General features: G+C 46.9%; 1 protein-coding gene across 1 annotated transcript; it reads right to left on the reverse strand.

The window, feature by feature from the left end:
* Positions 1 to 24,148: 24,148 nt before the first annotated feature.
* Positions 24,149 to 54,262, reverse strand: MEX3A (mex-3 RNA binding family member A). The gene is made up of 2 exons (XM_056853028.1): positions 53,552 to 54,262; positions 24,149 to 26,439 (listed from the first exon to the last, which is right to left on the reverse strand). The coding sequence occupies exons 1-2, from the start codon at positions 54,156 to 54,158 to the stop codon at positions 25,334 to 25,336; spliced, it is 1,713 nt and encodes a 570-aa protein (XP_056709006.1). The 5' UTR covers positions 54,159 to 54,262; the 3' UTR covers positions 24,149 to 25,333.
* Positions 54,263 to 71,719: the final 17,457 nt, after the last annotated feature.

The raw sequence follows: 71,719 nt of genomic DNA on the forward strand, positions 1-71,719 counted from the left end.
CTCTTCATCATAACACAGTTGTAACCTGTAGCTTGACTCTACTCCTACAGGACAGCCAGTCCACTAAGTTGCCGGCTCCGTAAAGATTCACCTCTCCCAAGGAGGCGGTGAATCTTGGCAGCCTCTCCACTCAGGAGCTGGAAAGCCTTCAAGTAACAAGGCCAGACGATGACGTGCAATTGTTTCAAAGCATTTTAATGTCCTGGGTGTGCCTGCTTGCTAAGAACCCAACTTGCCGATCAGGTCTGGCCAGGGGCACGCATTTCAGTGATTGACAGGTGACTTAACATGTAACAAGCTCCCCACTTTCACCATGCAGCCGAGCCCCTCTAGCCCACTCTTCCTCATCCTCTATCATCACATGGCTCCTCCCTCTCTTTTGTTGAAGTCAAACTCGGGAGATTTTCACTATTTTGTATAGAAGTTCTCGCACAATAAGGGCATGGGAAGGCCTTTTCTGGAAAGGAGAGGCCAAAAGCCGCAATCGGAGAAACTTGTTAAGCACCTTAGCCTCTCTGCTGTTTTCGGTTTGTGTCTTTGCTTCACCCACATCCTTGGAGAATCCTTGGAGGGTAGAGAAGGCCTCGGCATTCCCTGTGGGTTTCGCTGCCTCAGTAGAGTCACCAGCTGGTAAAGATGGGCAGTTGTTCTGGGCAAAGTGTCACGTTTAATAATGATGTTGTCCACTTCTGTTCCAACTGCAGGTTTCCTGTAAATAATAATTTTAATGTCTGGAATTGCCTTCCCTCGTTGCTGTAATGGAATTGTGTGTGTTGTGTGTTTGGCAGGCATTTAAGTGTTCAAATAAAGACCTCTATATATTGACGTTTGGAAAGTTCTGGTATTGGTGTGGGGCAGAATTCCAAGCATAAACTTTCTGGGCATCTCAACACTGGGCTTTCCTAGAGAAGAACAGATGCGGTGGTTGTGATGAGACATTGTCCCTTGCCCCAGGACCAGAGGACCCTTAGAGGCCGCAGGGACTAGGGTTGCCAACCTCCTGGTAGTACAAACCAACAATAAGCTGTGCTGCAACAGCAAAGCTAGAAACAAACATGGCAGCACGGAGGTCTCACAAAAAACATAACTATATTAATGGATAAATACTAAAGTCATACACACACACACACACACACACACACACACACACACAATAGGGTGCAGGTGAATACTGTCCCCTGGATAAATAAACCTTCAATCAAGACCTCTGAGGGTTCAAACTTCATTCTCCAAGATGGATGCAAACAGTCTGTGAACTGCCTTGCTTTAAACCATAACGGACAGCTGAAGACAACCATCGAAACGCTGGAATTATCTAGAATTTGCGTCCTCTTTTGGATCAGGTCTGCTGAGTTGGACTCTGCTTGCGCTCCGTTGGACTGAATCCACGTGTCGGATTGGGGCCATTCTCGCACAGCCGGACTGAGCTGAGCGTTTTGACGCTGTCTGTAGCTTTGCGTTGCATGTGTAATTTATTGTACTTTTGTTCTTATTTGTGTGCATGTTGGTTTCACGTATACTCCACCTGCACCCTTTTTTGTATGTATATACACACATATATATAGGACTTTAGTATTAATCCACTAATATAGTGTATGTTTTTTGTAAGAGCCTCCGTGCTTCCTTGTTTGTTTCTAACCTCCTGGTGGTAGCTGGAGATCTCCTGCTATTACAACTGAACTCCAGCCGATAGAGATCAGCTCACCTGGAGAAAATGGCTGCTTTGGCAATTGGACTTTATGGCATTGAAGTCCCTCCCCAAACCCCGCCCACCTCAGGCTCTGCCCCAAAAACCTCCCGCTGGTGGCAAAGAGGATCTGGCAACCCTAACAATGGGGCAGGGTACATGGATTCACAGATCTGCCTGCTTGTGTCGAAAGCAGGCACTGGGGGAAGCCATTTGGAAGTGAAAAAGGAATGTATGGATGGCCATCTTCTTTTGTTGCCATCTTCTGGGCATGGAGTAGGGATCACTGGGTGTGTGGGTGGAAGATAGTTGTAAATTTTCTGCATTGTGCAGGGGGTTAGACTAGATAACCCTGGAGGTCCCTTCCAATTCTATGATTCTAAGGCAACTAAACCATGCCTCTCCTCTCTCTCTCTCTCTCTCTCTCTCTGTATTCTTATTTGTTTCAGCATTTTTCTCCCAGCTTGGCTCACTTCTGATGCATAGGGTTGCAGGTCCCTCTTCGCCACCGATGGGAGGTTTTGGGGGCGGAGCCTGAGGAGGGTGGGGTTTGGGGAGGGGAGGGACTTCAATGCCATAGAGTCCAATTGCCAAAGCAGCCATCTTTCTCCAGGTGAACTGATCTCTGTCGGCTGGAGATCAGTTGCAACAGCAGGAGATCTCCAGCTAGTACCTGAAGGTTGTATAAAGTAATACCGGTAGTATGAGGCTCTCAATGCTTATCAAAATGCTATATTATACTTGTTATATTATAACAAGTATAATATAATATAACATGTGGACACAGAGTATCCAAAATTATACAATTCTATACAGTGTGACAACTAAGACAATACAAAACAAAACATAAAGACAGAGAAACGAAGTTGCTATATCTCTTTGCTACAATAGTAAGGTTGGCAACCCTCGAGGGTGTGCCCGTAGGGTTGCTATTGCCAACTCTGGGTTGAGAAGTTCTTGGAGATTTGGGGATAGAGCCTGGGAAGGGCAAGATTTGGGGAGTGGACGGGCTTCAGCAGAGCATAATGCCATAGAATCCACCCTCCAAAGCTGCCATTTTCTCTGGGGGAACTGACCTCTGTAATTGGAGATTAGTTGTAGTTCTGGGAGATCTCCAGGCACCACCTGGAGACTGGCAACCCTAAGTGCTAGTCATCCTCAGTTTTTCTTCCTGCGTCTCCTGTGAGAGCATGCAAGGAAGGCATTTTGTGGGATTTCTCTCTACACCAGAGTTCTCAGGCAGTCTTTCTACCGCACCTCTCTGTTTTTTTTTGTTTTGTTAACTAACTTCTCTTATTGTGTGTGTGTGTGTGTGTTTTTTTTTGGGGGGGATATCCTCCTTCATCTTGTTTTTGGTCTGTCACCCATCAAAAACCCCTCACCTGCCCAGCCTATAGGTAGCACCACAGCTGGATCAATAGGGTTGCCAACCTCCAGGTGGCGGCAGAAGATCGCCTGCTATTTCAACTGACCTCCAGCCGATAGAGATCAGTTCACCTAGAGAAAATGACCACTTTGGCAATTGGACTCTATGGCATTAAAGTCCCTCCCCTCCACAAACCCCACCCTACTCAGGCTCCACCCAAAAAACCTCCCGCCGGTGGTGAAGAGGGACCTGGCAACCCTATGGATCAAAATACTTCAGAAGGTAGCTTGTCACCAGGTCCTGAAAATCAGATTGCCATACAAGAGTGGGACCATGAGGTGGAGCCATTTTGCAACTTTTCTGGGAGACAAGCGGACGACCAAAGTGAACTTAAAGGAGGAACCTGTTAAAGCACTGGTTCCCAACCAGGGGTCCGTGGACCCCCAGGGGTCCGTGAGAACTAAATTAAGGTCTGCGAAACAAAGTTATAAACCCATAATAAATTAATATTTTCAATTAAAAGTTCTCTATTATAAAATATATATATTCAAATATTATTCTAAGTTTAATGTTTAACTAACAGTTATGATTAAAGTTTATTTTCAAATTCTCTGAATTTTTATTTTGAACCTTGGGGTCCCTGCACCGAACAAAAAAGTCCTAGTGGTCCCTGGTCAAAAAAAGGTTGGGAACCACTGTGTTAAAGGAAGTAGTAATGTCTCCATAGTTCCTCTAATATTCCAGCCTTCCGACCCACCCCTTGCTTTTTCAACAGGGTTAAATATTTAGATTAAATTAACAGTGTTGTATTTGAACACTGGCAGAGAGCTGAGCTCCAGATTAGGAAGTCCCTAGTTCATAGGGTTGCCAACCTCCAGGTGGTGGCTGGAGATCTCCTGCTATTACCACTGATCTCCAGCCGATAGTTCACCTGGAGAAAATGGCCGCTTTGGCAATTGGACTCTATGACATTTAAGTCCCCCCCTCCCCAAACCCTGCCCTCCTCACGCTCTACCCCCCAAGTCTCCAGGTATTTCCCACCCCAGAGCTGGCAACCCTACTAGTTCAAGTCTGTCCTCTGCCATGAAGTTGTTAGGAAGCCATTGTCATCCTGACCTCTTCCCCCATCCCCCACAATGGGGCTGATGCCAAACTTCCTTACAGGGTTGTTGTAGGGATCGAAGCAGTAATGTACATGACATAATCTGAACATTCAAAAACACTATACAGATGGTTTTTGTAGGTTATCCGGGCTGTGTAACCGTAGTCTTGGTACACAGCCCGGATAACCTACAAAAACCAATGAATTGGACTCTATGGCATTTAAGTCCCTCCCCTCCCCAAACCCCACCTTCCTCAGACTCCACCCCCAAAATCTCCAGGGATTTCCAATCCTAGAGCTGGCAACTCTAACCTTATCAGCGTTTTAGCATACAGCCAGGGTTTTGTTGGTGATGAGCTTTCTGGAGCTTCATGAACACAAGCCCCAGCACACGGAGGGCTTGAAACATCCCTCATAAGGTAACATTAACTGGGTATGATAAATGCCATGCTGTGACCAGTTTTAACCCTTTATCATCTGCAGCACTGCCTCTGCGCACAGGTGTATGTGTATAAAGTACCGTCAAGTCGCAGCTGACTTATGGCGACCTGAGTGAGGGGCTTCCGAAGCAAGTGAGAAGCAGAGGTGGTTTGCCATTGCCTTCCTCTGCAGAGTCTTCCTCAGCAGTCTCCCAAGTACTGACCCTGCTTAGCTTCCAAGATCTGATCGGGGCGGGCTATATCATGCCACCCTCCCTCCCTCTAGGCACATGCAATGGGTTGTTTTTCTCTTTCCACCCAGCAGTTTTGGAGTCTCAAGGGAGGAAAATGTTAGAAGGCAGGACTTCCAGGCAAGCTTGGGTCTCAAACATTTCCGGGTTCTATAAAAGAACCACTTCTGACACTGGCGGTTGGTGGAAAGGGTCACGACGGGATCAGCTGACCTCTGTTTTGCAAGGTTTTGTGGCTGTCTCTTGGTTGGCCGTTTATTTTTATGAACAAGTTGCATTTCCAGGTAAGCCATCCCCTCTGGCTTCGGCAGTGACTTTTAATGCTGCTCCCTGCCTTTTTCATTCCTGGAACTTCCCTCTTTTTCAGTCAGTATTTGTCAGCTCTTCTGGGCTGTGTTACCATCATCACCCATCTATATTTACAACGTGAGATCAGTCCAAAAATGATCGGGATGAGGGAGGGAGGTGGTGAGGCTGGTGTTTCCTCAAGCTGTGGGTCATGACGTTTCTGGGGAAGACTAACGGGTGGGGGCTGGCTGGGGAGGAGATGGGGGCTGCTTCCATGGGAGGGGGTGATGCCCCAATTTGGCCTCGTTCCTGCTATGGATGTAAAGGCATTCGCAGATGTAACAGAGCCTCCTTATGGGGCAATTCCCCATTCTCCCCCCACCCCTTAAACATGCCATTCACTGCCATTGAAAGGCTTTTTGTTTCTTTGTAATAGGTAGGGTTGTCAACCTCCAGGTACTAGCTGGAGATCTCCTGCTATTACAAATGATTCCCAAACCCCACACTCCTCAGGCTCCGCCCCAAAAACCTCCTGCTGGTGGTGAAGGGGGACCTGGCAACCCTAGTAATGGGCAGTTTGTTATCTGCTATTGTATTTTAATAGCAGCCTGATTCAAAACAGAAAAAGGAAGTATTTCTTCATACAACACATAGTTAAATTGTGGAGCTCCCTGCCCCAGGATGTGGTGATGGCTGCCAGCTTGGAAGGCTTTAAGAGGGGAGTGGATGTTTTCATGCAGGATAGGGCTATTCATGGCTATTTGTAAAAACATGATACTAGTCATGATGCATACCTATTCTCTCCAGGATCAGAGGAGCATGCCTGTTATATTAAGTGCTGTGGAACACAGGCAGGATAATGCTGCTGCGGTTGTCTTGTTTGTGGGCTTCCTAGAGGCCCCTGGTCGGCCACTGTGTGACTAGACTGTTGGACTATGGGCCTTGGTCTGTTCCAGCATGGCTTTTCTGATGTTCTGATGTTCTTAAAGCCCGATCTCATCACAACTTAGAAGCTAAGCAGGAACTGTCCTGATTAGTACTTGGTGGGAGACCCCCAAGGAAGGCAATGGGTTGCTACACAGAGGAAGGCAATGGCAAACCAGGTCTGCTTACCTCCTACCTTGAAGACCCCATAAGGGGTTGCCATAAATCAGTTGCAAGACTTAATTATATATTTCGCTCTGACCTAGATGGCCCAGACTAGTCTTATCAGCTCTTGAAAGCTAAGCAGAGTCAGCCCCGGTTAGTACTTGGATGAAAGACCACCAAGGAAGTCCAGGGTTGCTATGCAGAGATAGGCAATGGCAAACCACCTCTGCTTGTCTCTTGCCTTTAAGAGCCTTTTGAGTTCCCATAAATCAGCTGCAATTTCCCACCAACACCGCTTTAACACTATGGTGATATATGTACTGCTAATGATAATTTTAAAAAACCTGGTGGTAGTGGAGAAATGGGTGGAGAGGTGCAGAAATCCGCTCCTTCCCTGGTCCTGCTTTGGGGGAGAATCTTTCAGGGACGATTACACCAGCATAGATCTGGGAAATGGCAGATCCAGGGACAACCCAGATGGGGGACATCCAGATGATGATGATGATGTGTGGAAACCACAGAAGAACCACTGCAGTTTGGGCAGGAATGTAGAAGCAGCCAAAGAAGAGAATGTGGTTATTAAAGTCTTTAAGCTTCTTATACCATGTCAGACCACTGGTCCACTTAATTCAGGGGGTTACCGCACTTTGTATTCCCAGCGATGTATTGAGTTTGAAAACGTTATAAAAAACATCGCTTTAAAAGGGTTTTTGGATACCACGGCTTATAAATGGTTGGAAGACGTCTTCACAGCTAAAGGGGCCAAACAAAGTGCGAAAAGTATTTTTTATAACGTTTTCAAACTCGTAATACATCGCTGGGAATACAAGTGCATATGGTCTCCTCTATCTCAGCCAGAGGGTTCTTATATAGAAATCGTACGCTGGGATCCTTTAGGGAGGGGCCATGGCTCAGCGGTAGACCATCTGCTTTGCATACAGAAGGTCCCAGGTTCAATCCCTGGCATCTCCCGTGGCATCTCCCGTTCAAAGGACCAAGCAGTAGGTGATGTGAAAAACCTCTGCCTGAGAACTTGCTGAGCCACTGCCAGTCTGAGGAGGCAGTACTGACTTTGATGGACCAAGGCAGCTGATTCAGTATAAGGCAGCTTCATATGTCCATGTGTTAACTGGAGATGCCAGGGACTGGATCTGGGATCTCCTGCAGCCAAGCAGATGCTCTGTCAGTGAGCTACAGTCCTTATATCAAGCCAGACCACAGACACACCTAGCCTAGAATGTTCTCCTGTTACTGACAGAAACACTCCAGAATCCCAGGTAGAGAAAGGTCATTCCTAACACCTGCCCCATAAGGTCCTTGTAGCTGGAGGTGGTGGGGGCTGAAATCTTCTGCATGTGCTCTGACACTTGTTCCTGGGGCCTTCCCCTGGTTCCAGATATGAGGTCCTCCAGCATAGCGTGAGTTCCTGTCAACCCATGTGACATAAAGGCAGTGCACACTCTACACTGAGGAGACCCAAAGTTCAGCAGTGCTCTCCAATGTTCTATTTCTCACACGTTACCTGGGCTGAGATGTCCCTTTGGAACGGACCTTCCTTCCTGCTGGAGCATATGAAGGTTGCCATCTACTGAGCCGGACCCCTTGGTCCATTGATTGCGCTCAGTATCTTCTGATTTGACTCTCCAGGATCTTGGCACGAGAATGGTATTTCCCAATAGCTGAGCCCTCAAATCCTGTAACTGGAGACAGCAAGGGATGGAAGCTTTCTCTATGAAAAGCAGCCACTCTACCATTGAGCCCTTCTGTTTCTAAGTAAGGGTCCAGAGAAGTTCCTTGGAAGCTTCCTTGGGTTCCTTTGTTAAAAAAAAGTGCAAGGTTAGACTAGCATCTCTGAAAGGCTGCCTGCCCTCCACTACGGATCCTCTGCAGCAATGGTCGAATGCAAGGAAGTGTTGGGGGCGTCCTAGGCCATGCTTCCTATTCTGATGTCTCAAGGGGGCAACCCAACAGCCTCTGTATGAGTTGACTCTGTACCATGGAACATGTCCCAGAATCCTCTGCAATCCACAGGAGTTCCATGGTAGAAATTTTGGAGGTGTGAAAGGCTTGTGGTGGTGTGATTCACGTTTGGAACTTTTGGCACCACGGATCTAACAAGGGGTGGTGCCCAGCCTAGGACACACCCACCTAGGCGGCAAAAACAGTGGGAACGACCAGCACAGCCCATGTACCCGGAGACAAAGCTGAGCAGTCAAAGGGCAGAAGCAACTGAAAATATGAATTTATCTAAGGTGCAAAAGGTCTCTGACTCTTTCTGGCTGAGGTTATATCGGGGGGGGGGTTGTAAAAGGAAACAGAAATGACAGCTAACGACAGCCTCGGTGTTTACAGAAGCTGCTTTGGAGGCACAGAAGAGCCTGGGCTGAAAATGAAAGGTAAAATTGACTGCAAGCCTCATGCTGTGAAGGTCTTAAAGGCGTAGCACAGCAAACTACTTGGATTTTAAAGGCACTAAATGGTTTAAAAGATTGTATGAAACAAACCATTACATTCCACCATTATATGAAACACACAAAAAACCTCATCTGGCAACTGGCGAGAAGATGGAAACCTTGTACTGGTAGAAAAAGTGGCCAGGTGGCAACCCTAGTGAAATGGACTTAGGAGCTTAAGTTCCATGGCTTTAACTTCCTTCTCAAGGTCTCCATGGGAAAGAATAAAGGCATTGCAAGAAATAAGCGATTTCAGCAATCTCCAATACGGTGCCCATAGGCACAATGATGCCCGCTGACTCCTTTCCTGGCACCCACCAAGTGTTTTTGGAAAGTGAGCAAGGCCAGGTGAGTCCTTTTGCCCCGCAAGGCTTCTGACTGGCCGTTGGAAATTTGCTCAGAATGCAGATTTGGACAAATTGTTGCTTCAGCAGCTGCTGCCGCCACAGCAGTGTGTGACTGAAGGTAAGCAGCCGCCGCTGTTGTATGGCAGACTCCGCCTCCGGCAGCAGCCATTTTGTCCCTGTGTCCACCATGCTATGTCAGAATCCCAAAGGTGCCTGCAAGCTCAAAAAGGTTGGGAACCCCTGAGCTATTTTATGGCTGACTCGAGGGCTTTGCAATCGTATCCTTCAGGCTGTGCCCCTGAGGCATAGCAAAGCTCCCTCCCTGAGGACTTGACCTGCCAGCTGCTACAAGGCCCTGCCTAGGGTTACCAGGTCCCTCTTTGCCACCAGCAGGAGGTTTTGGGGGCGAAGCCTGAGGAGAGCAGGGTTTGGGGAGGGACCAATGCCATACAGTCCAATTGCCAAAGCAGCCATTGTCTCCAGGGGAACTGATCTCTGTCGGCTGGAGATCAGTTGTAATGGCAGATCTCCAGCTAGTACCTGGCGGTTGGCAACCCTACTCCAAACCTTCTCTTCTAAGTGCCCTATCAGCTTACACTTTTGACAAGTGAAGTCCCTCTTATCCTCAGGGAGGAAAACAAACATGGCGCACTCTCTGCAGGTGACTGGAAATGGGGCTTGAACATTCATCGTCACCTTCCAAGCGGCAATGAACATGTTCATGGAGGAGAGGGGTATTCATGGCTACCAGTAAAAATGGGTACTAGTCATGATTATGGTTGCCAGGTCCCTCTTCGCCATTAGCAGGAGATTTTTGGGGCAGAGCCTGAGGAGGGCGAGGTTTGGGGATGGGTGGGACTTCAATGCCATAGAGTCCAATTGCCAAAGCGGCCATTTTCTCCAGGGGAACTGATCTCTTATCGGCTGGAGATCAGTTGTAATAGCAGGAGATCTCCAGCTAGTACCTGGAAGCTGGCAACCCTAGCCCCTTGGTCTGCTAGATACAACTATTTTACTCCCTTGTAGTTCAGAGTATGAGCATCAGCTTCAGGAACATGGCAGGTGTGAAGAGATCCCTGTTACTGTGAGGAGAGCAAAGAAGGTGCCTGGCCTGGGGGTTGAAGGGCAGAATGAGGTTGCATCTGGGACCTTATGCTAAGGAGATTTGTGATTGCCCGGGCTTGAGCCAACTGGCGTAGTGCAGCAGGGAAGTGTAAATCGTGTGCTCTCTGCCTGCCCACCGTCTGCCCTCTGCGTGCCTTTCTGCCAAACGGTGATGTCATTTTACCCAGCAACTGCTTAGCAGCAGGCACTGAAAAGGGGAGGGGGGGAGATGAGAAGATGAACTAATATTTTAATCTTTCGAGTCTGTAGTGACTCATTCCTCCACAGCAGATTGGAGGCAGCAAGGCAGGGACTCAGCCCACCCCACCCCCGAGGTTACTGTTTGGATCATGTTGTCATAGAATCGAGAAGTTTCTCCAAAACCTAAGTGGTCAATTATGAACCTTTACCTGGAGGCCACAAATCTGGATATGGGATTGGGGAGGGGGATGGATGTCCGAATGCAATGAAGGGCCTTGGAGGTTTTGTCCCCCAAAGATGGTTGTGGGGATGTTGGCATGCTCAGAGGCTTAGTGGGGGCAAATGGCCAGGCAGAGAAACACCATTTGCAGATTCTCATTGGCTGTGTCTGTAAGCAGCCAGCAACCATATACTAATAAGAACATATGAAAGCCCATGCTGGATCAGACCAAGGCCCATCAAGTCCAGCAGTCTGTTCACACAGTGGCCAACCAGGTGCCTCTAGGAAGCCCCCAAACAAGATGACTGCAGCAGCACCATCCTGCCTGTGTTCTACAGCACCTAATATAATGGGCATGCTTCTCTGATCCTGGAGAGAATAGGGATGCATCATGACTAGTATCCATTTTTACTAGTAGCCATGAATACCCCACTCCTCCATGAACATGTCCACTCCCCTCTTAAAGCCTTCCAAGTTGGCAGCCATCACCACATCCTGGGGCAGGGAGTTCCACAATTTAACTATGGTGGGGGAGGAGAAGGTCAGAGGCATTCTGACATTGGACAGGAGCAGCCCAAGGTGCCAAGAGCTTCTGTGAAGGAGTAGTCTATTGGAGCAACACAATTTTGGAATTTTAGCTGTAGTGCCCCTGAAGTGCAAATTACACCCATGCTAGTTTGGTGGAGAGGGTTGTATATCTAGAACTGTGAACCTGCTGTGGAGGCTGAAATGACTGGCAGTATTTTATCATTACAAGAAAACAGAGCCCTGAGGATGCTGATTTCCCCGACAACCAATCAACACGAGACATTGTTGTTTCTTAAGTAATAATACTTTAATAAAATTAAGTTCTTAATGTAATTTAGCACATTTAATACAATAACCCTTTCCCTTCTTGGTTTTCCTACAAGTTGTGCAACATCATTATTTTTTTTTTAACTTTTTAAAAATCTTCTTTTCTATATGCCTCCGAAACTCAGACAGAGTCTAACTAGTAAGCTTTTTTTCCTTTTATTTTTATACGTATGGGTTAATATTTCTCAGCTTCTGTCTGTCTGTCTCTCTCTCTCATATGGACTTCTGCAGACAGAGAAAAAGAGAGGAAAAAATGTAAGTGAAAACAAAACAAAACCCACCCCTCCAAACCCGGACCAGAACATAGGGTCAGCTTCCTTCCAAGGACTGACAACTGATTTCCTATGCCAACGAAGAAATTTGTAAAAATGAGGAATGAGCTGGAAATGTCCGTGGCATTAAGAGTACGAGAGAAACAGCCGGAGAATTCAACAGGCGATTGGCTTCTGAAATGTGTATCTTTTAAAAATTAAATCAGTACAAAAATTTCAGCACCATCTTTTAAAAAAGAAAACAAATCCACGGCAACCTTTAGATACATGGCTAGGGTTGCCAGCTCCAGGTTGGGAAATACCTGGAGATTCTGGGGGTGGAGCCTGAGGAAGGTGGGTTTTAGAGGGGGGAGGGACTTCCATGCCATAAAGTCCAATTGCCAAAGCGGCCACTTTCTCCGGGGGGACTGATTAGATCAGTTGTAATAGCGGGAGATCTCCAGCCACCACCTGGAGGTTGGCAACCCTAAACACGGCCCTAAAATGTGATGGAGCAAACTGCTGAACCCAGCTGAAGGAAAGAGATCTCAGAAACTTTCTTTGGGGATACCTATTCAAGCCACAGTCAGGATTCAAAGCTACAGATGGACTTCCTTCTTTGAAGAAACATCTCCATGTGTATGTGTAGCCTTTCCCATTGCTGAGGCTATACCTACGCTACAAACTTACATTAACTGTCATGGCTTTCCCTTCTCCCAAAGAACATTGGGAATTGTAGTTAGGCAAGGGCGCTGAAAATGCTTGATTATAGAGCCCTTGCCTCTCCTTTTGGAACTATATTTCCCAGGTTTCCCTAGTGAAATGACAGATTAATGCCCCCTCTTTAGGAAAACCTGGGGAATGTACTAAAGCGAAAAACTGGTTCTGAGTTTGTAGTGCAAGCACATCCCCAATGTTCCCCTCCTTGTAAGAGAACTGGGTTCAGATAATGTGTGCAGATAATGCGGCGCATGCATTGGAGTGGCTGAATTGTAGAGTCAAAATGGCTGAATGAAACAGAAGGGGGAATCCCATATTTCACTAGATAAAGAGGTAACTGCAATTCTTTTCATTTATGAGCACATGGAAAAGCACCAAGGCAATGAAATCATTTTGCTTTGTGTTTTTTTTAAAGCGCAGATCCGTTTTAATAGAAAATTAAGTAACAATGCAGTCACCACACTTTCATAATTAAGTTAGATATCTGCACATGTGGCAAATTCCTTACTGTTGTCTTGAGGTATTTTCCTCTCTCCCCGTTGCAAAAGGATCATGGAAGAACTATAGATAGGTAAAATACATTCTTTCACTTATACGGATAAATCTATTTCCACTTGTATAACAATTCTAGAATGGTTCTTAGTATAACAAATGGATTAAGGAATGCGTTTCGATTAAGCGGTTCTGCTACTGGAGTGGATCTGGATTAGGGTTGCCAGGTCCCTCTTCGCCACCGGCGGGAGGTTTTTGGGATGAGCCTGAGAAGGGCGGGGTTTGGGGAGGGGGGGAACTTCAATGCCATAGAGTCCAACTGCCAAAGCGGCCATTTTCTCCAGGCGAACTGATCTCTATTGGCTGGGGATCAGTTGTAATAGCAGGAGATAGTACCTGGAGGTTGGCAACCCTAATCTGGATACATAGCATTTACTGCAATGGTGCAGCTCCAGTTTTTTGTTTTTTGTTTTGCTATAGGTGTTTGATTCAGATTGTTTTCCTTGGTGAAAAAAGGTTCATGCTTTAATTTAGCCCAGTACAAGATTTCACACTAGTTTAAAGGCATCAGCAGTTTCTCCCAAAATCTGGCTTCATTTAGTTTATACAGAATGAAATCACTCCAGTTTCTTCTACAACAATCCTTTAATGCCAGGTGCAATATATTGGTAGCCTGATTCTACCCCGTTCAGTAAAAGATATCCCTCTGACTTCAGCGGATTTCATGTTCTACCTTCATCCCAGATCCATTCCATTAACACACAACAGATCTGCATTTTCCCATGGGAACCAAATCTGAAATGCTGATACAAAATGTAATACCTGAATTCCTCTTTACTTCAATAGCAACTGAAATGACATCAGATTGTACACACCAGAAGTTAGCGTCACTGATTTCAAAGAGGTACCTTTAATTGTCACACAAGTACTAACAAATGTGGACCCACGGTGTTCAAAGTCATCCTTCCCGAGAAATATTTCTTGAAAAGCTAAGCATCCACTAAATCAGTTTCTCCCAACTCTCAAAATCAACGAGCAAATATCTATGCCATCGTCTCTGACTAAAGCAAGGCTAGAATCTGCTGATTGGTACAAGTATTAGAAAACATCTGCTCTACAAACTTAAATCAGTCTACTTATTACATTAAACCCCCCATCCACAAGGAATCATGGGAACTGTAGTTCTGCAAGGAGGCCTGAATTCTAACAGCATTCTCAGCACCCTTGCAAAAATTCCCAGAGTTCTTTGACGAATGCCACAGCAGTTAAATTAGCTTCAAAAGAGTTTAAATTTGTAGTGTAGATGTAAACTATAAAGTGCATCTGAGTTTCAGTCCAGGGCATTACTGTTTCAAGTATCAAACAATTAAAAAAAAAAACCCAAAATGAGGTAAAGAAAACAAGCAAACTAAAATAAAGCAATGAAATAGTAAAATGGCTGATCTCTTTTTATTATTTTCTAGACCATAAACCCCAATTGTCTGAACAAACCAAAGGAGATTCCATTTTTAATTCAGTTTGAAACTGGATTCTGATCCCCAAAAGTGGATTCTAATCTTGTATAGAAAGATTAGACATTCCAAAGGATCCATTGGGACCTGGAAATTTTTCACTTACAGAGAGGCAATTCTTTTAAAGAGACCTGGAGGTATTCAAGATGTACGTATGACTGACATCCTCAGAAGGACTTCAGTGGACTTAAATCTATATTTGTATCAACCTACTTGGAGATTCAAATCAGGATGGGAAAGGTCTAGCCCCGAATTGCAACATGGGAAAACAGTTGAGAATGGGGCAAAATGAGTGTCAAATGTTCATGGAATCTGAATTGGGCACACCTGCACACTCTAAAACTGTGCTCCAAAGGAAGCCACATTTCCACACGTGGAGCATAGTGACTCTGAAGCTCATCTTCTGGATCCTCTGGGTGCGTCCACCAATATTCAAGACTTTTGAATTGTTTTACAGCTTCATTGTGGAATAAGAAAATAACCCAACAGGGTTGGGGGTGGGGGACAGGAGTCAACTCTATACTTCATAGAGGCTTACTTCAAAATTACTCTAATAGTATCCTATAAACTTTAAGCTATGTTATCATTTGATTTTATAATAATGACCTATAATATCAAAAGGTTTTGGTGCAGCAGAGGCTGCTGACCCCAGGATATGATCCCCAGCGCAAGATGTTCCTCAGGAAATAAGGCTCAGAATGGCTATCATTTTGCAGAGGCAAACGATATTGAACCAGAGGCTCTCCGGCCCCTTGAAAATTGTGATCTTCGTACTCTTCAAGATTTTAATCTACACATCCCTTAAGACTGCATGAAAACTGAATACTGCCCAGTTTGATTTGTGTATTCTAAGAATGAGTGCCTTTATATCCCCCCTCCACACACACACACCACACACACAAATCCAAATTCCATATTTGCCTGTCCTGATTATGTATATTTGGTTTGTTTGCTAGGTATAAGTTATTTACCTCCAAGAATTTTGAGTTATCAGAGTACTGGAATATTTTAAGAGGGGGAAAATATTTGGGCTCAAAGCTGGGGGTGGGGACAAGATTTTGAGCTAGCTGAGAATATCCAGATTTTTGAACCGCCACGAACATTAGAGTTGCCAGACCCCTCTTCACTGCCGGCGGGAGGTTTTTGGGGCGGAGCCTGAGGAGGGTGGGGTTTGGGGAGGGGAGGGACTTCAATGCCATAGAGTCCAGTTGCCAAAGCAGCCGTTTTCTCCAGGGGAACTGATCTCTATCGGCTGGAGAAAAGCTGTAATAGCAGGAGATCTCCAGCTAGTACCTGGAAGTTTGCTAACTAAATGTTTGAGACGTCAAGTTTATGCTAAGCTGAAAAAACATTTCAAGACCCTAGGCATTGTTATATTATTTTTCAGCCTTGGGTAGACTTGTTATTGTCTCATGCAACTTTCGGGAAGGGGCACAAAGTTATGGGAGGCTTGGTCTTTTAGATGATTGGACAGGGGCAATAAAATCCCACCCCTATTTGCTTATTGGTCTGTTGGTAAGGACCTTTCAAAAGCCTATTTTTCTCTCTTAGCGTGTTTGATGAATATTCTTTAGAAGATCAACATAAAAATCCAAACCTATTCTTTTTTTAAAAAATACACATTAGATCCCATAATTTCCCCCTTCTATAAAAAATAACATTGCAGCTTTGATTGACAGGAAGTCTAGTAAACTGTAGTTCAAACTTCAGTTAAGTAATGACCTCAAAAAACTGCATAGGGTTAGAAGGGAAATTAATTATAATAATAAAAAACCCTGACCTTGGTTATGAATTTAATTTACATTCTGCTCTGTCTGGGGATCGTCAATTTTCTTATATTTTACTCAACAATATGGATAGCATCTACTATTAATTTTTATTCTTTTCTATAGGATTATAGGAAATAATTAGAAAGTTTTATACTTTTAAAAAGTTTTTTTAATATACTCATGGACTCCTTTTTTTCTTTTCTTTTTTTGCTTTGTTTTAATTTTTGGTTAAAAACTACAAAAATGCTTCTTTGAACAAAGGCCAACAGAGCAGGGACACTTTCTTTCTGAAGGATGTTTTGTTAAAATGTAGAAGACCCAGCCTTGCAGAAATGTTAAAAGGGACTAGGGTTGTCAACGTTGGGTTAGGAAATCCCTCGAGATTTGGAGGGGGCAGGGTTTGGGGTGTGGAGGGACCACAGCAGGTTATAATGCCATAGAGTCCACTCTCCAAGGCAGCCTAATTCTCTGCTAGAGATTTCAAGCTTCCAATCACAGAATGACTGTCCATGAGTAGAAGGTAGATGACTAAACTCAGTTTCAGCACAGAGTGTAGGTTTGCCCTCTGAAGAGGACAACCCATTTGACAAAATACCAAAAGGAAGTACTTAATATGTAGTACGCCGAAGCTGTGTCCAGCATTCTTCACGATTAAGCTCTCAGCTGGATCCTTAGTCTCATGCTTGTAGGAATTTTAAAGATTTTTTTAAAATATATGTGTGTGTATTTTATTTTAGGGCTATAGAAACCAGCTGATTGCCTCAAATCTTTCTTATGGGGCTTGTTGTTAACACCTCGAATAATTGGGCCACAGTAAGGTGTCCAAAATGTCCATAGATCCTTATTTCTAAAGATGGGTGAGGAGCCATAGATTCAGTGGCCGTACACCCAGTGGTAATTCATGACAGTGGAATTTTATCACTCCTCTTACTTTCTAGGTGTTTTGGACCAGGTGCACAAACACAGTAAATTTTTCCTCAGCCATTCTTTAAGTAATGAGAATCACCTCGCCGAGGATTTACACGCTGATGATGGTTAGTTGCCATTTGCTTCGATTACCAAGAGTTTCGATTGTATTCCGCTCAGTGTTTTCCTGCTGGTGTGGTTTTCTCATCCTACATCCTGTATTTCTGAGCAAGTGGCAGGGGCGTCAACAAGTGAGGGTCCATGACATAAAAGAAGCTCAATGAAGACCACCAACAGTCTTCCTGGTCATAGGAAGACAGACCCTCAAGGAGGTTAGTTGGAAGCTTGGAACAACCAAGCTGGAGTCTTAGGGAGCAAAGGATACTGCTCTGTTGGCCAGAAAAAGACCAAAAGAAGGTCCTTTCTTTGTGGGGATGGCGAATACAGAGGCCTCTTACTGTCAACTGTCTGCCTATCATAAAGACTGATACTGGGAATCCCCAGCTGGATCTGAAGAGAGTTCTGAGGCAGATCTCTCAGAACTGGCTTGCAAAGTCCCCAAAGCTCTCCCTTTATAAACATGGGAACAGAAAATAATATTTAAGTAGATTCATTCAATGAAACCAACCCTGCTCCACTCAGATCTTCATTTATGAATCTCCAACAATCTTAAGTAAAGTCATACCCTTCCAAGTCCGTTGACTTCAAAGGACTTAGAAGAGTGAAACTATCCTTAAGACATTGTTAGTTCTTGCCAGTTAAAGCAAGTTTTTAAATCAAACTCACACAGTTTGGATACTTTCTAGAAAAGTGTTCGTCCAGTCATGATTTTTAAAACATTATGGATTTTTAAGTAGCATTTCTTCTGTCCAATTCATAATATTTGTTATTTTTAATCCTTTTTTCACTACAAATATGTGATAAGGTTTTTTTGTTTTGTTTTTGGGAAGGGCTATTCGTACCATAACTACCCACTTTTACATACACGCACGCACACACAAGAGGAAGGAAAAAAAGAAAAACATATATTAAAAACACTTTTTTAAGCAATACTCTGGATACAAATGTATTTTTAACCTACATATATTCTAAACATTCTAATCTTTTTAAGGATCACTTTATCATAAAATAAAATATCCTTTTTTCCTTATAATAAATTACCTAATAAAAAGTATTTTTATTTAGCCCAGTTCCTTACTACATTTACATGTAATAAATGCATTTATTAAAATAGAATATTAAATTATAAAGAAATGTTCTAATTTTTTTAATCTTTCCCCCCTCTCCATTTAAAAACAAAACACCAAAACAACCAAGCTTGTAAATGTACCTCATCAAGGCAAAAAAATTAAAGATTGAAATGTTCGTTGCTGTTGATTTGATTCAAGAGGGGTTTTAGATTAACAGTCGCAGCCTTTGCATCGCTGGAGATTTTTAAAAGTATATGTGTGTGAGAGAGAGAGAGAGAAAAGAGGAAAAAAAGATAGATATCCCAGCAGCTAAAAATACTTCTGCAAACTACAGTTTGGCTAGGATATTGATAATGTCTCCTCATTTAAATATAAATCCAAATTCATTTCTTAGTTTTAATGCATTATAATAATACTATTCTCTATATAATTTATGTCAATGAGGCTGTTATCACAGTATGATCATTGGGAATTCCCTCCCTGGATATATTTGTTCCCACCCCTTTACATAAACACGCCAATACCTCTAAACAATGGCTTCCGATATCACATGACTGGTGTTTGCCTCTTTTCCCAACCAATGCGGATGCTAATGATTCACCCCAGTTGTGTAGAGCTGAAAGGAGTCTTTTGCCATCAGCTGGCATTCCAATTTGAAATTTCAGAAAAACGGCCAAAGATTGTATTCCAATAACGCGAATATCATGTGTCATGAGAACCTATCTTTTGATGATTTCAACTTCATGTCTCAAATTCAGTTGCAAGGTCCTCGATACATAACAAATTTGGAGCAAATATCAAATCGCCTCCAACACATGATCTTTTGTTGCCAACAGACGTGAACGTTTGTCGATGTTCCAAAACAATAATTTAAAATCTTAGTTCCACAATTCCATTGAAATCACACTTCAATGTCCAGTTGTAGAATTTTCAAATTGCCTATCCCCTGCCTGCAAAAGTTTGAAGGAATTACATCTCATCAAACCTCTGTTGCAAGAATTCCAAGCTCCATCTTGGAAATTTTATTATTTCCAAACAAGGACTTTGCTTTCCTTGGAATTCTTCCTATAGAATTTAGATTCTGAATATCTGAAATGATAATTTTAACATTTAGACCTGAGAAAAGTATTCAGGTCTGAAATTTGCCAATTCTTTCAGCTCTACCCTCCTCTCCCATTTCTCTTGCAAGGTCTGAAGACATTAGTTAGGGTCCCCCATTCTTCACCTACTTGACACTTGCCAACACTTGGAGAGGTTTCCCACCGGTGCCCACAGCATTTGGAGACATTCTAATGTACAAAAGATCTTAGGCTTTAGTTCAGCAACTTATTTCCAACTCCAGCGATGCGGCCGACTGGTATCAGGTACCAGATCTCGCCCTCATGGAATCAGATTTAGTAGCAAAGGGCAATCCTGCATCAAATTATCTTGCCTAAAACAAAGTTTCCTCCACGGCTTTTGTAAACTCACACCAGCTCGTGCCTTTCAACACCAGGCAGTGCTTCTACACGGCTTGTTTCTCCTCTGTGTTTCACAAACACGGCAAACGGCTCTTGAGCCAAAATGCACAAAACAGACCGGCGTTCTGAACTCAACTGACACTCTGAGGCAGCGGGTTATTGGGTATGAATAGCATGCTGTTGGTTGGCCAAAGCTTAGGATTGTGTTTGGATGGGCTGGGCCAAGGTAAACTTTGGTTGTGCGAAGGCAGTTGGGGAGCCAGCATAACGTTACCCGACGCTGCATGCCTCTCGCAAGTGTAACTTGGGCAGTATCTCTACTGTTCTTTGACCCAACGCCATACTCCCCGGGAAACATTTGTTTCATACCCATTTAACAGTCATGGCTTCCCTCCAATCAATCCTGGGAACTCTAGCTGGGAGACGGGGCTGTTCTCTAACACCGCTTGACCCATGTGTAAGAGACTGCAGAGACGAGCATCGTTATTCCCCAATGCTCGGTGCCCAGGTCTTCCTCGCTTGAAAAGGGACCGACGAGACGAACACAAACCCATCACTGGGGCGCCATTTTTCCCGTTTGGTACGAGCAGAGTGGAAAGGCGGGGATTCCCATCAGTGAAGCAGCCCGGCTTGTGCTGGATAGAGGTTTGAAGGCACGGGTTCTTCCCTGTGCCAAAAGCAATAGCGCTGACAAGGTTGGTAAGGCCTAGGAGGGAAATTGACAGCTGCGCGGTCCCTTTCAAAGCGGGCATCATTTCCCTGGGAAGGTAGGGGGGAGTCCAGCATTACCTCAGTGAAGATTTGGGGATTGGCACAGACTGGAATTTAAAAACTCCCAGGTTGTCAAGAGCCCATCTGATCATGCTAGAGGAGTTGCCTTTATTATTATTATTATTATTGATAATAATAACAATGTTTGTCCTCTTTATTGCTGGTGAATCAGACCAACAAGCCATTTCTACATACCTATCAAGGAAGATACAAGTCAGAGCAAAAAATTAAGGTCGTGGGCATTTTTTCTGTTTTTTTTTCTTTTAAGATTTATATATATACATATATTAAAAACAAGGTAATTACGCAAAATTTATTCCCATCCCCTTCCTGTAAGGGACCCCTGGGAATTCCAATCTGTGGATGCCCCCTACAGGACCCTCCCTTCTCCCCAACAAAAGTATGCAGGCCCCCTCTTTTAGACCAGAGGTAGCTCTAGGTTTTGCAACTGAGGTTCTGCAGACTTGGATTGTTGTTTTTTCTTTTACTTGCTACATTAAAAAATAACAGGGAGGGAGGGTGGAAATATATATATATATATATTTATATTTATATATATTTTTTAAAAGATGGGAGTTAAAATACTGCTATTAAACTAGAGTTGCTACATCAGGCTTTCTTTTAATATATATGTATATGTATATATAGATTAGATAGATAGATAGATAAAAGGTTATTGGAACTAAAAAAAAGATTTCTTTATTCAAAAAAATCAACTTGGAAGAGGGCAAAGCCTGGTTTGGGAACTTGATCTGTTCTGAGAACAGGAACCAAGACCCCCTTCCATTTCTGATTAGCAAGTTTGGATATTGGTTTTGGGTTTTATATAGTTGTTTTTTGTTTTGTTTTTTTTAAAAGGGAAAGATTCTAATATTTTCATCATGCGTGAGTGTAAGGGAAGGGGCCGTTTCAATTTCTCACCTTAATAAGGAGGCACCAGGGGGGAGGGGGGAAACCAGAGGAAAAGAATAGATTCCCCCCTTCCCCGTCCTTCCATACTTTTCCTACTCGGCCCTATAGGGCCGGCGCTAAAATCTTCCCCCCATGCACATTTCCCCACAAAGGGAGGCCCTGCCCTCCACTTTTCTCCTCTCTCCATCGCCTGGCATAAAACAATAAAACATTGACCGAAAACTCTCTCACATTAACTACAAAACAGACTTCACTCCGCCAAGAACGACTAAATCCAAAGAATATATCCAGCCCTGTGTAGGGCGCCACGTTGCCAGAGGGAGCAACGCCATTCGTGTCCCACCGTTCCCGAAAATTTCAGTCCACCCTCTGGCTCCTCCTCCACCCCACCCCATTTTATCTACATTGGTGGGGGAAGTTAAGATAACTTCCCACCAGTACCATGCTACCACCACCAGGAACAAATGGAACTGGACTGGTATCAATTGGTTTCCTCTTGTCTGCTTTCTCCAAAACAGAAAATGTTACTCTCTCTTCTCCCCGCCTCCTCCTCGGCCTTCTTTCCTGTTCTCCATTTCTCCTACTGGGATTAATACAATCCTATTTAATAAAACAAGTATTATAACTTCTTTTTCGCCAAAAAAAGGGAGACTGTCAGAATTAATTGTATCCCACAAGAGTTTGCTTTTCAAAATAAATAAATAAAATAAAGCCGATGAGGCCAGTTACCAAGATTTTTAAAGTCTTTGCAGGCTTTTTAAAAAGGAATGCATAGAAAGTTGTTTTGCTGGCATGCCAGAAGACTAACCAAGAACAGAGAGGGTGCAGTGGATACCCCTTCCTTGCGGGGTGCACGCTGAACTGCTTTGAAGGCAAGTGCAGATAAATTTTGGTAGCAAAGCCCCTTTGCTGGATCTGAAAATTGACAGAACGGAAAGGGGGCGGGGGTACCATCACCCAGTTCAGCCCTGCTCAGGTCTGCCTTGCGTCTGTCAGCGTCGGCTCTGAGCAAGCTGGGTAGCACGGAGAAAGTTTGTTTGGGTTTGCCTCACTCTCCAGAGTCGCTTTCATGTTTCCCGTAGCAGCTGGCTCAATCCGGTCCGGGAGAGGGGGCTGGAATCGTTGCTGCCGCGCCATTAGGACATAGCGACACTTTGCGGTTTTGAAACTAGAGTGGCTTGGTGTTCACTGCAATGTTCATATTATTTTTTTTAAAGAAAGAAATCCCTGTTCATTTTGACTAGGTGATGTTTTTCATACCCAAACGTGTTGCAGGATTGAGCCGCTTGAGCTTCCGGAGGTCAGGGTAGGAAAGCAAGCCCTGTGATAGGCTGACAGTGTCCCCTTTAGTAGAACAGTCTTTTCAGTGTATAATGCAGAATTTAGGATGTGGTCATCCTTCATCTCACCCCCTTCCCCCCAATTCTTTCAGTTCCTGGATAATGCATATTTTGTCATTGCTGGAAAAAAAGACACCTGCGTTCCCCACTTCCTCCCTTAGATCACAATCAGTTGCCAAGTATGGCAGAACACCAGTCGTTTCTCCCCCAACCCGCCCCCCCAAATAAATTTCTCGTACAGGGCTGCATGTACTCCACGATTCTTCAATCGTGTTGTGCGAGCGTGGGCTTGTAGAATGGGTATGGAATCCCTTAGCCTGAGAATCCCCACTTTCATAATTTTCTTTTAAAAAACTAAGTCCACCTGACCATAAAGATGGATCCAAAAATGGTGGTCATTACCTGCTGAAATCTCAGAAGTCACACGTGAGCATACACTGCCACAGTAGGACCTCCTGGGACGAAGGGAGACATGGAGAATTGCTTAGCTCCCACACTTGCATAATTTCTACGATTTGGCTTTTCTTGGTGCAGAATTTAGGATATTTCTTTTTAAAGCACAAAAGTACACACAACCCTGTCAGTAGATGACTAAGGACCATTTAGAACAAATCACCAGAGGACAAGGGATGGTATTTAGGTGGAACAAAAGGGTGGAGAAAGAGAATGTATTCCCAAGAAGCATGCAATGTCGAAATGAAAGTCTCCCGTATAGCATACAAGGATTTTAAAAACAAACCCTACAAATCCCAGAAACTCTTGGGCTCTTTAATCCTTTTTTGTTCTTTTCTTTCTTTTCTCTTTTTCTTTGTAGAACCATCTCTTAACAAATTGCAAAGGTTCTTGGTTCAAGAGTTCCTTCCTAAATAAGCGTCCAAGAATTGTAAGCAAAAAAGTAAAGATAGGGAATGGGAAGAAAATGAAAACATTCATATATATGCATTTATAGTGGTACTGAGTTGTTCTAATCCACCCCCTTTTAATATATGATCATCTTGGCAATTTGGCATCCAGGTAGCAAGTTCAAGAAACCTGACTATGTTAGGTCGCTGGGTTGCAGACTGGCAGGGAGACGAGTTTGAACGGCTCGTCTCTCCTGTTCCCAACACTTTCAAAAAAGTATCTGATGTAACAAAACCAGGAGTCAAATGACTTTGTCTTGAAATGATTAAGGATGTTCAACAAGGCAATTCAAAATTATTATTTTTCTATTTTTGTGTTTTTTGCGCATGTGTCTGTTTGCTTCATTCTGAAAAAAATATAATATATAAAAGTTAGCAACCTCCGGAAGATCCAGATGAGGACAGCAAAAGAGGTTTTGGTCCATAAGTAAATACTCTTTTTTTTCTCTCTCTTTACTTGGTTTTGAGTAACAAAAGTTTTGGTCCAGTTTAAAAAGACGAGAAAATTATATATAAACATGTTATTTCATTTTCATTTATTATTTATTTTTTGCTTTCCGTCGGGATGCATGTTGGTTGTAAGTGGGCGTGTTGCCGGTATTGCGTGAACATCTTTCTTAGGTTTTAGTGAGAAATTGTCGTTGTTCTTAAAATCAAAAGAGAGAAGGAAAGGAAGAATTTTTTTTTCTCTTTTTGTGTGTCTATGTTAGTGGCTGCATGACTTGGCAAGCGTGAAGGGTGAGACGTAGAAACATGGCGGTCAACCCCCTCCATCCCCTTAACTGGGAATTCGGAAGCGTTGGTAGCTTGGTTTTGTTCTGTTTTTTGAAATACCCTGTTAGTGACTCCTGATTTCTTATTCGATGAACAAATCCCTGCTCAAATAGGAAAAGCAAACTCAAAGTTCAAAAAACTTTTGCAGTGGCTCAGAAGACTCAAAACTAAAATTTAAGAGTGGCCAGGAGGATTCTCTTCGGGGTTCTTCCAAACCCTTTTTTATTCTTCTCCCATTTCACTGGCTTTAATGTTATTTATTCATTTTAATTTTTTTTCTTAGGAAAAAAATAGAGGAAAAAGAATATAAAGCTCTTTAGCTGCTTCTTTTTCTTTTAAATGTTTGAGGTAATACAGTTGTGCCCTCGTTTGATCAGGTTCCCAGAGGTTGATGGTTTTTCTCTTTTTCTTTCCTGTTTCCCTTCCTGACAGCTTTAAGTTACTTTCTGAGTTTTTGGCCCACCAGGCAAGTTGAAAGCCCAGCATCATCAGACCAAGATCAGGGCTGGGTTTGCTAGATGAGAAAATGCCCACATCCCCCTCCAGTAATGGCGCTAGCAGGCCACAGGCCCCGCCCTACTTCCACCGCATCACTTCCTGTGTTGCTTGCTAATTGCTCATGTGTGTGGAGAGTTCTCCGTTTTCAAAATGACACCACGGGCTGTTGTATAGCAATTGCCATTCCCAATATTTCTGGCTTCTCCATCTTCATTGTATCATCATCACCTTTATTATTCTTATTATTATTCTTATTATTTTTCTTAAAAAATAACATACATTGCTCCTAAAATAATTTTTCTTCTTCTTCTTCTTCTTCTTCTTTAAATTAACTTTCTTTTTCTAATTTGTTTGTTCATTCTTCCGATGTCTGGATTTTTCTCTCGCTCTTGCTCGCTGCTCTTCCCTCCCTCCCTTCCCTTTACCCACTCCAATTTCCCTAACAATGTCTCTTTTTAAGAAAATATTCTAATGGCCTGAGTGGCTGTTGCGTGGCACACCGGGCACTCCGGGTCAGTTCTCTCACAGATCCGCACGGCACACTCCATGCAGAAGAGATTATGGCCACACGGAACAAGGGCTGCCGTTACCTCGCTTTCGAAACACACCATGCACTCCCGGCTGCTCGAGATGGATGTCCGGGTGGTGGCGGAAGCACCCAGTTTGGAAAACCCTTGTAAGGGCTCCCCCTGAGACCTTCTAGGAAGCCCGGAGAGAGTAGGCTCTTGTATAGAAGAGGACGGGGAACGATGCGAGTTTGGATGGATGGCGCTAGTATTGCTAGATCGTTGCTGCTTAGAGAAGAGGACAGAAACAGGGTTGGTATTTTCCTGCCCAGCCCACAAGGGAGCACCAGACTCTGGAACCCCGTAGTAGAGATCTTGTTTGTTGACACCATAGTTGGGAAAGAGGTAACTATAATTGAAATCATTTTGGTCATTCAGCCGGGGAGTCTCGTAAGCTGGGTCCACAGAGCAGTCGCCGATGCACCCGAGGCTGTTTTGACGGAAGGTGGAGAGAGGCTTGCAGCCAGGAGCTGGAGTGTGGACCCGCCAGGCCTCTGAGTAACGATTCTCCATGCCCGAATCAGGACTGCTGGACAGGAAGTCATTTTCGTTGTTGTATTCTAAAATCTTGCCCGTCCGGACTGCAATATGGGTTTCGATTTCCTCTCGGGCTCGCTCCACGTTGCCCGGCGCTCCTGTGATCTCAAAGACAGGGTCCCGGTCTCGGCTGGGTGTGATGATGTAGGTGTTGGTCTGCTGCTGGATCCGCTTGATGGTGGCTCCTTTGGGCCCCACCACCAAGCCTACTACACGGTATGGGACCCGGACCCGGATGGTGACTTGTCCCGGCAAGGTTGGGGCACTGCCGAAAGTCGTGCCGGCCTTGTTACGAGAGGCCCGTATCATGGAGAAGTGCTCGGCTGCAGAGATGATCTCTCTCCTCGCCATGGCGACGTCCTCCCGCCGCCCAGTCACCATGAACACAGGCTCTTCACCGCGTACTGGAGTCTTGATGTAGGTGTTGGTCTTGGCCCTCAGAGCTTTGATTTTGCAACCTTTAAAGACAGTAAAGGAAAAAGAGGAGACGGATTAAGTGGCCCTCTTGGCTTCCTTTGTTTTTCCTGATCCCTCCCCTCCCAGAATCTCATTCCTTGCCTACCTCGGAGATAATCAAGTGAGAACTGATTTCTCTCACTTCCCTAATGCCCAGCTCTGAAATACATTAAGGATGCTGGTGGTAGTTAGGCGTATTCTTTGTATGTTGGGGCAGAAGGGAGTCATTTTTTCTTTTAGTTTCTCATTATTGCAAAATTAATCCCCCCTCCCCCCCAAAAAACAAAGACAAGACAGTTGTGGCTCAGTGGTATAGCACCTGCTTGGTCTGTACACAAGGTCCCAGGTTCAATCCCCAGCATCTCCAGTTGTAAGGACCTGGTAGTAGGTGATGTGAATAAACTCTGCCCGAGACCCCGGAGAGCTGCTGCCAGTCTGAGTAGACAATACTGATCTTGATAGACCAAGGATCTGATTCAGCAGAAGGCAGCTTCATGTGTATGTGACAACCCTCCCGATCCTAAAAAGGGTGCTCCCCCATTCATTGAGAACCTTGCCTTGTTCTGAGTCAGACCATTGACTGATCTAGTTCCACACTGTCTGACTGACTGGACAGCAGCTCTCCAGAGGGTCGTGCAGAGAAGGACTTCTCCCAGCTCCCTGAGATACTGGAGATGTCAGGGATTGAACCTGGGACCTTGTGCATGCAAAACACGTGCTCTTCCGTTGAGCCATAGAAGATGACCTATCAGGTGCCTACTTCATGCACCACCAGGGTGTGCTTGTCAGAACTGCAGGCCTTACTGTGCACGAAAAATACACCACAAATCACGGCCATTCCATCCTTAAGAGTCAGAGAGATCCAGAAAGATCCCAGGGAGCCAGTCCTCTGGCGACTGCTTTAGAGATCCAAGCCAGTTGTCTTACTCCCTCAGCCCTTTGGTTGCTAAAGGGGATCGACTAGGCTGCCCCTCTGGGTTTCTATAACCGCTAGGGTTGCAAAGGTCCCTCTTTGCAAGCAGCGAGAGGTTTGGGGGGGCAGCGTGGTGTAGTGGTTAAGAGCGGTAGTTTGGAGCGGTAGACTTTGATCTGGAGAACCGGGTTTGATTTCCCACTCCTCCACATGAGTGGTGGAGGCTAATCTGGTGAACTGGGTTTGTTTCCCCATTCCTACACACGAAGCCAGCTGGGTGACCTTGGGCTAGTCACAGCTCTCTTAGAGCTCTCTCAGCCTCACCTACCTCACAGGGTTGTTGTGGGGAGAGGTAGGGGAAGGTGATTGTAAGCCGGTTTGAGTCTCCCTTAAGTGGTAGAGAAAGTCGGCATATAAAAACCAACTCTTCTTCTTCTTCTTTAGGAGAGGGGAGGGACTTCAATGCCATAGTCCAATTGGCAAAGCAGCCATTTTCTCCAGGCGAACTGATCTCTATTGGCTGGAGATCAGTTGTCATAGCAGGAGATCTCCAGCTAGTCCCTGGAGGTTGGCAACCTTAATAACCGCTATAAGCGTTAGCCCAAATAACAATCAGTCCTTTGGTTTTTAAATAATGGGAGGACAGGACAACGTGGAGTGAATTAATACAGTAAGTGCGGCAGCAGTCTCAGCAATTTATAATAGTGAAGGGGGTGTGGCTCGGTAAGAGATCGTTGGTTTGAGAGGCTAGCATGGCGAGATACTGGGGCAGAGATCCCATGATCAGATCTTCCTAGCGTGCTTAGAAGGCCAACAGCAGCTGTAACAGGGACCAATTTGGATTAGGGGCATTACATGGGAAAGAAGGGGATTAACCCTCTTTCCCTTGCATGGATCTCTCGGCCTCTTTCCCCTTAGAATATGGATGTTTGAAGCAAGTCCACGTTTTTAGAGTGTGTGTGTTTGCCCTTATTGAATCAGAAGAAGAAGAAGAAGAAGAGGAGGAAGAAGAAGAAGAGGAGGAGAAGAAGGAGGAAGAAGAAGAGGAGGAGGAAGAAGAAGAAGTTGTTTTTATATGCCGACTTTACCACTTAAGGGAGACTCAAACCGGCTTACAATCACCTTCCCTTCCCCTCCCCACAACAAACACCCTGTGAGGTAGGCAGGGCTGAGAGAGCACTAACAGAGTTGTGACTTGCCCAAGGTCACCCAGCTGGCTTTGTGTGGAGGAGCGGGGAAACTTACCCACTACACCACGCTGGCTACTGTGGACTCCTCAAGGGAGGGGCCTTGGATTAATGGCAGAACTTCTGCTTGGCATGCAGAAGGTCCCAGGTTCAATCCCCAGCATCTCCAGTTAAAAGGATTATAGTGGGTGATGTGAAAGACCTCTGCCTGAGACCCTGGAGAGCCGCTGCTAGTCTGAATAGACACTGCTAACTTTGATGCACGATGGTTCCGTTCAGTATAAGGCAGCTAGCTCTGTGTCTGTGTCCTCCCACAAGCCAGAGATCCCCTCTGGAAGCCCCCAGACCCAAGCCAAACATAACTGGAAAACAGATCACATTGACCCTGGAGGTCCCTTCCAACTCTATGATTCTATGTTCTATTACTTGCCCGGTTCCATGGGCCACAGGGGTGGACTGAGACTTAAAAACAGCCCTGGAACAAGCTGAGCCAAGATCCCCCTTCAGTGCTGGCTGTGTTGTAGGAGCTACTTGGTTGGCTGGGTCAGCAGCCATGATGGCAATAGGAGTAGGCTTGCCCAGGCTCGTTGTCATCAGTATGACCTGGGTCTGCGTCTAGTACTGCAGCATCTCAGGGTCCCTAGGCTCAGTTTTCTCCTGCCCACCAGCAGCCATCCAATGCAGCGGCCTACCAGTTAAAGGGCTTCACCCCAGTGGGCCCCACTGTAGGGTTGCCTAGTCCCCTTTGGCCACCAGTGGGAAATGTGGGAAGGGAAGGTTGCCAGATCCAGGTGGGGAAATTCCTGGAGATTTGGGGATGGAGCTTTGAGAGGACAAGGACCTCAGTGGGGTACGATGCCAAGGAGTCCACCCTCCAAAGCATTCATTTTCTCCAGGGTAACTGAAATGTGTACTCTGGAGATGAGCTGTAATTCCAGAGGATCCCCAGGTCCCACCTGGCGGCTGGGATCCCTACCCCACTGTGACTGGGACCCTTTGAATGTTGTCCCCAAAACCTCCCCCTTTTGGCAGGACTACACCAAGCTTAGCATCGCCAACCTCCAGGTACTAGCTGGAGATCTCCTGCTATTACAACTGATCTCCAGCCAATAGAGATCAGTTCACCTGTAGACAATGGCTGCTTTGGCAACTGGACTCTATGGCACTGAAGCCCCTCCCCTCCCCAAAACCCACCCTCCGCAGGCTCCGCCCCCAACATTTCCCACTGGTGCCGAAGGGGGACCTGGCAAGCCTAACCATGCTGCCAGTAAATCACTTTACTGTGACTTTAGCCATACTTCAGCAGCTTCCTCTCAATTTCTGTCTGTCGTACCAGGATAATCAAACTGGCCTATCCTACAGGGCTGGTTTAAGGATTATAAGATAATGTATGTGAAGCACCAGAAGTGCTATGCAAATTCTAAAGCGTTATGATGATGATGTTATCATTGCTGTAATGGTTTTATTCTCTTTCAGATCACTGACTGCTGCTTTCAAGCTGTTATTTCATCATCAGCTGGGTTTATGGAGGTTCTATATGAACTTATTGATGGTTTTATTGTGTTTTAACAGTGTCTTTTTATATACTAGAAGGTGCCGTGGGAGCCTTTTTGGGAGGAAAGCTGTGGGATAAAAAATGTTTAACTAACTAATGAAATAAAGAAATAAACCAAGGAGACTAGGAGAAGCAACAGTCTTGCTGCAGATAAGGTTGCCAATTCTTGCCTGGGAAATTCCTGGAGTGGGGGTAGTACCTTTGGAGGAGGGAGTTTGGGGAGAGATTTCACCTAGAATCTATGACATACCACAGTCCACTCTCTGAAGCTCCAAGGGAACTGATCTCCATAGTCTGGAAATCAGCTAGGGTGCCAAGCCTGCCAACAGTTGACTTTGCCCACCACTTGGGGTTGCCAACCTCCAGGTACTAGCTGGAGATCTCCTGCTATTACAACTGATCTCCAGCCAAAAGAGATCAGTTTACCTGGAGAAAATGGCTACTCTGGCAATTGTACTCTATGGCACTGAAGTCCCCCCCCCCAAACCCCACCCTCCTCAGGCTTCGCCCCAAAAACCTCCCACCGGTGGCAAAGAGGGACCTGAAAAACCTACCACCACTCCTTGGACCAGTGACAGGAGAATTTTATTTTAAACATTGGTGACCTGTGCACTGGAGCATCACTTTAGGGAAAAACCTGTGACACAGGGTAGCTCTGGGAATTGCCAGACGTTCTGTGGTAAAACCATAGAGTCTCAGGTGATTCCTAGAGCTGCCCCATGTCACCTCCAGGTTTCCCCAAGAAGTGACACAGCAGCACACAGGACGTTGTGGAGGCCGCCTATGTCCCCACCCCCCAAACCTCCTGCCACTTGCACACCCTGTCAACCCTTAGGTGAGTTGTAATTCTGGGAGAACTCCAGGCCCCATCTGGAGACCGGCAATCTTAACAGTGGAGGCAGCGGGCAGCCAGCTCGCCCTTCTGCCACTGCCAGCCAGTTCCCTGGACCTTTAGAGAGGTTTCCTCACAAGTAACAAACTTTGTGAAGTCCTACTCACGAGCGAGGCCCTTAGAGAGAGGCCTCTTCACATAGAAAGGGTTCCGTGTAGGGTTGCCAGCTGGGGGTTGGGAAATGCTTGGAAGATTTCGGGGGTGGAACCTGGGGAGAACAGGGTTTGGGGAGGGGTGGGACTTCAGAAGGGTTTTTCTCCAGGGGAACCGATCTTGGACTTCTGGGATTCAATTGTAATAGTGGGAGCTCTCCAGGTGCCACCTGGAGGTTGGCAAGCCTAGTTCCATGTGAACAACAGCCTGCTTAGGGCCCACTCATGACGGAGGCAAGGGAGCCAGGAGCCATCTCAAAAGGGCTACAGTCCTTTTGACCAACCTCCAGGTGGTGGCTGGAGATCTCCCGCTATTACAACTGATCTCCAGGGGACAGAGGTCAGTTTCCCTGAAGAAAATGGCCACTTCGGAAGGTGGACTCTATGGCATTATACCCCACTGAAGACCCTCCCCTTTTCAAACCCTGCCCTCCACAGGCTCCACCCCCAAAATCTCCAGGTATTTCCCAACCTGGAGCTGGCAACCCTATCTACAAGCATAGAAAGTGTCCTTGCTCAGGTTCCTGTCCTGTGATCAGAACTGTTGAAAAAAAGCAACGTTCCTGATCACAGGGGCAGAGCATGCATGTGAACACTCCCTATACACTGTACGCTCACGAGTAGGCAACCTAGGGTTGCCAACCTCCAGGTACTAGCTGGCGATCTCCTGCTATTACAACTGATCTCCAGCCGATAGAGATCAGTTCCCCTGGAGAAAATGGCCGCTTTGGCAATTGGACTCTATGGCATTGAAGTCCCTCCCCTCCCCAAACCCCACCCTCCTCAAGCTCCACCCCAAAACCTCCTGCCTGTGGCAAAGAGGGACCTGGCAACCCTAAGGCAACCTCATGTAAATGGGGGCAGAACCAATGCACTGACACCCACTCTCTCCGTATACACCAGTGGTTCCCAAAGTGGGCAGTACCACCCCGTGGGGGGAGGTGGGATTACCCGGGGGGGCACTAAGAGGCAGGGGGGCAGCAGGGGGGCGCTAGAGGTAGGCCCCTTCAACTGTGTTGTTGGACAGGGTAGGGGGTGCTGGGGTTGAGTTTGTGGAGCCAAGGGGGCGGTGGCCCGAAATGTTTGGGAACCACAGGTATACAGATTGATTTCGACATGTGTAACGTCACGCACAAAACGGTACGGTTTTGGAAATAAGTCCATGAAAAGTTATTAACCTTTTTTTTTGTCATCAAGTCACAGCTGACTTAAGGTGACCCGTAGGGTTTTCAAGGCAAGAGATGTTCAGAGATGGTTTGACATTTCCTGCCTCCACGTCACAACCCTGGTGTTCTTTGGCGCTTCTCCCATCCAAATACTTGCCAGGGTTGACTTTGCTTAGCTCCTGAGATCTGACGAGAATCAGTTGACTAGAATCAGTTGACTAGTCAACTATATATGATTCTTCATTCAGGCAGGTGGCTATTTACAAGCTTAATTTATACATGAAAGGTTTGATGAACATCAGCAGAGCGAATCCAAATGTTTAAAGCGGAGGGTGCCATACCAGCGTAATCCTGGTGATGAATAGCCAGATTTTTTTAAAGGGTGTGTGTGTAAGAGGTGGGATGTCTTAGAAACGAAACCCATTGTTTCCTCTCCCCCCTCCCAAAAATTTATGGAGATAGGGGAAATGATTCACCCCAAGAGAGGCTTCAGGCGATTCTTGGAAATTCCAGCTTACATGGCAAGAATGGGCAGAGAGCCAGCGGGCCAAGCTCATTGCTGGCTTGCGCTTTGGAGGATACAACCGCAGTGTAGCTTGGAAAAAAAAAAAAACAATACTGCCCCTAATGGACTGCTCTTTCTCTCTCTCCCTCTCTCTCTCAGGAAACCCTGCGCTGAAGGGATCAATTGCACTGGGGCCAGGAACCTGCACTGCTAAAATCTTCCGTTGTCCAGAGTCCATTTACGAGACAAAACAACTCTGCTTCTTCCCCCACACGACCATTTGAACGCTCTTCTCAGATCATGCATCTAGCTAAGAAGGACATGCAGGTTCTCCCTGTTTTAATGTATACAGTGGGCAGGGCTTGGGATGTGTGTGGGGGGGAGTGGAAGGAGGAAAAGGGAGCCTAACGTAATAGGAAAGGTGAAACAAAGGGGTCATGTAGACAGACGGAGAGACAAAGGAAGGGGAAATCCATGCTGAGTGCAGAGGGAGGTAAAGCAGGCAAGTTGAAGATGTAGCTGGGGACAAACGTACTACAAGACTATCGAGGGCGAGAGAGAGAATGATCAGAGATAGAGGAGGAAAGAATAGACCAAAAGGCAAAAGGGACCCTTGACGAGACGGCAGAGGAGGAAAGGGGGAGGGAAGACCAAAGAAAGGAGGCAGGGTGTAGCTGGCAGAAGGATGCACAGGATGGTTGAGCGGCCCCTCAACAGGACACACTGACAGATGGAGGGACTCCTTGTCACACTGAACTGAGGGGGGTGAAAAATTACACACTCGTAGGCAAGGAACAAGAGGTGAGTGTCTATGCAGAGTCCAACCCATGCTCTCCATTTCGACAAGCGCATCTGTGCGCTGCAGTGAACTGAATGTGGATTGCTAATCGCCCCTTTTACATGCGCTGGTGACTCGTTGGGACAGACTTAACTTTTACATTTCGGATCCGTGGGCCGGTGAAGCAAATATATGCCCAAAGTGTCAGGATCCCGAGTTTCCTTGTCCAGGGAAACTCTCTCCCAGTGGGCCGAATTAAGGCCACAAGGACCCGCTCACCAGAACACGATCATCGTGACAAAACCCCTTCTGAAATTCAAATTCTGCTGCAAAAGGCAGGCAAAGAGGAGGTGATACAGACCAGGGCTGCAGCACTGAGGAACAGCATTGAGGGACGATAGGTCGACACCCCCCCCCTTATGACACTGATCAGAAGTGGCAGCTCAGGGCTGGTTTAAGCCCTGGAAGGGAAACAAACAAGCGCAAGACGTGTTCCCCGCCCAATTAGGGCTTAAAGCAGCCGAGGGATTCATTTTCGGTTGGGGAAATGGCACAGGGCAGGGGGAGAGTTAACCCCCGTTTCATAGCCCCAATCTATATTCCCCCATCCTCCGGTGCCTATTTTTTGAGGGGCCAGGGTTGCCAACCCCCAAGTACTAGCTGGAGATCTCCTGCTATTACAACTGATCTCCAGCTGATAGAGATCAGTTCACCTGGAGAAAATGGCCGCTTTGGCGATTGGACTCTATGGCACTGAAGTCCCTCCCCTCCCCAAACCCCGCCCTCCTCAGGCTCCACCCCAAAAACCTCCCGCCGGTGGCGAAGAGGGACCTGCAAGCCTATGAGGGGCACATCATCAGATCCGATCATAGGCCCCTCATTTCCAATAGACCCAAAGAAGCACAAGCCACCCTTATGATATAACTGGATTTTACTAATGCAGAAGATTGCTGGCTTGTTTTCCCTCTCTGGGTATTTCTTGGTGAAAGAGATATATTGCTGACCTTCTCCTCCTATTCCCAGAACATATCTAAAAAACACACGTGAAGTGGTTGAAAAAGTGTATTTAACTTATTTAGAATATTACTCGGCCTGCCTTTCTCCCCAAACAGTCAGAACGCTGTAAAAAGGAATTTCCACTGCCCAGGAAACTGTAGTTCTGAGGAGGAGGCCCAGGTCACAACCGTACACACACAGTCTCATCAAATACAGACAATCTTACAAAACGAAAGGGGGGGGAAAATAATTTTATTTCTGAGATTACATAAATTGACAGTATCATTGCAATGGGCTTACAACCTGGACCATCTCATGATAAGGAGTACCTGTTTCCTGCCACCACCCCATGATCTCTAGCCGATAATTCCCTCACCAAACTACAGTTCCTAATATTATTTGTGTGTGTGTGTGTGAGGGGTGATGGTTATCTTGACATTAGGTTTGCCAGTCAGTGGCTGGCACCCAGCAGGAGACTGGGGGGCAGAGACATAGGGGGGTGCTATCATGTTGACAGCATGATGACATTTCTGGAGTAAACCTTGATGTCATGCCACTCTAGGATTCACCGGAAACTCTATGGTAAAACTCTTACCATAGAGTTTCTGCTGAATCCTAGAGAGGTGTGATGTCACTTCTGGGTTGGCCCTGAAAATTATGTTTATGCCACGGTGATTTTTGCATTATTTCCTCCCTGCTGGCCTACCGAACAGCAGAGGGGGTTGGGGGGCTGCTGCCAGGAGACTTGGCGGCCCTACTCGATATTCACCCAATAAATTCCCTCTTTCAAATAAGAGAACCTAGTAATTGAAACGGTATCCTCTCCAGCTGCAATTAAGTAAAACTGCACATGAAAGAAATACATTTGATTTGAAGGGTGTCGGAAAAGAGTTCAGGAGCGTAAGAATGAGGGCAAGCAGGTGACCACAGGACTTGTAATATCGAGACCAGTTTCTCAGGGCCGGTCTAGACATGACGGCAACAGTTCTTGGTGCTGAAACTCGAAACTGCTCCAAACACATAGAAAGGAGAACGTGAGGTCTTTGGTTTTAAGCAAAAGGGGTATGTGAATGAGGGGTGCTGGACCCTCTCCTCTCCTGCAGCGTAGCTTCTCATAGACTCTCTGGCTAGGCACTCTTTCTTCAGCAGGTGCTCCCAGAACATACCACAACATGAATGTGCTTCAAATAAAAGTACTTGGGGAGAGGTTCTGCAGGACTTTAAAAGCTGGGGGTGGGTGGGGGAATGAGCAGGCAGAAGCCCTCAGTGTGGTGTAGTGGTTAAGAGCGGTGGTTTGGAGCGGTAGACTCTGAACTGGAGAACCGGGTTCAATCCCCCGCTCCTCCACATGAGCGGCAGACGCTAATCAGATGAACCAGGTTGGTTTCCCCACTCCTGCACACGAAGCCAGCTGGGTGACCCTGGGCTAGTCACAGCTCTCTCAGCCTCACCTACCTCACAGGGTGTCTGTTGTGGGGAGGGGAAGGGAAGGTGATGGTAAGCCGGTTTGATTCTGCCTTAAGTGGTAGAGAAAGTCGGCATGTAAGAAAACCAACTCTTCTTCTTCAACAAATTTACTCCCCATGACAAACATTCCCCTTTGGCAAGTGAGAGGAGTCCCACCTGTACTTCCACATTGGAAGCTGCAAGGGGAGGAGGAAATTACCCCGCCAGTAACCTCAAGCGGAGTTCACTGCCACTACTCCCGTCTCACTTCTACTGCCCGCCACATCTCAATAGTAGTAGAAGCCTCTGTCACTAGCTGCACGCCTACCAGCCTGACCACTGCCGTCACCTACAGAAGAAAGAATACTCTTTATTCTCTTCACCTCATTGCTACCCCAGCCGTCTTTTAAAATAGCACACCAAGCAGCACGTGCCCTACAGGTCATTCTGGACTCTCAAGAGGTCGCTTCCTGTCGCAAGAGTTTGGCCGCCATTTTAATAACCATACTCTCACAAGAAGGGGTCTGGGAGCTGGTATGCGCTATTTTTGAAGAGGCCCCAGAGAGCAAGGGGAAATATCTCCTTCAGTGCTCGGGCAAGGGCAGTAGTAGACAGGCTGCTGGCTGGCAGGCAGGCAAGGAGAGACTGGCAGCTGGTGGACGGGGGGGTTGCCACCCCCTAAAACAGACCACCTGAGACAACTGCCTCAGGTTGCCTCGTCTCAGAGCTGGCCCTGCATGCCACGGTCAGGCTGCTCTTGTTCCACTGTGTGTTGTGCCTCAGAAGAGCGGAGCAATACAACTGACTGAAAGCAGGAGTAACACTTCTAGTTCCCTGGAGGCTCAGTGTGATGCCGGCAACAAGATCCTGTCCCTTCCTCAAGTGGGAGGAGCAGTGTCCTGAATGCTGCAAATATTTGGAACCACCCCTTACCCACCACTGCCAGATGAGTCTTGCGATTCTCTACCTCATCCCTGCTAACTTTCTTTAATGGGGAATGCTCTTGCTTGGAATAGAAGAAGAAGAAGAGTTGGTTTTCATATGCTGACTTTCTCTACCACTTAAGGAAGAATCTAACAGGCTTACAATCACTGTCCCTTCCTCTCCCCACAACAGACACTCTGTGAGGTAGGTGGGGCTGAGAGAGTGTGTCTAGCCCAAGGTCGCCCAGCTGGCTTCACGTGGCGGAGTGGGGAAACCAACCCGGTTCACCAGATTAGCCTCCGCCGCTCATGTGGAGGAGAGGGGAATCAAACCCGGTTCTCCCGATCAGAGTCCACCGCTCCACCACTCTTAACCACTATGCCATGAATCCATAAAGCTGCCTTATATTGAAGCTGCCTTATACTTGGTCCATCAAGGTCAGTACTGTCTACTCAGACTGGCAGCAGCTCTCCAGGGTCTCAGGCAGCGGTCTTTCATTATCACCTGCTGCCAGATCCTTTAACTGGAGGTGCCAGAGATTGAACCTGGGACCTTCTGCATGCCAAACAGATGCTCTGCCAATGGACCACAGTCCCTCCCCATTCTTCCTTGCTAAGGATACTGAAGAGCCAGGTGTGTTGTCAAGAGGGAAATCTTGTTGCTCATTTCACCTGAAACTGCAGAACAAAAGAGCTAAACACTCAGCATTTCTTCTAGTTCCTAGCCCCAAAGTCAACACCATATGTGTACCGGCGCTCCAATTCAGACCACAGACACAGGTGGCTCAAGCTGATGCGGGGAAGCGAGCCAAGCTTTATAAACTCATTAGTTGCTTTTCAGCACTCAAAGTGGCATACACAAGGTACGCTGTACTAAACATGTCTTTTAAACAATTATATAGAAAACAATTTTTAAAACACACCATCTAAAACCAGTAACTCTATAGCAGTGATGGCGAACCTTTTAGAGACCGAGTGCCCAAACTGCAACCCAAAACCCACTTATTTATGGCAAAGTGCCAACACAGCTAGAACTCCACATGGGGCTAGGGGTTGCCAGGTCCCTCTTTGCCACCTGCAGGAGGTTTTTGGGGTGGAGCCTGAGGAGGGTGGGGTTTGGGGAGGGACTTCAATGCCATAGAGTCCAATTGCCAAAGCAGCCATTTTCTCCAGGTGAACTGAAATAGAAGATCTCCTGCTACTACCTGGAGGTTGGCAACCTTGCATGGGCAGCTGAGCGGGGGAAGGAAAGCAGCTGGAGCACAGCCCCCACCCCTTCAGTTTGGTTCTTTTTCCAACTGTTATCTTCATACGAATTTAAAAAGACTGTTATGCGGGGGGGGGGGCTGATGGTGGGGACAGCCCTCTGCACACACTCAGAGGCACCTTCAGAGAGTTGCTTCCAGTCAGAGTACTGAGCTAGGTGGACCAGTGGTCTTACTTAGTTTGAGTTGTGTTCATAACTCCATGGCAGAGCCTGCCATATGCATTCAGAAGGGGGTCCATGGTTCAATCCCTGACACGTCTTGTGTAAAAGACCTTAGAAAGACCTACTGTCTGGGACTATGGAAAAACCACTGCATGTCTACTTTGACCAATAGTTAGGGTTGCCAGGTTGCTGGCACCGGTGGGCAATTGCCTGCCAATCCAGCAGGCTGCTCTGAGCGGAGGCAGCATGTGCAGCTGCTCAACCCCGCTCCCAAAAGCCTCCTACCGGTGGAGAGGGAGGACCTGGCAACCCTACCAATAATCTATATTAGATAGCTTCATGTATTCATAAACATGTGTGTGTTATATGCTGTCAAGTTGCTTCTGACTTATGGTGACCATATGAATTAATTATCTCCAAAACGTCCTATCATTAACATCCATGCTCAGGTCTTGCAAACTGAAGGCCCTGGCTTCCTTTATTGAGTCGATCCATCTCATGTTGGGGCTTCCTCTTTTCCTAAAACCTTCAACTTTCCCTAGTGTTATTGTCTTTCTTCACAGACATGGTGGGAAGTGCCGTCAAGTCACTTCTGACTTATGGCAACCCTGTAGGGTTTTCAAGGCAAGAGAGGAACAGAGGTGGTTGCCATTGCCTCCCTGTGTATAGCAACCCTAGACTTCCTTGGTGGTCTCCCATCCAAGTATTAACCAGGGCCAACCCTGCTTAACTTCTGAGATCTGACAAGATCGGGCTAGCCTGGGCCATCCAAGTCATGGCATTCATAGGCATATATAGTAAAAACAAATTTGGGGGAATAGGAGTTTTCTTTCAGGTATCTTTGGGTTGAGTTATAAATATTTTTACATCAGTCAGGGTTAAGTGCTGTAAATTTCATGCAACATTTGTTTGTCAGGATGTCTTCCACAAAGGCTTGTTTTTTTTGCGTATGTTTTTTTTGATTATATTATCGACTGTTTCACACATTAACAGTGCCATCCTAAGCAGAATTACACCCTTCTGCTTAGGATAGCTGCTTAACACAGAGTTGACACTGTGTATACTAAACAGGGAAGGCAGCATAGTCAGTGCTTAGATGGGGGACCACCAAGGAAGAATCTGCAGTGTACGGCAAACCACTTCAGCTTCTCACTTGCCTCGAAAACCCCATGCTGGGATCACCATAGGTCTTTTATAGGGTTGCCAGGTCCCTCTTCACCACCGGTGGGAGATTTTTTAGGCGGAGCCTGAGGAAGGCAGGGTTTGGGGAAGGGAGGGACTTCCATGCCATAGAGTCCAATTGCCAAAGTGGCCATTTTCTCCAGGTGAACTGATCTCTATCGGCTGGAGATCAGATGTAATAGCAGGAGATCTCAAGCTAGTACCTGGAGGTTGGCAAGCCTAGTCTGTTATGCCTTGATGGCACTTACCTACATATACCAAGCACAGAACTTGTAGCTGATCTCTGAGGAATGCAGCCATACAGTCCATGGGTTTTCAAGCACCCTTTTGTCATATTTACATTTTCCAAGGGGGAAAAAAATCAAATCTAGTTTAAAAATCCTAAAAAAAGGCCCTCATGCTAGTCTGCAACAGAGACTGAATAAGAACCACGATAAGGTACGTCTGGAAAATTACCAGACACCTGTGCAAACCCCCCCACACACACCTTTTTAATGCCATCACAGACATTTTTAAAAAATAAAATTGCATAATGGCCAAAACCAGATACTGACTATCTGGAGAATGAGATCATACACTTCCGTGCTATACTCGGCTTTTATTTTAAAAGACTTAAAAAAAAAAAAAGGCACACGCAACCGAGGGCCGGCCACCCATTTGTTATCTGCAGCTCTTCGCATCGCCAATGTAAACTGTTGCTAGATTGAAAACGGCACAGCCAGTAGTCGCGGCAGCAACGAGGCGCGGATCTTGAACGGCAACAGATCACAGCAACAGTACCGGGTGGGCGTGTCACGTTCTGCCCTGGAAGGCGCATGCCCAATCGTTGCCTCGGACCGTGTTTTTGCCACTTTCCGGATCGGGGAGGAGGGAAAGCAAACGGGGAAGTGGGGAGGCTTTGGCAGGTGCAAAGAGGGGGGACGCAAGATAAGAGTTAATGGTAAAGCGGGAGGGAAGACGGGGATGGAGGAAGTTAAATAGAGCCCTGTGACACAATTTCCTACTGCCCTAGATTTCCAGCCAGCTGAGCGGTAACGGCAAGGTTCATTCGGACAGGGATGGCGCTGAGCTGGTGGATTTCCTAGAAATGTCCTGTTTTCTCTCGGTGGCTCCCTCCTCTACCAGCCTTTCTCCGTTCTCGCTCGACGTACGGCTTGGGTCATATCGCTAAGAGCTATCCCAGTCAGCAGTCCGGTGCTAGCTCTAGACACATCTTGACGTATCAGAAGACTGGCAGCCTGCGCTGCCTCAGTGGGGGAGAAGCTTTCCTCAGGCTCTTTCCACATATTTTAAAGTTCCACCAAAGGTCTGATCATCTGGGGGTGGCCGGTATTGTCATGGGACTTAAGCAGGGCTGTGGGGAGGGACAATTCTGCACACAAAAATGGGTGTAGGATCTTCCTATGGTTCTAAGCTACCTTTAACAAATTAAAACCAATTTTCTAGCTCATATTGCAGGGCGCAAAAGCAGTGCTGGAATAACATTTTTCAGTAGTCAGAGGCTGGGGCTTCAGGCGTGCTCTACAGCTCAGTTGCCCTTTCTCATAACTAGCAGCAATATAAATAATTCAGAACGGATCGTGATTTGTGTGATTTCCACACATTGTGGAATTCAGACTAGCAGTTAATGTGGTGCAGAATTCTTATGTATCTTCCCCCCCTCTTCCACCCACATTTGGCCTGAAACTTCCAAGGAAAGCAAATCTCAGTGACTTGTTGATTGTCGATTGCTAGGGCTATTACACACACTACTCAGCAACAAACTAGTTTTCCAGTCGAGACTATGGCCATTTATACATGGGAGGTTTTGCCTTGGATTTGCTGTTCTCTGGATGTACATTTTCCCCATCTGAATTATCAAAACTCTGCATGGGGGCTTATTGTTGAGTTTTAAGAATTTGGATGGGGAAAATGTGCATCCAGAGAGCAGCAAATCCAAGGCAAAACCTCCCATGCATAAATGGCCTGTGTTTGACTAGTAACAGCTGCCAGTCTCAGCTGTGACTACTATACCTGTGTGACACAATGCACACAGATTTGTTGCATTCACAATCTAACCTAGAGGTGTCAGTCTCAACTGACTGAAAGCCAGACTCCGCATCCAGCAGCCGCACCTGTTACTTGAACACATGAAGTTGCCTCATACTGAATCAGACCCTTGGTCCATCGAAGTCAGTATTGTCTACTCAGACTGGCAGCAGCTCTCCAGGGTCTCAGACAGAGGTCTTTCACATCATCTGCTTGCCTGGTCCCTTGAACTGGAGATGCCATGGATTGAACCTGGGACCTTCTGCATATCAAGCAGATGCTCTACCACTGAGCCACGGCCTCTCCCCAAACTTTCACCCCAAACATGGCTTCCATCAACGCACCCATCAAGCTCACCTCCAATTACAGTTGCCAATTTACCAGCGGGTAAAATGGCCCAGGATTTGGGGGGGATCAGTAGCCATTCCCCCACCCCATCATTTTTGATACCCTCCCCATTTCCGTGCCACTTCAATGTCAGTGAGAACCCACTAACTCAATTGCCACTAGCACCTGGAGGACCCAGGACAGGTGAGCAAGCAGGTGGTAGGCATCACAGTGTCAGACTAAGATTGGGGATGGGGACGGACACCTATGTTCAAATCCTCACTCTGCAAGAGAAGCTCACTTGGGGGACATTGGACCAGGCAATCTTTCTCAGCCTAATCTACAGGGTTGCCAACCTCCAGGTACTTGCTGGAGATCTCCTACTATTACAACTGATCTCCAGCCTATAGAGATCAGTTCACCTGGAGAAAATGGCCGCTTTGGCAACTGGACTCTATGGCACTGAAGTCCTTCCCCAAACACCACCCTCCTAAGGCTCTGCTCCCAAAACCTCCCACCAGTGGCGAAGAGGAACCCTTGCCACCGGTGGCAACCCTACTGTGTTGTGAGGATAAAATCGAGGATGGGAGCACAATGTTGTAAGCCGCTTTGAGCCTGCATTGGGGACAAAAGACGGATATAAATAAATACAGTGTACTAAGTGGGGCAGCAAAGATATATTTTTGAGCCCTCTCATGAATGCCAGAGCCAGCCTATTCTCTTATTCTTGTCATGTACAAGGCCTGCAACTGTCTGGGAAACGCAGAGTTGCCAACCTGCAGACGAGGCTTGTTCTCCTGGAATTAGAACATCTCCAGACTACAGTTCCCATGGAGGAAATATCAGCTTGGAGGGTGGACCCTACAGCGTCACATCCCCGAGCTCTCTCCCCTTCCCAAGCTCCCCCTGTCCCCAGGTTCGGCCCTCAAATCTCCAGGAATTTTGCAGGCTGGAGAGGAAAACCCTATGGGGAACTAACAGGCTAATGATGTGTCATGGAGGAGCCACTGCTGGCTAGTCAGTGGTTACTGAGGGCTAGGTTTGCCAGGTCTCTCTTCACCAGCGGCGGGAGGTTTTGGGGGCAGAGCCTGAGGAGGGTGGGGTTTGGGGAGGGACTTCAATGCCATATAGTCCAATTGCCAAATCGGCCATTTTCTCCAGGTGAACTGATCTCTATCGGCTGGAGATCAGTTGTAGTAGCAGGAGCTCTCCAGCCGCTACCTGGAGGTTGGCAAACCTACTGAGGAAATTAACCCCAACTAGGGCTGCCAAAATGAGCCCCGTGGCGCAGTGGTAAGCTGCAGTACTGCAGTCCAAGCTCTGCTCACGAACTGAGTTCGATCCCGACGGACGTTGGTTTCAGGTAGCCGGCTCGAGGTTGACTCAGCCTTCCATCCTTCCGAGGTCGGTAAAATGAGTACCCAGCTTGCTGGGGGTAAAGGGAAGACTGGGGAAGGCACTGGCAGACCACCCCGTAAACATAGTCTTCCTAGTAAACATCAGGATGTGACGTCACCCCATGGGTCAGGAATGACCCGGTGCTTGCACAGGGGACCTTTACCTTTACCTTAGGGCTGCCAACCTCCAGGAAGTGCCTGGAGTTCTTCTGGAATTACAAATTATCTCCACACTACAGAGATCTTCCCCTGGAGGAAATGGCACTTTTGGAGGGTGTACTCTTTGGCATTATACCCTGCGGAGTTCCCTCTCTTCCCCAAACTCTGCCTGCCACAGGCTGCGCCCCCCCCAAATCTCCAGGAATGTCCCAACCTAGAGCTGGCAACCTTAACCCCAACGCTACTTTAATCATTTGTGTAAAGTGCCACAAGCCAGTATTTGCGGATCCCCTCGAAACAGCCTAACAAGCCTTTTGCGAGAAGTCTTTGCTGCTCACCGTTTATTTAATTGTTTTCAGATGTACACTGTAAAAAAAAAATCTGTCCATATTAGGTGAGCAGCCAGATTTTTTTCAGCATACACATAAAGTGATATAAATGCTTTTGGGGACGACGAGCCAGGGAAAGCCAGTTTGGGTCACTCTCTCCGATACGGACATGCTTGAGAACCAAGCAGAATCTCTAAGGCACGGCCGCCATGTTCGGAGGAGAAGTCGGAGGGAAGGCAAGTTTGGCCCTTTGCAATCTTCCGGAAGGAGGAGCCCACAGCATTCCCCAGAGAAGCTGTGAGCAGCTCCAGACATGGCAGCGCCTCCACCTGACTCGCACCTGGAACTCGTCAGGTAAAACTGCAAATGAAAGTGCCTCTGGACTCTTGTCTCTTGAGAACAAGGAGATTGTTTAAATTAACGGGGGCAATGGGGTAAACTGAGGACGCGTGTTGCAAAGGACTGGGGATATGTATGTATAAAACAGATTCCAAAAGAGGGAAGTTAAAGTCCCACCCTGGAGCAGATCTGCTGGAAGGCAGGGAGGCGAGGGTTGCCAACCTCCAGGGACTGGCTGGATATCTCCTGCTATTACAGCTGATCTCCAGCTGATAGAGATCAGTTCGCCTGGAGAAAACAGCCGCTTTGGCAATTGGACTCTATGGCGTTGAAGTCCCTCCCTTCCCAAACCCCGCCCTCCTCAGGCTCTGCCCCAAAAACCTCCCGCCGGTGGCAAAGAGGGACCTGGCATCCCTAAGGGAGGCCCAACTAGTCTCGCCTCAGAATTTTCTCTCAGAGCACATTCACACGTTACCTTTCTTTCTAGGGGGTGCATTTAAGGGTCCTGTGACTTTACACAGTATACCCTTAAGAAAATTTTAGGGCCAAGCTACCATTGCTATGTTCTGTGGGTTGTATCTGGGTCTCCCCTCCCGCTAGGGATGCTACGTCCCTCTTTGCTACCAGCGGGAGGTTTTGGGGTGGACCTTGAGGAGGGCCGGGTTTGGGGAGGGGAGGGACTTCAGTGCCATAGAATCCAATGGCCAAAGCGGCCATTTTCTCCAAGTGCACTGATCTCTATTGGCTGGAGATCAGTTGTAACAGCAGGAGATCTCTGGCTAGTACCTAGAGGTTGGCCACCCTACCTCCCGTACTGGTCTTTCAGTCAGTCAGTCACATGTCAGTTGCGAGTTCCCTGCAGGGAATGCAGTTCCTAAGCGCATGGGGGCCAAATTCAGATTGGGACTGTCTGCAATATGCAGGGAGAAGGAGCTTTTGCCTTCCTCCCGACGCTGGTTTCCAGACCCAAAACAGCCCTTGAGGGCATTATTTGCTCTGTCAGGGGGCTGTATGTATAGCACATCAGGGAAAATACAACCCCCAAAGGAGCAAATAGTCCCCTCAGCCACGTTGGGTCTAGAAAATGACCTGTGGAAAGGCTGAAGCCACTTCTCCACAAATGCCAGGGTCCCAAATTTAAATCAGGTCCCTGCGCACCTGGGAATTAATTTTCCAGCAGGGAACCTGATGTGTGACTGATTGACTGAAAATCAGGTTGGGTGAATTTGTGCTACTTGCGGAATAACGTATAATGTAGTTTGACCCTGAGGTGTACGTCCGCTTAAACAAATTAACGTGTGATTCAGACCGTAGTTTGTAGGACCGTCAGCTGGCCATCTGTTCCTCTCTTCTATCCAACCTTTTTCTCACAAGGAAGGTTTAATTTCCAGAAAAAAGAGGATCCTGGAGATCAGATTCCTGGAATCATCACCATCTGGTTTGGGCAAGCCATCCCTCCCTGATCCCTGACGCGCAGGGATTCTCTGTAGTTACACCGTGGTCAAAATTCACTAGTTCAGCAACACTTTCCTCTCATCTACCTACATATGTTCCCGGGTAGGGCCTCAGCATTGGAAACAGATGCTACAGATGAATGTAAAATTAAGACATTTTCAAGCAAGGAGAACCTATAGCCTTTTTGAGTGGTTTCCTCCTGAGCTGAAATGTTTGGAAGTTTTTCTAGAACCTTTTCTCTCCCTTTCTGCAGAATCTGAAAGGGTTTCCTGAGTAACAGTTGTCGGTGGCAGACAAGATGTGGGTGCCGGCACACATGGGGTCAGATCTCCTGCATAATGGTTAGCTTGGCCCTATAAACGTGAACCGGGGAGCCTCTGGGTCAAATCTCCCCTCTGCCATTGATTTATTAGGTGGGCTTAAGCCAGCCTTTCTCTTTCTGTCTCAGACCCTTATCTGCAAGATGGGGAGTGAAAACATTGGCCTACTCTACAGGGTTGGGGTAAGGATTTCCAAGAAAATGTGAACCACTTTGGAACACTTCAAAGTGAATGCTAAATATTATCATGAAGGGAAAAGCAGTCACCACAGTCAAAATTTCACTGTAACTATGAGGTCTACAAACTACTCCTTAGGGGAGAAAATTGTGCTATTGGTACAGTCTGAATCTGTTCATTTTTCCTCAGCGGTGACTTCTACATATTCTGTGGGGCTTCTTCACCGGAGGTTTTTGTGCTAGAAAGAGCCATGTTCTGTGATCTGTGGCATAACTACTGCTATGGGGATTTATACATCTGCTGAAAACGTGGCCCTGTCCCACTTAAGAAGTTACACATAAGCCATGCATACAGGGGTTTGTGGCTGGTCACAACATAATGTGATGCTACCACTTGGTGCAGTGTGTGTAGGGCATTTGCTGAGGATGCAGCCTCCTTAGTGCAGGCGGGACTGTGTTTTGAGTGTGTAACACACCATCCCCTTTGGGCAAAAAAGCTCTACTCGTGTTGCTAAAGGACACAGCAGCCTCAGTCAGGGCGATGCAAGACGTGAAGGTGACATATAGGGTTGCCACCCTCCAGGTACTAGCTGGAGATCTTTTGCTATTACAACCATTCTCCAGCAGACAGAGATCAGTTCCCCTGGAGAAAATGGCCGCTCTGGCAATTGGACTCTATGGCATTGAAGTCCCTCCCTTCCCCAAACCCCGCTCTCCTCAGGTTCTGCCCTGAAAACCTCCCGCCGGTGGTGAAGAGGGACCTGGCAACCCTAGTGACATATGTCTGCTCCGTTCATGTAAAAACCAGGAATGGGTGGTCTTACTTTGACAGTAGGAGGATCGTGTAGGTGAGGGGTGCTCACCCTTCCCACTCCCAAACCTTGGCACGTATCCTACCTTAGGAAGTTCCGCCATCCTAAGGAGCCTTCCTGCAACTTCAGTGGCTCTTTTATTCGAGGAAGGGCCGCAAGTTGGTGGAAGGCTCCACAGACTGGCTGAGTGGGAGGATAACCATCCATTACTTCCTCACAGTCTGCTGTTCCTTACACTTTTCTCTCGTCCCAGCTCTGAGCCAGGAAAGGAGAAAAGTGCTTGGCGCAACCAGCTGTGGGGAGATAATGCCCTGGATCTAAACATGCAATTCCTTCGAGGAAGGGCATTTCCATTTGTGAAAGAAGGCAAGGCGATTTCTGAGGATTCTGCTTGCATACTGCAAACCCCCCCTCCTTGCCCTTTGTGGTGTATCTGAGGGTCTACTGACTCCCAGGAAAAAACCTGGGAGGGGCTTCAGCAGGAAGAAGAGTTGTTTTTTATACCCCGCTTTTTTCTACTGAAAGGAGACTCAAAGCGGCTTACAATCACCTTCCCTTCCCCACAACAGGCAACTTGTGAGGTAGGTGGGGCTGAGAGAGTTCAGAGAGAACTGTGACTAGCCCAAGGTCATCCAGCAGTTTTTGTGTGGAGGAGTGGGGAATCAAACCTGGTTCTCCAGATTAGAGTGCGCCGCTCTTAGAGCACTACACCTCGCTGGTCCAGTCCACAAAGTCCATGGGTGGTTGGATACCTGCCAAGGTATGGTTAAGGGGCTTTACCCCTCTCCAGCACACCCCTTTTACTGACCTACAACTGAGCTTTCCATGTGATTTGCAGGCACATGACTGGTTGCCCATCATGTCTAATTGGGTCCTCAGACCTCAGAGTAGATGGGAGTTTGTGCCATTGACGGATGGGGCTACGACTTATAATTTCTCCTACTTTCTGCAAAGTCTCATTTACCTTTAATTTACCTATTTTTAATGGAGGCATAGACAACACTGTGGTGTGATCTTGGCTCTAATTCTCTCCAGCTCCTTGCACCCAAATCCCTATTCATGGTGGCTCCAAAGGATACTGTGGTCCTTCTTGAGAGATCATTGAGGTATCTAATCTTACAGAATCTGAAAGATGATCTGTGTGCTCAGAAAAATCATGTGGCACAACCCTCTTAGATCTGTTCCACTTCACAATGCTGGAGGGTAATGGATTAATCTCACAACTGAATGCTTGCATGTGGGCTCCCTGTGTGATGAAAACTAGCATGTCAAGAAGGCAAAACAAGAACCTTTCTCTACTACATGCTAGCTTTCAAGGGGCGGTGAATTTTTACATGAGGTAGCGCTCCAACAGGCAGTTCCTCCGTCTGCATTCTGAAGTGCTATAGCCCCAGGAGTGCTATACCACATCATAGGACACAGGAAGCTGCCTTACACTGAATCAGACCCTTGGTCCATAAAAGTCAGTATTGTTTACTCAGACTGGCAGCAACTCTCCAGCGTCTCAGGCAGAGGTCTTTCATATCACCTACTTGTCTAGTCCCTTTAACTGGAGATGCCGGGGATTGAACCCGGGATCTTCTGCATGCCAAGCAGATGCTCTACCACTGAGCCACGCCCCCCCATCATTCTCTTAAACATGGATCTCAACCCTAGACACTACCTTCTCCATTCCATTCTGCCATGAACTTGAAGCTAACTCCAGATTATCCGCTGTCTATGTACCAAGTTCAAACAGCAAAGACACGTGGAGGACTGCCCCATAATTGTAGGTCTGGCGACCCAAAAAGAACCAACTTGGAACATTTTCTAGAAATGATCTACCACTTGCTTCTTCAGGCTATCTTATTGTAAGCAGGTATTGGGTCAAATGAATGTTTCCCCCACACACACACACATGTGGGGCGCTTTCGCACATACTGAATAATACACCTTCAGTCCACTTTCAATGCACTTTAACGATGATTTGCAAGTGGATTTTGCCAGTTCACACGATAAAATCCAGCTGCAAAGTGCATTGAAAGTGGACTGAAAGTACACAATTTGGCATGTGTGAAAGCGCCCTGTACCCACTATTGTACATATTGACCTGTCTACTTCATTGCTTTTTGTGCAGTGCACTTGTTGATGTGGGTTGGGGCCTATCCCTGAGTTCTTGGGACAGCAGACTAGGGGGTCAAGATGTACGATCAAATAATAATTAAATAAAGAAGCCTGGTCAGATTCCATCACCACCAAGTCCACGGGAAGTGAACTTAACCTTCCATATTTCTTTAAGGAACTCCGTAATAGGGAGAGCCAGCTTGTTTTGCTCCACAACAATAGATACGAGCATCCCTTTTTAAAACACTTCCCCCAGAGCGTGCGCCCACTCAAAGTGCAACTTTATTTTTCCCCACACAAAATGGTTCTATTTTAAAATACCTCTCCCCACCCCCAAATAATGCATTAAACAAAATGTTTTTCCCTGCCACTCTGCAACTCTGATTTAAAACTGAATTTAATTTTTATACTGGGGAAAGCTCATTGACTTTATTCCTGCAACCCAACATGAGTAGGGGTGGGGGTGGGGTCAGCTACATTGCAATGTATTTCAAAGGGATGTGGGCATCAGGGGGAGGAACTCGGTGGGCATTCAGCCGGTGCAGTCCCCCATTGACTACAAAGGCCCTTGCCCACACTGAATCCCCCCCTTTAATATCGCAAGCCATTTCAATACCATATATTTTAACAATATTTAGATGTTGCTAAATATTGAAATCAGAGAGGAAACACCACTATATTTAAAACCTGGGAGGCGATTAAATAAAGGGCAAGCATCCATTTAGAATAAGCTGAATGTTTACATTTTTATTCTCCCCAAGTGTTTTTTCTTAAATGGCCTTCATTCTCTCGGTCAGATCCGTCATGTCTTCCCTGTCCTGACTTGCTTTTTTTAAGAACTTTTTTTTCTTTACCAAATATATATTTATATTCACACTCAAATGCTCCAAACCAGTGGGTGCTTGGAAATCCTCTGAGCTGTGGACAAACCAGCCATCCATTTGGCAAAATGAATTGGCTGGATTTTCCAAAGAGACCCAACAGCAGGCCCCATGGAGAACAATGGGGCTCAGAACCCTTTCTTTGTTGAGGCGAAGGGGCTGTGGGATATGGTGGCGTCAGTTTCAGAGCCAGCCCCCCAGGAACCTAACCCTTCCCAGCTGCAGCAAACACGGTCACTTCCATCCCAGGCCTTGAAAAGCGATCTCCCTTGGGTTCCAGGGCTTTGGGAAGCGCAAAGGAGGTTCTACCCCATGAGAAATTTTAAAAAAGAGAGACAGAAAGAGCAGTGCTGATTTCAAAGGCACCAGCCCTGGTGTATTTAGTAGGGTTTAGTAGGACATTCGCCTCTCGTCTCGAAGAAAAGCAAATCCCCCCCAGCCTGTGCTTTCTAAGTGCACGGCTGTACGCCACGCAGACCTAACACACCCCCTTTCGCCTATCGAGTGTGGGTCAGCGGGGTTACCCTGGAGAACACAATAGCAGCATCTTGTTTCACCGCCGTGCAACACTTCCATTTTGGACCCAGTTTAAAAATAACGCTTCCTTTAAAAAAATCAAAACAAGCCCCCCCTTCCCTCTCCCCCCTCTCCAAGAATCCAGCATAATTAAACAAAGAGAGGCCCCATCTTTCTCTGCAATGCACCTAGAATTCTTTGCCTGCACTAGTTTGGAGTGCCTGGGCAAAACAGGACTTGCGTTTGTGTGCCGATGTGGACAATGGAGAACAAGGTGGAAGGGAGGTGTGCACCGTCTGTGGTGGTGTGCACACACCCCTTCCATGCGCCGTTTCTTCGCAGAAGCTATTGAATGAACTCTAAGTGACTTTGGGAGCAGAGGAAGGGGGTCTTGCTAGAGGAGGGAGCATAGTCCCCTGTCCGTCAGGATACATGCTCTCCAAAAGGTGCTGTTCCCCTTTGGTGCATGTGTGCATGTGTGTGTATGTGTGTGTGTGGGTCATCTCTATGCAGAAGGAGCACAGCTGGTGGGCCCCGGAGCCTACAACCATTCGCTCCTGGAGGAAGCCCTGCCTGTTCCATTGTTCTTACAACATGCTGGTGGATTTAACGGGTGAATCATTCTCGTTTTCGCTCCTCTCCTCCGATAACTCCCACATCCCCACCCCCCAAATTCACAATTCCACAGCATTATCTACCCTAGGACTTGAACCCCTTTCCCTTGAACCTATTCCTGAAAGAGGCACCATGAAAATCCCATCTTACATGGCCCACATGAAATGAGAGTTTCAACCTCATCCCCAAGAGTGTCCGAGACACTTAACATGAGGAATAATAATCATGATAATAACAACAGCCACAACTCTACCTAGCAACACCATCCTTTTTAAACAAGGCAACTTTGGTGGTTTTGAGCAGCCTTGGGTGGATATGGGGGGCTTCATCCAGCCCGCCCGCCTCCCCTGTCACAACACATTTAATCTTGGGGGCAAAAACATGTACAGGAGATGCATCTAAAAAAATTTTTTTAAGACCCTCAACCATTGTCTATCATGCAGCAAGGACACAAAAGCATTACACTCAAAAAACCCCAGGAGGAAAAAGCACATGTAAATAGACACAAAAGCAGGTATTTAATAATCTGACCTCTTCCAGGGATCATTTCTCCCCCCCCACAACCCCCCAAGTCACATGACTGAGTTCAACTTTCATTAATCTGTGCTTGAACCCTTTATAAGCTCCAAGCACCAGCGACTATTACAGTCCAGAGTAGAACCACACCCCCTTTCTCTTCCAGAAACAAGCCCAACAAATGGGTGGGGGGATTTTCTCTGTCTCTATCACAATAGGACCGACCCACGGAACAAATGAGCTCCATTTTAATTGAGTCTTAAAAAAAAAAACACCATAATATTTGCACCACTGTAGGTATGCGGTGTAGGTCTGGACACAATTAAAAGTAACAGGCCTGTTCCCAAACAGCCCTAGGCTCTCAGATTTTGTTTCCATTTTTGAGAAGAAAATAAAACCCTGCAACTTTCTACCCTTTCCCCCTCTCCTATACAATTTTATTTTAAAAAATACAGTCAGAGGATGAGAATCCTAACTCTTTTTTTGTATTCCTGCCGTACACAGTATGGCTAGTCAGATGCTCAGATTTCTGACCTCTTCTTCATATGTATTCAATGGACTGGTGCTAGGAAATGATGCTTGATAGAGAAGGGCCCCACCCCCCACCCCATTTCCACCCCCTGCAGTGGCCATTATTCATCTTAACTGTGGGATTGGGAATTTAGCGAGCGGCCCTAGAAAATGATTTGTACAAAGCAGAGGGAGCTACAAAGTGGTTGCGTGCGGACACTGTCTAACTTTCGTTCGTTGGCCCTTCCTCTGTTAGTCCCCACTGCAGACATTGTAAAAGGGGGGGGGGAGTTAAGTGTTTGGGAAGGAACAAGAGTTGTGGTTTCCTGGAGCCAGCTAAGAGAGCAGGTTTAACTTGGAGGGGGGGACGGATACAGAGTCCCAGACAAGGATGGTGGGAAAGCTTTGTATGGAAAAGGGGATGATGTAAGAGAAGTATGAAAGATAGAGAGGGCTGGGGAAGAGGGCTGGGTGGGGGTCCAGCGTGAAGGCAAAGCTGCAATATTAGGAGACGTCTGGAGAAAGGAAGAAAGGCTGAAACAGGAAAAGAGGAATGGGTTAGGGTAAGATGGAGGGAAGAGGGGAGAGATGGAAGAGAAGTAAGGTGTTGGGTACAGGGATTGGGAACACAGAATGCCAGGAAAGGAAGAAGTTTGGGGAGAGGTAAAGCTGAGGGAAGCTTGGGGTGGAAGGCAGAAAAGGAGATGGGAGAGGTGGGGGGGGAAGACAAACAAGTGGAGGAGGAGGAGAAGGAGGAAGACTTCTGTGAGGCACAAAGAAAGGAGGGAGGGAGAGGAGTTGAACAGCAGAGGGGGAGAGAGGTGGGACCTGGGACAAAGGAAAGAAAGAAAGAAAGAAAGAAAGAAAGAAAGAAAGAAAGAAAGAAAGAAAGAAAGAAAGAAAGAAAGAAAGAAAGAAAGAAAGAAAGAAAGAAAGAAAGAGAAAGGAAGGAAGGAAGGAAGAGAGAAAGAAAGAAAGAAAGAGAAAGGAAGGAAGAGAGAGAGAAAGAAAGAAAGAGAGAGAGAGAGAAAGAAAGGGAGAAAGAAAAAGAAAATCTAGAAAGAGAGAAAGAAAGAGAAAGAAAGAAATTGAGAAAAGAGAAAGAAAGAAAGAGAGAAAGAAAGAGAGAAAGAAAGAGAGAGAGAAAGAAAGAAAGAAAGAAAGAGAGAAAGAAAGAGAGAAAGAAAGAAAGAGAGAAAGAAAGAAAGAAAGAAAGAAAGAAAGAAAGAAAGAAAGAAAGAAAGAAAGAAAGAAAGAAAGAAAGGAGGGAAAGCGGGAGGAGCGGCGCTTAGCCAAGGGTGGGCGAGCCCGGGAAGGAAGGAGCTCCCTGCCGGCTCCGCGCCGGGGCAGCAGCGAGGGGAGCGCAGAGCCGCGGTGGCTGCGCAGAGCTGCGCGCCCGGCTGTCTCCTCGCTGCGCGCCGCGGCGCAGACAATGGGGGCGGCGGGCGGCGAGCGCGGGCGGCCCCAGTTCGTCCCTCCGTCCCGGGCAGCGGCGGCGGCGGCTCACCTTGCCGGCCCACGATCTCGGCCACGTGCTCGGAGCTGGGCACCGGGACGCACTCGGTGGTGTTGGAGCTGCTCTTGAGGCGCAGCTCGGCTTCTTTGTAGAGGACGCACAGCTTGCCGGCCTCGGCTCCCGGCGGCGGCGGCGGGGGCGGCGGGGGAGGAGGGATCACGGCCGCCGCCGCCGCCGCGGAGGACCCTTTGGGGGCCGCCTGCGCCGGGGGCTGCTGCTGCTGCTGCTGCTGGGCCGAGGCCGGCGGCGGAGGCGGCGGAGGAGGCGGCGGCGGCGGCGGCGCTTGCTGCTGCTGCTGCTGGGCTTGCTGCTGCTGCTGCTGCGGCGTGGGGGTCTGCGCCGGCGGGTTGTTGTTGTTGTTGTTGCTGTCCTCCGCCGCCCCCCCGACCCCCAAGGCCGAGGCGGAGGAGGGGGCGGCGGCGGCGGCGGCGGCGGCCGAAGGCTCCCCCAAGCCCAGCAGGCAGAGCTGGTCGAGGGCCAGCTGGAGCGCCCGGTCGTCCTCCAGCAGCGCCCTGTCCTTGCTGCTCCCCGGGAAGCAGCCCAGATCCCCGAAGCCCCCGTTCCTTTCCATTATCCCCGACACTACCAAGCTAGGCATGGCTAACAAAGGCTGGGGAGAGAGGGGGGTGGGGGGGCGCGGCGGCGGCGGCGGGATGGTGATGGTGCTGCTTGCTGCTGCCGCTGCTTGGATGGGGAGGGGGCTGGGGGGCGGGTGGGTGGCTGGGAGGGGAGGGGGGGAGAGACAAAGAGCCTGGCGGAGAGGAGGGGGCGAGGCACAAAGAGGTGTGGGGGGGGATCGAAGCAAGAGAAAGAGAGGGAGACCCCCGCCCACCTCCCCTCTTTCCCCTGCTGGCCAAGCCCCCCTTCCCCCCCTCCCCTCTCTCTCTCTCTCTCTCTCCTTCTGTCTTCTGGTCGATCTGTCTCTTTCTCTCTCGGTTCCTTTTCTGTAACCTGATCCTTCTGTCCAATGTGGATCTAGGCGCACAAAGATCCCCTCTCTCTCGCTCGCTCGCTCTTTTTTTTTTTTTTAATGCTCTCGCAGAGACCCCGCCTGGCTGCTGAAGGGGGTGTGGAGATGAAAAGAAAGAAAGACAGACCAAAAAAAAAAAAAAAAAGCCAGCAGGAGGAGGAGGAGGGAAAAAAAAGGGAAGAATTAAAAGACGACCCAGCCGCCGCCGCGCGTGCAAAAGCCGAACCAGCCAAGCCCCGACGAGGAAGACCCGGAGCCCCGGCGAAGAGGAGCAAGAAAGAAAAGAAGATCGCGGCAGCCCCGGCAGCAGGAGGGGGAAAAGTCTCTTTTGTTTTAAATTCCCTGGCTGCAGCGTGAAGCTGACACTCAGGAAGAGGCCCTGAGGCTGATGGGGGATGTAGTTTCCCAGCAAGGCTCACACACCCCCTTTTGCTTCGGCTGGCGGCTGGTCGCGCTCCAGGGGCGGGGGGGGGGGGCGAGAAAAAACCCCGTGGAAACGGGTAGGGAAAGAAAGGAGGAAGGGAACAAAGGAAAGGGGGGGAGAACTCCGGCAGGAGAAACTCGGGAAGGGGAGAAGGAAGCGGAAGCGACAGAAGGGCATTTGGAGGGAAACTGAGGCAGGCGACAAGGAAGAGCGGAGGCGGGGGGGGGGAAGAGAAGGAAAACACAGGTGCCTGATGCAGAAGAGATAAGGAGCGAATGGGGGGGAAAAGGAAGGTGCCTAAATGGATACCAAGGCAGCTAGGGAAAGAAAGAAAGAAAGAAAGAAAGAAAGAAAGAAAGAAAGAAAGAAAGAAAGAAAGAAAGAGGAGAGAAAGAGAGAGAAAGAAAGAGGAGAATGAGAAAGAAAAGAAAGAAAGAAGAGAGAAAGAAAGAAGAGAGAGAGAGAAAGAAAGAGGAGAATGAGAAAGAAAGAAAGAAAGAAAGAAAGAAAGAAAGAAAGAAAGAAAGAAAGAAAGAAAGAAAGAAAGAAAGCTCTGCAAAAAAACAAAGATATAGACTGCTGGTGGATGAAGCCGCTCTGAGCCCGACCTTCAGGTTGGGGACAGCAGGGTCGCAATGTAATTAAACAAAGAAAAGGAAGGAAGGAATAGAGGTAGGCCACGGGGAGAAGTAAGAGAGATCACACAAAAGAGACACGAGGTAGACATTGCAGTGATCCAAAACGCAGGGATGAGAGAAACGCTGCATGAGGACCCAGTGTGGAAAGAGGAGCAGGTCAAAGTCACGGGTAATCCATCCCTTGGCACCCACACAGAACAGAGCGTAATCCTGTCGTCGCTTGTGCGGGAGCTCAATCTGGGAACTGTTCCTTGGAGAGGCTCCCCTATGAAAGATGTGGCCACAGGCAAAGAAGGGAAGACGAGGCAAAGGAAATGCAGGAGTGTATGCCCAGGGGCCGTAATGGAGAAAGCTAGGCACATTTCTGAAAGCTTTCTTTCATTGGTACCAACTGAGCAAATCACGGAGGCCATTTCTGAGCAACCCAGCTGCATGCCCCTCTTAAGTACTGGTGACATGTCATTCGCTTTGAAAAACACCCTTATGAATCCAAAACACATTTTTGTTGTCTTTCAGCAAAGCACCACACAGACATATCATGTTTGTGTTCTTGCAGTGGTATACCCCAACTCACACAACAATGGCGGGGTGGGTGAGAGGGAAGATTTCTTTGTGGAGAATAATCTGAACATTTGAGAATTATGGGCCCCGTGCTTTTAAAAATAGACTTTAGTGTCATTGAGTTGACAAGATTGGTATCCACATTTAAAGTCACACGTACAACTGCAAAGTCCACGCATAACAACTTAATGTATAACCACCAATTTTTGAAACGTATTGTGATTGCCTCTGATAGACTGTTCATATAGATGTGGAACTCCATTCAGGAACTCAGTCTACGTAGCAGTGCCCCTTGGTGTGACCCACTGAGATTTTTTTAAAGCGCAATATTGTCCATCCTGATCTAAGGGCTTCACCCACAGCCTAGGTACAAATACCTCCAAGGTAAGGCCTAAATAGCAGCCTTACAGTGCATCCCTGAGCGGAATGCCTGTACAATGGCCCGGGAACGCCCCTTTTTTCGGCCGAGATACACCACCTTTGGTCAGATTTTTTGCGCCGGGAGGTTTTGGCAGGTTTTGTTGCCTCCTAACAAAACCTGCCGAAACCTCCTGGCGCAAAAAATCTGTGCAAAGGTGGCCTGTCTCAGCTGAAAAAAGGGGCGTTCCCAGGCCATTACAGTTTAGGAGGCCGCCTAACTGCAGCACCGCCCCCAGCCCAGAGCCATAACGCCCTGGGAATGCCTCCTGGGACGCTGCTGCGGCCTTTGCTGGCGTTCGGACACTGGCGGCAGTGGCTGTGGCCAGCAACCGGCGTCCGGGTTTTCACGCCAGCATTGGGGCCGCAAACACTGGTATGAGTTGCCTGGACACCGGCACGGTGGGCCCTTACGCCGCCGCAGCCTTGGCCAGCCTCCTGAGGGGCTTTCGTCCTGGCCGCCGGCGCGGCTCAGGAATGCATGGTTATTTCTTTACTTATTTACTTCATTTGTAGTCCGCCTTACTCACTGAATCAGCCCAAATAGCCCAGCTCAGCCTGATATTGTCAGTGCTTGGAAGCGAAGCAAGGTTGGCCCTGGTTAGTACTTGGATCGGAGACCACCAAGGAAGACTGGGGTTGCTGTGCAGAGCAAGGCAATGGCAGACCACCTCTGCTTGTCTCTTGCCTGGAACGTCTCATGGATGGGTTTGCCGGGAGTTAGCTGCAACATGACAGCACGTTCTTCTTTTCTCACTGAGACTCAATGCAGATCACACAATTAAAAACAGAGCAATCAACAATACTATAATATGTATAACCAACAGTGCAATAAAACTGGATTACAGAAATTACAGGGCAATCCTAAACGGAACGATACCCTTCTAAATCTATTGAAGTCCATGAGTGTAAAAGGGTGTAACTCTGTTTAGGATTGCACTAGTAGAGAGTGAAACACTAAAAACAGTATAACATGCACAACACAAGCTAGATTACAAAATCCGAGAAAAATGCTATACAACAATATGATATATGCAATGAGCCAAGCAATGAAAACTGCCTAACATTTCCACATACGTTAACCACAACTCCAGTTCTTCTGTAAAAAATGAACAATCCCTCTATTCACCTTGATTTTGTGGTCTTTAAAGTGCGTTAAATGTCTCTGCCTACCTACCTGCTCCCTACCCAGGGTTCCTGGCACCCTCATTGTAAGGTGCTCTGGGACTCCATCCCAACCCCTGTATTTTGGGAGCTGACTTCTTGCTAGGTCTCCTTGCATGTCTGAATTCCAGGATTGGGGAAAGGAGATATTGATAATCTTAGCCAAGAGACTCACATAATAGCCCAAAATCCTCCTGATCTGCTAAATACCAGAAGGCCACTCCAGTGTAAACTGTTATTCATCAATAGCGTTGCCAGCTCCGGACCAGGAAATCCCTGGATATTTTGGGGGTGGAGCCTGAGGGGGGCGGGGTTTGCAGAGGTGAGGGACTTCAACGGGGTATAATGCCATAGCGTTCACCTTCCAAAGCAGCCCTTTTCTCCAGATGAACTGATCTCTGTTGCCTGGGGATCAGTTGTAATAGCGGAAGATCTCCACCCCACCACCTGGAGATTGGCAACCCTATGCATCAGGGCTTGGGCCTTCTGTCTTCCCCAGTCGAGGCGATTTGTTGACAGCAGAGGTCACTGGGTCCTCACCAGGCTACAGTCCACCTGCTTACGGTACTTTCCAGCTACTCTCTGTCTTCAGGCATAAGTACCTGGCATTCATTCCAGTGTCCAGAAAGACTCCTTGGCCAGATCCTGGCCTGCAATTGGCTTTGCCTCTGGACTTACCCACCCGCAAATCGGTCCTAGCAGGCACACCCCCAACAGTTGCTAGTCCTGCCAGGACTTGCACATCACTTTCCTTTGTGTTTTTTTGCCTACGGCCCCATATTGACAGTTGACAGAGTCATGTGAAAATTTATCTACTGCACCACTTAATGCAGTATTAAAAAAACCCAAAAAAACTAAAAAGGCCCAAACTTTTCTCATAACTAAGTTATTGCAGTGAGAAGAGGTCATAGCTCTGTGGTAGAATGCATATTTATTACACAAATAAAAATAATATATTTTTTTTAAATCACCAGTTCCATTCCTGGCATCGCCAGTAGCAGGGCTGAGAAAGACCTCTGCCTAAGGTCCTGGAGATCATCCTGGAGTTGGTTTACACAGCATTGAGCTAGATTGGCTGAATGTGTGTTCTTCTGTATCTACAGTTGCCAACCTCCAGGTGGTGGCTGGAGATCTCCTGCTATTACAACTGATCTCCAGCCGATAGAGATCAGTTCACCTGGAGAAAATGGTCGCTTTGGCAATTGGACTCTATGACATTGAAGTCCCTCCCCAAACCCTGCCCTCCTCAGGCTCTGCCCCAAAAACCTCCCGCCGGTGGCGAAGAGGGACCTGGCAACCCTATCTGTATCACATGAATTGGGGCGAGGCTCACTCAGTGGTATTGTACATGCTTTGCTTGCAGAAGTTCTAGGTTGAAACTTGTGACATCTCCATTTTCAATGCTGAGATAGGCCTCTGAGACTTCTGAAAGCCAAGTTGAGTAGGCAGTACCGGGTACGGTTGCCAACCTCCAGTTGGTGGCTGGAGATCTCCTGCTATTACAACTGATCTCCAAGCAACCAAGATCAGTTCCCCTGGAGAAAATGACTACTTTGGAAGCTGGACTCTATGGCATTATACCCTGCTGAGGTCCCTCCTCTTTCCGAACCCCGGTCTCCTCAGGCTTCACCCCTCAAATCTCCAGGTATTTCCCAACCCGGAGCTGACAATCCTAGTATTGGGCTAGATGGCCCAACCCTATAGAATAAAAAGAGGAGGTGCACCAAAACAAAATGAAAGTGAAGAAACAATTGGTGCAAGGGAAATAATATTTTAATAAGTTCTGGAGTCTCAACGCATTTCGCGTAAGCTTCTTCAGGGGGAATCATTTTCTACTTCATCGTCCCATGCAAGCAATAAAGCAAGAAGCTTACGAGAAATGTGTCGGGGCTACAGAACTTATTAAAATATTATTTCCTTTGCACCAATTGTTTCTTCCCAGCCCTAAAGAAGGCAGCTTCATATATTCTTCACTTCGGAGTAGGATGGAGCAATATTTTAAAGGCCTGCCATCTCCCCTTCATCCTCTTCTCTCTACTGAGAAAAAGCCTGGCCATGAGGCATGGAGAAACAGTGAATTTGTGCCCCATGACTGGAAGCAGAGTGGGAGAAAAATCCAACCTGTGAGTAGGGTTGCCAGGTCCCTCTTCGCCACCAGCAGGAGGTTTTGGGGGCGGAGCCTGAGGAGGGCGGTGTTTGGGGAGAGGGACTTCAATGCCATAGAGTCCAATTACCAAAGCGGCCATTTTCTCCAGGGGAACTGATCTCTATCAGTTGTAATAGCAGGAGGTCTCCAGCTAGTACCTGGATGTTGGGAACCCTACCCGTAAGGCCCAATCCACCAGAAAGTTATTTTGATGGCAGATGAATACAATTAATGGGAATGAGGCTTGGCCAGGACAATTTCCTGGTTGACTACGCACAGCTTTTCACAGTTTCAAAATGTGTCCCTCTTATTTTATTACTAGGGTGGCCAGATCCGGGTTGGGAAATACCTGGAGATTTTTTGGGGGTGGAGCCTGAGGAGGGCGGGGTTTGAGAGGGTCTTCAATGCCATAGAGTCCAATTGCCAAAGTGGCCACTTTTTCCAGAGGAACTGATCTCTGGAGATCAGTTGTAATAGCAGGAGATCTCCAGCTAGTACCTGGAGGTTGGCAACCCTATTTATTACATATGTGTTTTATGTATACCCCACCTTTCGCCCCACTGGGGACCCAAAGCGGCTTACATTATTCTTTCCTCCACTTTACCCTCCCAACAACCCTGTGAGTCTGATAATGCATGACTGGTCCAGGGTCACCCAGTGAGCTTCCATGGCAGAGTGGGGATTCAAACTGGGGTCTCCCAGATTCTTTTCGGACACGATAAACCAGTACAACACGCTGGCTGTCTTACAAAAGACCCACCATGAGATCAAGGATTGTTTCCTGCACCTGCCATTGAAAATACTGAAGGTTCTATTCTGTATTCATTTACTCTGCACTGTTTTAAAAGCCACGAGGGTAGAAGACACGCTGGAAGAAAACGTAATTGTCCTGCAGTGTTTTGTCAGTGATTCTCAATGCACCTCAGTAATATGGCAGGCTGTGTGCTGTTTACCACCTTCTTGTTCACGTGTGTACATGAGGCACATGAGTTCATGTTCATGTGTGCAGTCACAAATATCAATCACATAGATAAGCTAACCTCTTGAAAAAAAAAAACATTCACAAAATCATGATGTATGTATGCAAAAATATAATGTAAACCCAACCCTTACATACAATAATCTCATACAAAGACGGTCTTAAAATACAACACAATTCCACATATGAAGTCAGCTCAGGATTTAAGTCACGACGGTTGTTCTGAGCTGACTTCATATGTAGAAATGTGTTATATTTTAGGACCGGTACTTAGGAGCCTGGTTGACATTAGTGTATGAGATTATTGCATGTTTGCTGTATGTAAGGTTTGGGTTTATATCATATTTTTGCATACATACGTCATGGTTTTGTGAATGTTATTTCAAGAGATTGGCTTATCTACGTGATTGATATTTGTGATTGCATTACGTTGTACATAGAGGTGAGTGTTGTTGTTTATTACATGTTCATGTGTGTACATGAGACACAAGAATTATCCCCTTGCCCACTGAAAGATTTAACGTCTTCTTGAGACCACAGGGTGGGAGTGGGACGCTGATGAATGACAATGCCAGTAAATCATGTTAATAACATTTCAACCAGCCGTTTAAAAAATAGCCAAAATAGGGACAGTGGTTTCCAAGGGACGGAAATCAGAAAATTGGAACAGTCCTTTCCAAGCAGGGACTGTTGGAACACATGGGATTTCGCCTGGGGTTAATTAGCGGGTAGGAGATTAGAGAGGATTTTTATGCCCCAGACACCACAATCTCTGGAACCACCTATGCTTCTGGAGGCCTATTCTACCCCCTCTTTCGCCTGGCCTGGCCTTCTCTTGCCACCTTTGGCCTGCCTACTTGAAATCGATTCCGATCACAGCCCAAGTTATAGCGAAGAAGACAGGGGGAACATGATAAAAAGGACAACAAGTAGAAGAACAACTTAACTATATATTGGGCCAGCAACTTAAGGTGAAAATCAGTGAAGGACACTGATACAAATTTGGATTGCTCAGCCAAACAAGGCACCCAGTAAGGGAACACCTCTGGAGCAAGCGCCATTCAAGGAGATGACAGTGTTTGCCTGTCTTTTCCCTGTAGGAACCTTCCTGTTTGCTGAAATGTTTTCTGCTGAGGCCTGGCTCTGAGTTAGGGTTGCCAGTAGGGTTGCCAGGTCCCTCCTCTCCACCGGCGGGAAGGTTTTGGGGTGGAGCCTGAGAAGGGCGGGGTTTGGGGAGGGGAGGGACTTCAATGCCATAGAGTCCAATTGGCAAAGTGGCCATTTTCTCCAGCTGAACTGATCTCTATCGGCTGGAGATCAGTTGTAATAGCAGGAGATCTCCTGCTACTACCTGGAGGTTAGGAAAACAGTACAGGGGCAACAGTCATGTACAAAAGGTGCAGTTTATATAAGCTACTGAAGTGAAAACATGTACAATATTGTACTCAACAAGGTAACCACACAACAAACTAACAATCAATATGTACAATATATACAGCAAGGAGCCGCAATAATTTTCAGGAGTCTCAACAGAGTAACAGTAGCAATCCAGTTTCTGTGTACAAAATTTCATAAGAAGCCACAATCTTCCATAGGAGTTTCTGTGTACAAAATTTCATAAGAAGCCACAATCTTCCGTAGGATACGGCCGTTTCAGATTCACAATAATATGGAATCCTTCTTCAGTCCTTCAAATATTGCTTCCAAAGTGTGCTGTCATACACAAACTTGATACCATCCCACGTAGGGTAAGCATAAATCAGGTTACAAAAAGATGTCAGCAAAGTACATCACATAATGCAGAATAATAGCAGGAGATCTCCAGCTAGTACTTGGAGGTTGGCAACCCTACTCTGAGTGCCCCAAACTGAGATAAGGCGAGTAGCTGCTAAAGACGGGACTTTCTTTGTTGTGGTGCCCTCATTATGAAACACTCACCTTTAGGGGCAATGAGATAAAGCCAGTTTATACACACAAGGTTTTGGTGGAGTTTTAAGAATGCATCACTGCAAAAGTACATTGTCTTAGATCTGCCTAGATTAAAAAAAAAATTGGTAAGCTGCCTGGGCTATTGTTTGATAGAATTGTGGGATCGGAAACTTTTAAATCAGTTAATAGCAACCGAGTGGCTTGTTCTGATTGCCGACGTTATCAGCCACCAATTATGTCAGCCAACTGCCCCTGTTCAATGCGGCCTGCAACCGTTCTCTGTAACACCATAGGGCCAAGCCTGCATCTCTCACATGCAAAGCTTTTCAGGGCCTTCCCCCCCCCCCCAAATTACGCCCTTTTCTTGATGGGCAAATTGTCGAAAGGGAAAACGCCCAGAAATTGAAGGGGTGGGGGAAGAAGGAAGCGATACACGTCTACCACATGATGTACAACAATGCAAACCCCCTAATACAGGCCCCGCTTCCCCCCTCTCTCCCCAAAGGCTTTCTTAATAAGAGCAAGAAGGGCTGTCAGTTGGGGGATGGAGGGAGGAAAGCGCTGCTTGGCTACTGCCCTTGTTCCTAAATCAGAAAGGGGCAGAGGGAAGGCCATTGTGCTTTTTTCATATTGAAATGAGGGGGGTGACTCAGGGTGGGAAGGGCTTTTTTGTATGTGTGTGTTGCTGCTGTAAGGTTCTCTCCCCCCCCTCCTTTTTGAGCTGAAACAGATGTCTTTCCCATGAAATGAGATTGTATGAGCTCATGGAGCAGAGAGAGAGAGAGAATTAGCCGACAGAGAGAGAGAGGAAGTAAGACCCCCATCGAGACTCGGTACCCTGCAGGTCTGGCTGGAGTAACTCTGGCCTGCTTCTCTCTCTGGATGGGGAAGGAAAAAGAGTTCTTGTTGAATGAGAAGAGTGGACAAGTTCAGCAATGTGAGCTTCCCTCACTTTCTCCTTTCTTGTCCTTCAACAGATCTTCTCTTTGCTGCATCGGAAGATCTCTGCTTGGTGGTGGTTTAGATGCAGTTCAGCAAGGTAAGGCAAGGCATCTCTCTTTCTCTCTTGCTGTCTGTGCACCTTTTTGTCTGGATGGTTTAGGGCAGAGGTTCCCAAACTGTGCTCTGTGGAGCACTTGGTGCTCCGCGAAACATCTCCTAGTGTTCCGTGAAGAGACTGGAAAGAAAAGTACTACTGTCATTCGGTTCAGTATATAGGTGCTCGGTGAAAATTAGCGCTCCGTGACGAATTTCTCTCCTGAAAAGTGCTCTGTGAATAAAAAGTTTGGGAACCTCTGGTTTAGGGGACAGTTCTTCCCAGCCGGCCTCGGCACGGATCTTTGTAGAAAAGCCAGCGCGTTGCTACAGAGTGTTGCAGCACCTTAAAGAAATAAACAGATCCCAGAAGACGCCACAAGACTCTTTGTTGGTTTTGCACCAGATGAACATAGCTACATTTCTAGAAAAAGACACTTGGATCTTTAAAGGATGGGACACTTCCAAATATCTGACATGGCTTGGATCGACATCAAGGGCAGAATGCCTTGAAAAATGCCAGTAATGATCTGACCTGTACTGGAAAGGAATGGCACTCTCGTTTACAAAGACATCTAATTCTGACTTCAGATGCTACAGTTTTTTTACAGGCATTATTATTGTCACTATGATTGAGACAGTGTCGTCAAAATGTGGTGACTTCCGTGGAGATAGATCACGATAGGTAGCCGTGTTTGTCACTAGCAGTAGAAAAGAGTAGGAGTCTAGTAGCACCTTAAAGACTAACAAAATTTTCTGGCAGGGTATGAAGTTTTCATGTGGTTCGCGAAAGCTCATACCCTGCCAGAAAATTTTGTTAATCTTTAAGGTGCTACTGGACTCCTACTCTTTTCATCAAAATGTGTTACACTTTACAGAGGAACAGAAACAGAAAGCCTTAAGTTCTTCTAACCCCAAGGAGTTTACATTGTGAACGTTGACAGTTGGAGAGACAACGGCAGGAAAGCAGCATAGAGTATTATTCATGTGCCTGTGAAACTGTAATGTATGCACATGCGAAAAACATGTTTCTGGATGCATGTGTCATTTGAGCATATACGCCAAGGGAGCCAGAACTGGCTACAGCTCCCTGCCATGTGTACATGTGGTTGCAATCATATCAGCACGTATAGGAACACATGAAGCTTCATTGTGAGATCCTTGATCTATCAAGATATTGTCTACTGTGACTGGCAGTGGCTCTACAGGGTTTCAGGTCGAGGTCTTTCACATCATCTGGTCCTTGTAACCGAAGATGCCAGGAACTGAACCTGGGACCTTCTGCATGAGCCCCTCCCGAGTCACTATGGGGCTGAGTAAGAGCGCAACCACCCTGACCTGGATGGTCCAGGCTACCCAATCTCATCAGATCATAGAAACTAAGCAGGGTTGGCCCTGGTTAGTGCTTGGATGGGAGACCACCAAGGGAGACCAGGGTTGTACGCAGAGGCGGGCAATGGCAAACTACCTCTGTTTGTCTCTGTCCTGACTTGGAGAGTCCAGGCTAGCCCAACCTCATACGTTCTCGGAAGCTAAGCAGGGAAAGCCCTGGTTAGTACTTGGATGGGAAGAAGAAAAAGACGTTGGGTTTTATATGCCGATTTTATCTACCACTTAAGGAAGAATCAAAATGGCTTACAATCACCTTCCCCCCCCCACAACAGACACCCTGTGAGGTAGGTGGGGCTGAGAGAGTGTGAGTAGCCCAAGGTCACCCAGCTGGCTTCATGTAGGAGTGGGGAAACAAATCCAGTTCACCAGATTAGCCTCGCTGCTCATGCGGAGGAGTTGAGAATCCAGAGCAGAGTCCAAACCACCGCTCTTAACCACTACACAACGCTGGCCAGTCACACACTCTCAGCTCTGACCCCGTTTTGTATTGGATGGGACACCTCCAAGGATTATGACATGGAGGCAGGCAATGGCAAACCACCTCTGAACGTCTCTTGCCTTGAAAACCCTACAGGGGTGTGACTTGATGGAAACAAAAAAAGGGGGTACATGTTCTGAGCTGGGAGCAAGGCCTTTTATGCAGAAACGTTTTCCCGCAGTCATCCCCGTCGACTGCTTTGGGGCTTCCTTTTGATTATGCATGCCTTTTCCACCCGTCAGAGGTCGCCTCGCTCTCCCTGCACGTTTTGCCCTCATTTTCCGGATTCTGGCTAAAACAGCATCTGGAAAACATGGGCAAAACATGCGGGGAGAGCGAGGCGACCTCTCATGGGTGGAAAAGGCATGCATAATCAAAAGGATTGTCTCATCATAGGGTTTTCAAGGTAAAGGTTGGTCAGAAGTGGTTTACCAGTGCCTTCTTCTGCGCAGTGCTAAGCAGGGTTAGCCGTAATGGCACTGCCATTGTCTACGAAAGATCCTCCGCCAGTGTCACCTTCCACTACTGCTGCTGCCCAGTAGCTAGCCTTCAGGGATTCCTCTGCCCCCATCCCCATTGGAACTGCCTGTTCTCTTCTGCTGATGTGGCCATTGATCCCTGAAGGGGGTGGACGCATCTTCGTCTGGTGTCTCAGCTGAGACCATTCCGTCTTGAGTGACTCTGCTAGGAGTTTAGTCTCTTGATAGAGTCTAGCCCCCTTAAGGTATTGCTCTCAGCTTCCCTGACACACACAAATCCTCTCACCACATTAAGGTGTGCATCCAGAAGGGGGTTATAGATCAAATCAAGTCTGAACTGACCCTAGAAGCTAAAATGACTAAACTGAGGCTATCGTATTTTGGTCACATCATGAGACAACAAGAGTCACTGGAAAAGACAGTCATGCTAGAAAATGTTGAGGGCAGCAGGAAAAGAGGAAGACCCAACAAGAGATGGATTGACTCAATAAAGGAAGCCACAGCCGTCAAGATCTGAGCAAGGCTGTCAAAGAGGACATTTTGGAGGACTTTCATTCATAGGGTCGCCATGAGTGGGAAGCGACTTGACGGCATGTAACACTCACACAATCAAAAGGAAGCCCCGAAGCAGTCAGCGGTGGTGACCGTGGGGAAACGTCCCTGCATAAAAGGCTAAGCAAACACACAGCCCCTGTACCGTGGCTTCTATCCGACTCAGGGTCCCACAAAACTGCAGTCATAAGCAGAATTATAGTCTTCCGAATCCATTGAAGTCAATGGGCTTAGAAAGGTGTAACTCTGTTGAGGATTGCACCAGAAGGTTTGTTTTGGATGGGACTGTATTCCCTCTGAAGAAGTAGGTTCACAAAGCCTTGGTGGTGGTGGAAAGTTGTTTTAGATCCAGATGGAAGGCTCAGCGTCCCCTGCAGTACACAGCAACCTTTTCCAACTTCAGTCATTTCTTGATTGGCAAGATTTGGTCACATTTATATATGCTTTGTGACTTTCAGGTTGAACCACTGCAACGTGCTGTGTGTGGGGCTGCCTTTGGAGGGTTTTCGGAAGCTTAATTTGGTTGAAAATTCTGTTTGGTTTGCTGACAAGTGCAAATTGAGTTACATATTCCCGAACTACATTTGGTTTGCCTGTTTTTTGTTTTTTTGTTTGCTTTTGAACATAAAGCCCCTAAACCATTAGGGACCAGGCAGTAAGTGATGAGAAAGACCTCAGCCTGAGACCCAGGAGACCTGCTCTTCACACAACACATAGTTAAATTGTGGGACTCCCTGCCCCAGCATGTGGTGATAGCAGCCAACTTGGAAGGCTTTAAGAGGGGAGTGGACATGTTCAGGGAGGATAGGGCTATCCATGGCTACTAGTCAAAATGGATACTAGTCATGACGCATACCTATTCTCTCCAGGATCAGAGGAGCAGGCCTATTATAATAGGTGCTGTGGAACACAGACAGGATAATGCTGCTGCAGTCGTCTTGTTTGTAGACTTCCTAGAGGTACCTGGTTGACCACTGTGTGAACAGACTGCTGGACTTGATGGGCCTTGATCTGATCTAGCATGGCTTTTCTTATGTTCTTAAGTCTTTTCTCATGGTTTTTAATGGCTTTTTAACAGAGCTTTGTAGTGCTGCTGTGTTTGTACTGACTGTATTGCTGCTTCTTATGCTGTTTTACATCATTTTTATTCTCTTGTTTCATATTGCAGGAAGCTCTGGTTGAAGAGGAGTAGATAAACCTTTTAAATAGGAAAGATGGGGTGGAGGAAAGAGCTGTGGTTCAGTGGTAGAGCATCTGCTTTGCATGCAGAAGATCACATGAATACATGAAGCTGCCTTATACTGAATCAGACCCTCAGTCCATCATAGTCAGTATTGTCTGCTCAGACTGGCAGCGGCTCTCCAGGGTCTCAGACAGAGATCTTTCATATCACCTACTTGCCTAGTCCCTTTAACTGGAGATACTGGGGATTGAACTTGGGACCTGCATGCCAAGCAGAGGCCCTACCGCTGAGCCACAGCCCCTCCCCAAATTCAATCCCTGGCAAGTTAAAACGGATCAGGTGGGACATGATACAAAAGCCTTCTGCTTGAGACCCTAGAGAACTGCTGCCAGTCAGAGTAGACAATACTGAACTTGATGGACCAATGGTCTGATTCAGTATGAGGCAGCTTCATATATTTGCATGGCTAAAATCTTGATCATTACAATTCTTCAATGGAGCAAACAGAGAACACTGCAACAATATGAATCACAATCTCCTCTCTCCAAATGCTTGGGAAGATAGGAGAACTTTCCCTTAGCATCTAAAACACCAAAGAGCAGATGCCAGTCAACAGATGCATGGAAAGTCATTCATAAAGAAGGTGCAAAAACAGAAAAGGCTCCGTGGCTGGTACCTACTCATCTTACCTCTAAAGGTGGGAGAACCCAAGACAAGGCCTTAACAGATTCTCTTGAGGGCTGGGCACATTCAAATAAAAGTAGCAAGTCTTTTATGGCAGCAGGGAATGCTGGACCTATGCACCTTCTGGGAACTCCCCCTGCACTTAATGTGAAAAAGGGGAGCAACCTGCTAAGCCAGTTGCAAAGCTACTATGGCAAGAAAGATCATACGGACTACAGCTTGGATCCAGTGAGGGACAAGCAAAAACATAAATGGCATTAACGCAGCTCTGCTCGCACAATATAAAGGGAACTCTTTCCTCTCGATATATTATAGTGCCCAGCTCTTGCACAAGTGGAGACACAAATAGGGACACAGTGAGCTTGCACTTAGTGCCAGCAGCTACCACGTTTTTCCTTTTTCTTGTGTGTCCGCTTGCACAACTGCTCTAGTGCAAGTGGAAAGTTTGTGCTGGATCCAAGCCTATGGGGTGTAACCAATGTTTTATTTTTTAAACAGGTTTCCCCATCCCTTCATCAAGGAATTCATGAAGTCTTCCTCTACTCTTGCAATAAATCTGTGAGCCAGAGAGCTGGTGAGTAGCCCAAACTAATCCAATAAACTTTGTTGCTATTATTATTATTTCAATTTAATTGATAATATTTAAATTTAATAATACTCTCCCTGGCCGAGACTGGGCTCAGAGCAGCTTACAGAGAATAATAATCCATTTATCAATAAAAACCATTAAAACAACTTTTAAAATAGCCCTAAAATTATGTAAACCAAGTACCCTAAAACTACTTAGGCTCCTCTAAGTGTAACAAGCTACAACTAGGCGAGCAGATGGACTAAATAGAACAGCGGTGAGGATTAGGGAGGCTGTAGCTAGCCTCAACCATAAACAGCGGTGAGGATTAGGGAAACCGTAGCTGGCCTCAACCATACACCTGGCGGAATAGCACTGTTTTACAGGCCCTGCGGAACTCTTTAAGGTCCCGCAGGGCCCTGGTCTCACTCGAGAGGCTATTCCACCAGGCAGGGGCTCAGGGCCAAAAAAGCCCTGGCCCTGGTTGAGGCCAGCCGGACACTCCTCCAAAGAGGGATTTGAACTTGGATCTCCCAGGATCCTGAGGTAGTAGAGGGTACCCCTTCTGGCAGGGGGAAGACCGCTGGTTCCCTATGTTAAAAACTCTTCCAGCACATTACAGAGAACAATGCAGGGAGTTTGGGGCACAGAGTAGCATCCAAAAACGAGATTTCCTTACCTACAGTGTTGTTCTGCTATAGACCATGCTTCCGGCAAGCATTCTAGGTGTGTCAAACTAGCTTTCATTTTAATCTTTAAAATGTTTTTTTTTAAACTTCCCCTAAACCTTTCTAATATGCAAATGAAAAACAGAACTTTTTTTTTTAAAAAAACCTTATTTTGTCTGACCAGGTGGGATCTGGATGCACGATCCGTCTCGAGAGTTTTGTTGCGCTTGAGATTTGCAACACTGAATGCGGACCTGACTGAGACCGAGGAAAGGAGGGAGGAGGAGGAAAGTTACCAGGCAGCCGTCAAGCCTGGCAAGCCTGCCGCAATCTCCTCGCAGTTCCCTGATGGCTTGGGCACCTTTTCCCTTTGTTGAGATGGCACTCCACAGGCTAGCCAGACACCCGGCAGCTGCTCAGACCACAAGAGAGAAGAGCCCGCGTCGAAACAACAAAGTTGGCAGGCGAGCCAGTGCCAACTTGGTGATCCCAGCGGATGCCATCCTCTTTGTCTTGCAGGTAAGCTCGTGTTTCAAGGCTCAAAAAACGATTTGGGGGGAGGCAACTTTAACAGAAGGTGAGAATGGCTGTTGGCAAAGACACACCTGCAAAAGTAGGAGAGTCCAGATAACTTATGTATGTTCTTCAAAGGAGACCACAGCTGCAGAGAGCTGCGTTGGTCCGTAGAAGAAATCTGAAAGCAACAGTAGGGGAAATATTTTTTCTTAGGACCCACTCAAACATCACAAAATAGCAAGCAAGATTGTTCCCCAGAACTCTTCTTCAAGAAGGTTAAACAAAACAAAAGGGGAGGAGAAAAGATTTTCCTTGGCTTAGGACAGCCCAGATCTGCAGGTTGTATATCTTAAAATGGATCAGAGGAGGTGTGATGCAGACTTGCAATCCTAAAAACACTTTCCTGGGAGTAAGCCTCATTGAATATACTCGAGTAGGATTCTGAGTGGACCTGCTTAGGATTGTTCTCTTAATTAAGTTAGACTGTGAGGAGCACCAAAAAAAAGAATATTTCTCAGGTTGCACCAAAGGATACTGAGACAAAGACGCAACAGCAGCAGGTCTCCCTATGCAAATAAAAAAGCCAGCAGTTGTTCAGATCTGTCTCTAGCACTAATTGGAACTCACAGCTCCTTTGTAATGCAGAAATAAAGAAAAACACAGCAGTCTTTATGTTAGCAGTGAGGAGAATAATGTGAGGTGGTGCACAAGATAAAGGGTCGAATTAAAGCCAAACTGAGTAATATTATCTAGTGGATGAAAGGAACACGTCTCCCCTCCCATTAATGGGTGGTAGATGGTAATATTGTGCATTTGTCCGAGTAGCCCAGCCAGACTAACCCAGAGGTAGGCAACCTTTTTGGCTGAAAAAACAACTCGCCATCTACCTGTGATGATGTTGGCGTGACAGCCAACAAAAGGGAGGTGGAAGTGCTTGGCTAGACATAGCCCCCCCCCTTTTTTTTTTGCACCGAAGTAAGAGACTGGACTGAGACTGCTTCAGAAATGTTGATATGCAACTTCAGTGGTTTTGCTTTCAATGCTCGTACCCAGGAATATGATTGCAGTGGATGAAAATGATACCTGCGTAACATCGGATCCTAAAAGATGCTTTGTGAGCAGGGTTTTAGTGAGGCACAGGAGTTTGGGAATCTTGTAGCCTCGGTGTGGCTCAGCATCAAGAGCGCAAAGGTTAAGGTTCCTAGTTCTAGCCCCAAAAGCTCTTGATGGGATGAGAGTGGCTCATTGAATGAGGATGCAAAACACAGATCCAAAGTTTCCCATGTCTGGGCCTGACGGTCACTAACAAATCCAGAGGAAAGAGGGCAAGAGAGCACGCCTGAAGAATAAAATCAGGCAAAGGGGGGGGGGGGAGA

This window comes from Euleptes europaea, chromosome 7 (assembly GCF_029931775.1).
Source record: "Euleptes europaea isolate rEulEur1 chromosome 7, rEulEur1.hap1, whole genome shotgun sequence".
NCBI classification, from domain to species: Eukaryota; Metazoa; Chordata; class Lepidosauria; order Squamata; family Sphaerodactylidae; genus Euleptes; species Euleptes europaea.

What these genes read in the sequence shown, in the direction of transcription:
- MEX3A (XM_056853028.1), bottom strand. Translation starts at nt 54,158, where the DNA reads ATGCCTAGCTTGGTAGTGTCGGGGATAATGGAAAGGAACGGGGGCTTC. An exon ending in CGAGATCGTGGGCCGGCAAG is followed by an intron (nt 26,440 to 53,551) that starts GTGAGCCGCCGC and finishes CTGTCTTTAAAG; the next exon opens with GTTGCAAAATCAAAGCTCTG.